This window comes from Amblyomma americanum, chromosome 8, assembly GCF_052857255.1.
Source record: "Amblyomma americanum isolate KBUSLIRL-KWMA chromosome 8, ASM5285725v1, whole genome shotgun sequence".
NCBI classification, from domain to species: domain Eukaryota; kingdom Metazoa; phylum Arthropoda; class Arachnida; order Ixodida; family Ixodidae; genus Amblyomma; species Amblyomma americanum.
Window position 1 is genome coordinate 155,801,438 of NC_135504.1, and position 58,895 is coordinate 155,860,332.

Below are 58,895 nucleotides of genomic sequence, written 5' to 3' on the forward strand. Positions count from 1 at the left end.
TGAGGTGTTGCAAACGCGGTGAGACGCTACGGCTGTTTGTCTGAGGCGATCTGCCAGTAGCCACGAGTCATATCCAATACCGATATGTAGCTGGCACTTGCCACTTTATAGAGCCTCTCGGTCATATTAACCATAGAGAAGCTGTCTGATTCAGTAACAGCAATCAATTTTCGAAAATCAATACACATGCTTACTGACACATCCTTTTGGCTACGCATACATCTGGATGTGCGTACGAGCTGTCAACTGGATAGACGAAGTCCCACTCTAGTAGTTGTGCTACCTGACGCTCTATTTCCTTTCTGATTGCGAAAGGTACCTTATACAGGTGTGACTTTTCTTAGTTCGTGTTGGGAAGCATAGTTATTTTGTGGCAGCCAGCTCGTTGGTCTTGTGTTTGCAAGGAAGGCCGCTCGGAAGTCGCCAACAAAGGGACCCGTCCCTCGCTAGTACAAAACATACAGTACGGCCTGCAAGCTGGTCTGATTGCTGCCGCGTGTCAACAGGGCAGCTACTACATTGTCTTCATTGATACGTGCGGACCTCCTTCAGCCCGCGACGTCACGAAGATGCGGTGGCGCTGATGTCAGCAGCGACTTTCGCATGGTAGGCAAAACAGCTACCGCCAGCCGGTGCCTACCGCAGCTGCTGCTGCTACTGGCGGCTGCGTCATGCCTGCGCACTGCAGAAGCAGCATGTATTGATCAGCTGCGTCACTGTTCGATCCACGTAGTAGCATAAAAGGAAATTTAAATTAGCCCCGATAGGCTTCTCGCGATAAATACCGCATTAGTAAACTGGCTAACGGGCAATTTGACGCGGTACTAAAGCGCGAAGTCTGGGAGTCGATCGGCACTGCCACTTAATGTACTTAATAGCATATAAGTTACTGCGTTAATTCACCTGAACATCAGCATAGTGCGCTTATAACTGCGCAAGGAAAAAAAGCACGTATGTAGCTGCGCACGCATTTAATTATCACTTGAGCCGGTGTGCACGGGGCCCACCCGGCGGGTTCACTCGCCCCCAAGGAACGCGTTCTTTTGTTAATAGCATAGCATGTTTTAATGGCACGTTTTATGGCATTTGATATTTACTTTAAAGTGTTTCTTAATATGACAAACGTAATTATTTGATTTGAGTAGAAAGAAGTCTGGTAAGTTCATGCGCGGTCACGTTGGCGTGCTTAGAATAGCGCATGCAAATATGAAATTGCTACGCTAGATTCAATATTGCATTTTATTTTTAACTATACCTGGTGCAGTTCTTGGGTAATTATAATTAACACCCTCGTAAAGTCACCTCAAGGTCTTAATTAATTGAGTAGAAAGTGCGCAAATTTTTTATGCCAGCATGTTCACAAAGCCCTGCTCTGCATATGACGCTATTCTTTTTTTAGATGATCATGTACTTACATGCTTGCATAGTTACGTGAAAACGTTTCGTACAAAAATAACGAACATAATACTGCACGTGTAGGCAAAAAAAATCGAGAGATAAATTGCACCCCTCAACGTCTCAGGAATCGTTTGCGACAAATAGAATCATTCTATTTTCGTGCATTACAAAATTACGAATGTGTGAGTGATGCCAATCACAGAAAATGTGAAAGGCCAGAACACAAACCTTAACTTTTATTTCCTCGTTTTTGGCCTTTTCGCTCGCGCTTTGGTCAAAGAAATGCAGCCCTGAACTCAAAGAAAGCCTCAAAGAAATTACCTCACAATTTTCGTCGACCACGCATCTCGAAAGCGTACTTTATAAAGTTCTACTGAATATTTTGCTATAATGTTTCGTCACGAAACAGAACACCCCAGGGCTAAGAAAGAAATTAATTCCAGAAATGAAACATTTTCACCTAATCGACCAGTTTAACAAGGGGAGAAGTCGGCCTGGCTGGTGCGTGATCCTGCGGATAAAAACCGCGCTTAAGCGGGACAGCTAGAGGAGAATGGGGACACGACGCTGTCCCCTATTTTCACACAGCACGACACCTACGTATGTGAGCAGACGGTCGTCTGCTCCGCCGAAAGAACGCCAGCACATCCTCTCACTACTGTCCCGAAGTAAAATAATTCTGGCTAGAGCAGAGTCTCAAAAACTTTTTATTTTTTTTGAATGACTAGCGTAGGAATCAACGCCAGAAACGCTTTATATTTACTACTAACCATATATACAATACACAGTGGCGAACTATTTCTCTGAATACGCCGCACGTGGCCAACGCGAGCTGATGTACTTCAAGAAATTACTAAGCTGTAAACATCAACCATTGCTGTGATTCGCAGAAACAGAAAACGCGCCTACAAGCCTTGAAAACCCGCGCTCAACACCTCTCCGCGACGACACTCCCTGGATTTTTGCCTACCACGAGCTCGCTAGCGACTGCAGCGCCACCTAGTTTGTTTACAAACATGCAGGAGGTCTATACCATGGAAACGTGCATTCGCGTTAGCGCCAGCGCAAGAATCTTTCTTTCTGACCATGGAAGCCATCGAAAACCGGGCTCTGGCCTCCTTCCATCCACGACCTAATGTGTTCCTGCGGTACATCGACGACTGTTTTTGTATAGTCAAGAAGGACGCACTTGCCGCGTTCACCAGGCACATTAACAGCATGGAAAAGGCCATACAGTTCACTGTCGAGGAGGAGGTTGGCAACCAACTACCATTCTTGGACGTGTTAGTGGAGCGGGTGGGCCATAACCTCTCCTTTCGAGTGTTCAGGAAGTCGACCCACACGGGCAGGTACCTACATTTTAACTCAGTGAACAGGCCTGCCACAAACGTGCTGTTGCGGCTTCACTCATCGAAAGGTCGAGAAAAATTTGCTCACGACATCAAGACCATGCCTCGGACCTGGTGCAAGTGCGCCGTGAGTTGACGACTTGCGGCTACCCCAGGAAATTTCTAGCCTCCGTGGAACGCCGCTCAGTGCTCCTAGAGAACACGGCCTGCAACCATTGCCAATCACGTGCCGCCATCCCCTATGTGACTGGTGTAAGCGAAGCACTGGGACGTGTGCTGCGCTCGTACGACGTTCACGTTGCCCACGTTCCCAGCCACAAGTTACGGCACGAACTTGTGAATGTGAAGGAAGAGCTGGAAAAGGAAAAATTTCCGGGCGTGGTGTACCGGATCCCTTGTGCTGAGTGCGATTATGTGTACATAGGCGAAAGCGGGAATTTTCGAAGGCGCCTGAAAGAGCACAAGAAGGACGTAGAAAACCAAAAAGTAGTTGCCAACGCTCTTGCGGAGCATGCCGTATCAGCAAAACATCGTATCTGCTGGAATGAGGCCTCTATTATCGCCAAAGAAAGAAACGGGCTTACACGCCAATATCTTGAGTCGCTGGCGATACAAACGACTAAAAAAACACTTAATCGCAATGACGGCAATCTCCCGCCAGTGTATGCAAGATGCCTCGGACGACTATTGAAACGTATTTAAGAGCCGGGTTTTTTAGTAAAGCCTTCAGTGAACAAGGCTTCCGTAAGGAAGCCGAAACGTCGTTTATTGACACAAGCCTTTGGTCGGCGATTCATTATTTTTGTTTTCCTATGACGCTACTACCCGACCAGACGAGATTTCGTTCAACCTTAGACTTCATCTTTCTTCCATCCTTAAACGTCGTCACCTCTAGACCCGCAGCTTCATTGCAGCAGTGGTTGCGCTCATCGAACCTACCGCTAAGCATCGTTCATCGTTCATCAAGGTTTCCAAGCCCCTGCAGATTCCAAAATTCCTCCCCAGCGTTGCATCTTCCTGCAAGATGGTATGATTCCTGCCTCGTGTCAACGGGGCGGATACTACACTGTCTTCATTAATACGTATACCACGGAACCGTGCCTTCGCTGTAGCGCCTGCGCAAGCATCCTCCTTCCAGGCTTAAAAGCAGTCACCCGGAAACCCTCAGCTTCATTGCAGCAGTGGTTGCGCTCATCGAACCTACCGCTAAGCATCGTTGTACGTTCATCAAGGTTTCCAAGCCCCTGCAGACCCCAAAATGCCTCCCCAGCGTTGCATCTTCCTGCGCAAGCATCCTCCTTCCAGGCTTAAAAGCAGTCACCCGGAAACCCCCAGCTTCATTGCAGCAGTGGCTGCGCTCATCGAACCTACCGCTAAGCATCGTTGTACGTTCATCAAGGTTTCCAAGCCCCTGCAGACCCCAAAATGCCTCCCCAGCGTTGCATCTTCCTGCGCAAGCATCATCCTTCCAGGCTTAAAAGCAGTCACCCGGAAACCCCCAGCTTCATTGCAGCAGCAGCTGCGCTCATCGAACCAACGGCTAAGCATCGTTAATTGTTCATCAAGGTTTTCAAGTTCCTGCAGACCTCAAAGTGCCTGCTCAGCGTTGCATCTTCCTGCAAGCTGGTCTGATTCCTCCCTCGTGTCAACGGGGCGGATACTACACTGTCTTCATTGATACGTATACCACGGAACCGTGCCTTCGCTGTAGCGCCTGCGCAAGCATCTTTTTTCATGCTTAAAAGCCGTCACCTCGAGACCCCCAGCTTCATTGCAACAGTGGTTGCGCTCATCGAACGTACGGTTAAGCATCGTTCATTGTTCGCCAAGGTTTTCAAGCCCCTGCAGACTTCAAAGTGTCTGCTCAGCGTCGCATCTTCCTGCAAGCTGGTGTAATTCCTGCCTCCTGTCAACGGGGCGGATACTACACTGACATCACTGATATGTATACCACGGGACCGTGCCTTCGCTGTACCGCCTGCGCAAGCATCCTTCTTCCATCCTTAAAAGCAGTCCCCTCGAGACCCCCAGCTTCATTCCAGCAGTGGTTGCGCTCATCGAGCCTACCGCTAAGCATCGTTCATTGTTCATCAAGGTTTCCAAGCCCCTGCTGACCCCAAAGTGCCTGCTCAGCGTTGCATCTTCCTGCAAGATGGCCTGATTCGTGCGTCGTGTCAACGGGGCGGATAACACAGTATTAATTGGGACGTATACCACGGAACCATGCCTTCGCTGTAGCGCCTGCGCAAGCATCCTTCTTCCATCCTTAAAAGCCGTCACCTCGAGACCCCTATCTTTTTTCCAGCAGCTGCTTCGCTCACCGAACCTACCGCTAGGCGTCGTTCATTGTTCATCAAGGTTTCCAAGCCCCTGCAGATCCCAAAGTACCTGCTCAGCATTGCACCTTCTTGCAAGAGGGTCTGATTCCTGCCTCGTGTCAACGGGGCGAATACTACACTGTCTTCATTGATACGTATACCATGGAACCGTCCCTTCGCTGAATCGCCTGCGCAAGCATCCTTCTTAAATCCTTAAAACCGTCACCTCTAGACCGCCAGCATCATTGCAGCAGTGCTTGCGCTCATCGAACCTACCGCTAAGCATCATTCATTGTTCATCAAGGTTTCCAAACCCCTGCAGACCCCAAAGTGCCTGCTCAACGTTGCATCTTCCTGCAAGCTAGTCTGATTCCTGCCTCGTGTCCACGGGGCGGACACTAGACTGTCGTCGTTGGTACGTATACGAAGGAACCGTGCCTTTGCTGTAGCGCCTGCGCAAGCATCCTCCTTCCAGGCTTAAAAGCAGTCTCCCAGAAACTACCAGCTTCATGGCAGCTGTAGCTGCGCTCATCGAACTGTGACGTTCCTTGTGTGTGCTACGAGGTTCCGCGTTCGACGGCGCGGCGTAGACGGAGACCCAGATGACAGCGGCATCATCAATTACCCAGCCATGCTCGTTGAGAGTGACGACCAGAACGAAGGGGTTTAAGCCCAACCGGACCCAACCGGACCCGCCGCCGCCGCCGCGGGGAAACGGGCTTTATCTTCCCCAATTGCCGTGGCGGTTCCAGGGGAGGCCTCCCAAGCACATCCCAGGACAAGGGACCACTTTCCCGGCCGGCGACCCGCGGGAACTGTCAGCGGGCCAGAGCGCGCCTTACTTTGAGGAGCGAGTGTCAGTTGATGGATGGAGAGCGGAGGCCGGTGACCCGCGGGAACTGTCAGCGGGCCAGAGCGCGCCTTACCACAACCGACGCTATGCGCTACCTCGAAGACAACCTTCTTTCCCTCGGACTCAACACATGAGGGGGGCGAGACCATAAGTGCGGTGGTATGTTTGTGCGCCCAAGTGAAAGCCCTAGCCCCCCTCCTTCGCCTCCGGCGTGGGCGTCGTCACCCTAGGCAGTGTGGGGAGAAGAGGATATAAAAATCGACAAGAGTACGGAAGAGGGACGCTCAGGACGACATCGTTCGCCAAGAGGGCCTTCAGCGCCGAAGCCCGACGACGTGCAGCTTCTGCCAGCAACCGCTCGAGCCCAACTCCGGAGCCACTCCATCGCCCCCATGAAGTCGTCGGCACGTAAGCTCGGACGCCCCAGCCTCTGAATCTTAATCATGTATAATTATTGAATATATCTGTTTGTTTAAACTGAGCCATACGGTGTCTCTCTGCCTCTCCGTCCCGTGTGGACCTGCGCATTATGGGGGTCATCACACTGGTGTCAGAAGTGGGGTCTCAAAAGTAAATGTCCTCTGAATGCTGTGACATTCATGACTTCAAAATTGTAATCAAATGGGAATCACGGGGCTGATTGTGGGACTTTTACCCCCATTTGAGAGGCTTGAGGCACTGGAGGGCTTGAGAAAAAAAAATGACTGTATCTGAGGGAGCTCCCACTCCACAGCCGTCGCTCGGAGCAAGCATGCTGGCATTAGGAAGCGTCATTCCGACGTTTACGGGAGATAAGACAGGGGTAACAATATGCGATTTCTTTTCCATGCTAGAAGAGATTGGGAAAATGGGGGGATGGTCCGGTGCTGAAATGCTGGGGATGGCGAGGTGTAAGATGGCAGGAGCTGCTCATGATTTTGCTTGGCGAGACGAAAAAGTAAAATCCACAAAATCATTTGCGGAATTTAAGAAGCTCGCGTTTGAGCATTTCGACACTGAACCACGTCACGTGCGGGTACAGAGGTTCCGTGACGCCGGACAGATGGTAGGGGAGGACGTGCGAACGTTTGCGTCGCGGCTTCAGTGCTTAGCACGCGATACGTTAAGCAGGGAGGAGGAAGGAGACCAGCTAAAGAAGAAATACGCGGAGGATATACTTAAAGAGGAAATGACCGCTTTGTTCGTGGCTGGTCTGCAAGACCCCGTGCGCCGGTTCGTGCTCTCGCGCAAGCCGAGCAATTTCGACCAAGCCGTGGAGGCCACATTGGATGAGGAACGAAATGAGGCGTTAACGACAGCCGCAGCGAGAGTACGCGTCATAGAGAGAGCGGTGCTCAACCCTGAGGTTGCCCTCTTGACAGAGCGGTTAGATCGCTTAGAACAGCTGCTATCTCAGCAGGTGGGACGCCAGGTTGAAGCGCGCGCTCAACAGCGCCCATTCGCTGGAAACCGGAGACCGCCACAAAGCTACAGGCGCGGTATGCGAGATTTTGAAGAAATCGTATGCTTCGCTTGCCAGGGTCGCGGACACATCGCCAGGTTCTGCCAAAACGTGCGCCGTGGGGAGCCACAAAGAGAAGCAGGCGAGACACGCCCTAAGCAAACCTACAGCGGGGCTCCAGATACCGAGACAAAAAACTAGATAGTACTCCCCAGCCTGAGGAGCGTGGGGAGGGAGCAGTGGATGATGAGGTGGTGGTAGTTTGTGTGGCCGACGAGGCATGCCCTGTTGTGCGTTGCAAGTTAAATGGTTGTTGCATGGAATTGTTGATATATACGGGGTCAAAGGTGACATTGCTTAAGGAGAGCAGTTTTAACACGCTTCGAAGGAAGGGGGACCGCGAGGTGTTGGAAGCGTCTGGTGGTATGGCAACCAAATTTGTAGGCATAACGGGGGATCCTCTTGGCATAACTGGACTCTACCGGTTACACTTCTCTCTCGGCGGAATTGCATTGGAGCACCCCTGCTACGTATGCCCGGACACGGTGTCTCTGCCAAACGGAGTGTCAGGTATATTAGGGCAGGATTTTTTGAGAAAAGGGAAGGTAGTAGTCTCATTCTCTGAGGAAGAGGTTAATGCGGGCGGCTCAAAAGTTCCGTTTTTGAACAGGAGAGGGGCTGAGATTCGCATTACCGATATTGACACCCGCCAAACAGTGGGATCATTGGAGAAGGTATATTCGCGGGTTGCCGTCAGGCTGGTCGATGAGGCGGTCGTCCTTCCTTGGTCGGAGCACATTTTGTACGCGTTTGTGCCTTCAGATGTAGTGAGCGGCGCCGTGGGAGTGCTTGAGCCGGTCGACTCTCTCAGCAATGGCCTGAAGGCAGCCGCGTGCCTCGTGACAGTTAATGACGCCCACAGAGTGCCCCTACGGGTGGTTAACTGTAGCCAGCAGCCACTGAGCCTTCCCAAGAACAAAACATTGGCTTTCTTCACCTCTGCGATAGAGAAACGTGAGCCCACCGATACGGTACTCGCAACTGTAGAGCATGCTAGTCCTTCGGCTGCTCCAAAGGTGTCGTTCGATCTTTCTCACGTAAAATCCAGAGAGAGGGAGGCTCTGGCTGGTTTGCTGAACGACTACTCGGAGGTATTCGCCGCGTCCAACCTGGATTTGGGCTGCTGTGGCGTTATAAAGCACAGGATAGAAACCGGCACTTCATCGCCCGTTTACCAGCGTGCGTACATGATTCCTTACTCCCAACGTGAGGAGATGGAGCGGCAGGTGCAGGACCTGATTGATCGCGGCATTGTCGAACACTCAAAGTCACCCTGGGGAGCACCAGCACTATTGGTGGAAAAGCCAGATGGCTCGTATCGATTGGTAGTGGACTACCGCAAACTAAATGCCGTAACTCGCATCGATCCATACCCCATCCCCAATATACAGGAGACGCTTTCTCAGCTGGGCTCTGCCAGGTACTTCACGGTAGTGGACATGGCGGCGGGATTCTGGCAGATTGCAATGGATCCGGCAGATGCCGAGAAAACGGCATTCAACACGCCCTCAGGGCACTATGAATGGAAAAGAATGCCGATGGGTCTGGCCAACAGCCCTGCTGTCTGGCAGAGAACAGCTGATGTTATCCTGGCAGGTCTTCTGTGGAGGCTGTGCTTCGTGTATATGGATGACATAATCATATACAGTGACAGTTTTGAGAACCATTTGCGCGATATTGAGCACGTTTTGGTGCGACTAAGAGGAGCGGGTCTCAAGCTGAAGCCCTCTAAGTGCCAATTCCTCAAAATCGAGGTGAAATACCTCGGGCACGTTGTTTCAGCTGACGGCGTGCGACCGGACCCTGAGAAACTAAGGTGTGTCTCGGATTTTCCATCCCCGACTAGCGTCCGCCACGTCCGGCAGTTTCTCGGCCTGATCGGTTACTACCGAAGGCACATAGAGTTCGCCAAGCTCGCTAAGCCGCTCACCGCCTTAACAGCCAAAAATGTCGCCTTTCGCTGGGACGAAAACGCGGAGGATGCTTTTGGGGCCCTGAAAAGGAAGCTAATGAGTGCACCGCTGTTGCGCCACCCGGATTCTAATTTGCCCTTCGTTATGGCCACAGATGCGTCAAAGTTCGCAGTTGGTGCCGTGCTATCTCAGGTTATCGAGGGCAAAGAACATCCCATTGCTTTTGCTAGCCGACAGTTGAGCCCCACAGAGCAAAAGTACGAAGCTACGGAAAGGGAGTGCCTCGCCGTTGTCTGGGCAGTAAAGCACTGGTCAAATTGTCGCATTTTAAAGATAAATGCAAAATCCTTTCTGCTGGCCCTAAGCTCAAAGAAACTGACTTTTCAATCCGTGAAGATTTTTCAGTGCGCGTGCGTACAGCTCAAAAGAAACTTCGTGCGTTCGGCAAGGAAAGTGGTTTAAAATACAAAGTAAGATATGACAGGTTAACCATGGGCGATAAGCAGTTCGTCTACGATGCGGATACAGATTCCGTGGTAGAGCATCGGTCATAGCGGTCACTGTCTGTTTCAAGGCTCCCCTCCCACCATCAGCCACTTTTGCCTCTGTCACCTTCACATGTTTGTGAAACTATGGCTTTTGTTTTAGCAAACATTCGTAGCTATCTTCCGAAGAGAGAGTCAGTGGAAGCCTTTCTTGACGATCACGGCACCGATATTGCCATATTTACAGAATCGTGGCTCTCCGATAATATCTCAGACGAGGAACTGCTTGACAACAATAAACCGTTTTTCATCTACAGACGTGATAGGGCCTCGCGCAGGGGTGGGGGTGTTTTAGTCTTTATTAAAACCAGTCTTAATTCTTCTCTTCTCATGACTCATCCCTGCCAGGAAATTCTTTGTATCAGAATTACCCTTTCCACAAGCACATGCATAGTTATTGCATGTTATCGCCCTCCTGACAGTGACAGTTCCTTTATTGCCGATTTATACTCGGTTCTGCTCGTTCTTAATACCCGTTTTCCTAAAGCCAATTACATCCTCTGCGGTGACTTTAATTTCCCTGACATCGATTGGGGAAACTTGAGCACATCTTCTCGTCAAGCGAAAGATTTCCTTGACGTTGTCATGACATTTAACCTCACCCAAGCAGTAAACTTCCCTACACGTGGCAGTAACACCCTTGACTTAGTCTTTGCATCTAGCCCCGAACTCATCCAATACATATCGAGCACTGACGGTTTCAGTGACCACAACACAGTTATTTTCAACCTATCACTCCCGTTTCCCCAACGGCAGCGCTCTGTTAAGTTCATTCGCGATTATAAAAGGGGAGACTTCGCCTGTATCAACTCGGAGCTTGAGAACTTTTTTCTTCATTTCAAGCAGTCTGCATCTAATAGGTCTGTCGAAGAAAACTGGCTAACTTTCAAAAACAAACTTTCAAATCTGGTCGAAACCTATGTTCCGCTGATATGCATTCGCGGTGACTCCAACAAGCCCTGGTACTCTAACTCCTTAAGGAGGCTTTCTCAAAAGAAAAAGCGTCTTTTTCGTGAAGCTAACAGAACTGCACTGGCTTATAAATGGACAAAATATTTCTCGTGCCTGCAGGATTACACGCGTCTCCTAAGGTGTACAAAAAGAAAGTTTTTCCACAATGATCTGTATGGCATTCTACTAACAAACCCAAAGAAATTCTGGCGGATGTTATCACCCAAATCAGGCAACACTCATTGCATTACCCTTTTGTATCCTGATGGTTCACAGGTGCCTCCAGAACTTCGATCTGACGTCATGAACTCTTATTTTACATCAGTCTTCACACATGAACCTGCCTGGAATACATCACACAAAGATTTTTTAAACTTTTCTGCGATGGCACCTATCAACATCACTACTGCTGGCATTTGTGCTCTGATAGACAAACTAAAGTTATCCAGTGCTGCCGGGCCTGACAACCTCAGTGCCAAAATATTAAAAGCTACAAAAAATGTATCTTCTCATTTTCTAAAAATAATCTTTGATCAATCTCTTGCGAACAGTTCCATACCTAGTGACTGGAAAATTAACAAAGTCATTCCTGTGTTCAAGGCTGGCAGCCGGAGCGACCCGTCGAATTATCGTCCTATTTCATTAACTTGCATACCATGTAAATTTCTTGAGCATATTATATACTCGCATATTGCATCCCACCTCAATTCCAACTCCTTTTTCTTCAAAAATCAGCATGGCTTTCGTCACGGCTATTCAAGTGAATCACAGTTATTTGAGTTTACCATGGACCTTCACTTAAAACTTGATTCTTTGTTCCAAACCGATGTCATCTATCTTGATTTTTCCAAAGCATTAGACCGTGTCCCACATCAACGTCTTATGTTCAAACTTTCAGGTCTTCACCTTCACCCACTTGTTTTAGACTGGATTCACAATTTTCTCACAGCTCGCTCTCAGTTCACCGCAATAGGCGGACTTCCTTCAAATTCTACTTCCGTCTCCTCCGGAGTACCACAGGGGTCTGTGTTGGGTCCGCTTCTCTTCTTAATATTTATTAACGACCTCCCACACAACATCTCATCCACCATCCGTCTTTTCGCAGATGACTGCCTTATCTACCGCCGTATAAATACTAAAGACGATCAAGCTGCCCTCCAAAACGATCTGAAGCTCATCGAAAATTGGTGCTCTTTGTGGATGATGGAACTGAACATTAGGAAGTGCAGTTTTATGCAAATTTCTCGGAAACGCTCCAATTTAACTTACCCTTACTCTTTATTTTCTGAGGACCTATTGCAAGTTGAATCTTATCGTTACCTTGGCATCACAATCAATAGCAAATTAACTTGGGTTGATCATATTACAAAAATCACGGCCGACGCTTCACGTACACTTGGTTTTATTAGAAGATCACTTCCCTCTTCCCCCGCTAACATACGTAAACTGGCATATGAAACTTTTGTCCGCAGTAGGCTGGAGTATGGATCCGCGATCTGGAGTCCTCATCAGTCCTACCTAATTAACATGCTCGAAGCCGTCCAGAACCGTGCAGCACGCTTCATATCGTCAACATACGACTTTCATTCCAGCGTAAGTTCCATTAAATTATCACTTGACCTCACTTCCTTAGCTCTCAGACGAAAAGTTGCGCGCCTTTGCTTGTTCCATAAGTTATACTTCAATTCCCCCTATCTCCGTGGTTCCCTCATATCTCCTCCCTTTCGTACATCGCGCCGCGTTTTTAATTCAAATAGCGTCCAACGACTTCATGGCTCCACCAACGCTTTCAACAAGTCCTTCTTTCCGACCGCAATTGAAGAATGGAACCTTCTGCCCGACTCACTAACAAATGTGCACGATGCGACAAGGTTTAAGGCGATGTTGTTAGATCACCTGGGTTGACATGTGTTTTTTTTTTCCTAACCTCTCGCCGACGTGTGTGGTGCTTGTGGCCTAAAGGCATTTTTTACATGCACCGTTCTAACTATTCGCGTTCCTTGCTTCTCTTTGGGAAAGAAGGCTGCACCAAAAGCAAATGTAACAAATCCTTAGAACAAAAGACGAAACATGGATTCATACCAACTGGCCCAGAAAAATGCCATTTTGCTCTGAATCTTAATCATGTATAATTATTGAATATATCTGTTTCTTTAAACTGAGCCATACGGTGGCTCTTTGCCTCTCCGTCCCGTGTGGACCTGCGCATTATGGGGGTCATCACACTGGTGTCAGAAGTGGGGTCTCAAAAGCAAATGTCCTCTGAATGCTGCGACATTCATGACTTCAAAATTGTAATCAAAAGGGAATCACGGGACTGATTGTGGGACTTTTACCTCCATTTGAGAGGCTTGAGGCACTGGAGGGCTTGTGAAAAAAAAATGTCTGTATCTGAGGGAGCTCCCACTCCACAGCCGTCGCTCGGAGCAAGCATGCTGGCATTAGGAAGCGTCATTCCGACGTTTACGGGAGATAAGACAGGGGTTCCAATCTGCGATTTCTTTTCCATGCTAGAAGAGATTGGGAAAATGGGGGGATGGTCCGATGCTGAAATGCTGGGAATGGCGAGGTGTAAGATGGCAGAAGCTGCTCATGATTTTGCTTGGCGAGACGAAAAAGTAAAATCCACAAAATCATTTGCGGAATTTAAGAAGCTCGCGTTTGAGCATATCGACACTGAACCACGTCACGTGCGGGTACAGAGGTTCCGTGACGCCGGACAGATGGTAGGGGAGGACGTGCGAACGTTTGCGTCGCGGCTTCAGTGCTTAGCACGCGATACGTTAAGCAGGGAGGAGGAAGGAGACCAGCTAAAGAAGAAATACTGCGGAGGATATACTTAAAGAGGAAATGACCGCTTTGTTACTGGCTGGTCTGCAAGACCCCGTGCGCCGGTTCGTGCTCTCGCGCAAGCCGAGCAATTTCGACCAAGCCGTGGAGGCCGCATTGGATGAGGAACGAAATGAGGCGTTAACGACAGCCGCAGCGAGAGTACGCGTCATAGAAAGAGCGGTGCTCAACCCTGAGGTTGCCCTCTTGACAGAGCGGTTAGATCGCTTAGAACAGCTGCTATCTCAGCAGGTGGAACGCCAGGTTGAAGCGCGCGCTCAACAGCGCCCATTCGCTGGAAACCGGAGACCGCCACAAAGCTACAGGCGCGGAATGCGAGATTTTGAAGAAATCGTATGCTTCGCTTGCTAGGGTCGCGGACACATCGCCAGGTTCTGCCAAAACGTGCGCCGTGGGGAGCCACAAAGAGAAGCAGGCGAGACACGCCCTAAGCAAGCCTACAGCGGGGCTCCAGATACCGAGACAAAAAACTAGATAGTCCTCCCCAGCCTGAGGAGCGTGGGGAGGGAGCAGTGGATGATGAGGTGGTGGTAGTTTGTGTGGCCGACGAGGCATGCCCTGTTGTGCGTTGCAAGTTAAATGGTTGTTGCATGGAATTGTTGATAGATACGGGGTCAAAGGTGACATTGCTTAAGGAGAGCAGTTTTAACACGCTTCGAAGGAAGGGGGACCGCGAGGTGTTGGAAGCGTCTGGTGGTATGGCAACCAAATTTGTAGGCATAACGGGGGATCCTCTCGGCATAAGTGGACTCTACCGGTTACACTTCTCTCTCGGCGGAATTGCATTGGAGCACCCCTGCTACGTATGCCCGGACACGGTGTCTCTGCCAATCGGAGTGTCAGGTATATTAGGGCAGGATTTTTTGAGAAAAGGGAAGGTAGTAGTCTCATTCTCTGAGGAAGAGGTTAATGCGGGCGGCTCAAAAGTTCCGTTTTTGAACAGGAGAGGGGCTGAGATTCGCATTACCGATATTGACACCCGCCAAACAGTGGGATCATTGGAGAAGGTATATTCGCAGGTTTCCGTCAGGCTGGTCGAGAGGCGGTCGTCCTTCCTTGGTCGGAGCACATTTTGTACGCGTTTGTGCCTTCAGATGTAGAGAGCGGCGCCGTGGGAGTGCTTGAGCCGGTCGACTCTCTCAGCAATGGCCTGAAGGCAGCCGCGTGCCTCGTGACAGTTAATGACGCCCACAGAGTGCCCCTACGGGTGGTTAACTGTAGCCAGCAGCCACTGAGCCTTCCCAAGAACAAAACATTGGCTTTCTTCACCTCTGCGATAGAGAAACGTGAGCCCACCGATACGGTACTCGCAACTGTAGAGCATGCTAGTCCTTCGGCTGCTCCAAAGGTGTCGTTCGATCTTTCTCACGTAAAATCCAGGGAGAGGGAGGCTCTGGCTGGTTTGCTGAACGACTACTCGGAGGTATTCGCCGCGTCCAACCTGGATTTGGGCTGCTGTGGCGTTATAAAGCACAGGATAGAAACCGGCACTTCATCGCCCGTTTACCAGCGTGCGTACAGGATTCCTTACTCCCAACGTGAGGAGATAGAGCGGCAGGTGCAGGACCTGATTGATCGCGGCATTGTCGAACACTCAAAGTCACCCTGGGGAGCAGCGGCACTATTGGTGGAAAAGCCAGATGGCTTGTATCGATTGGTAGTGGACTACCGCAAACTAAATGCCGTAACTCGTATCGATCCATACCCCATCCCCAATATACAGGAGACGCTTTCTCAGCTGGGCTCTGCCAGGTACTTCACGGTAGTGGACATGGCGGCGGGATTCTGGCAGATTGCAATGGATCCGGCAGATTCCGAGAAAACGGCATTCAACACGCCCTCAGGGCACTATGAATGGAAAAGAATGCCGATGGGTCTGGCCAACAGCCCTGCTGTATGGCAGAGAACCGCTGATGTTATCCTGGCAGGTCTTCTGGGGAGGCTGTGCTTCGTGTATATGGATGACATAATCATATACAGTGACAGTTGTGAGAACCATTTGCGCGATATTGAGCACGTTTTGGTGCGACTAAGAGGGGCGGGTCTCAAGCTGAAGCCCTCTAAGTGCCAATTCCTCAAAAACGAGGTGAAATACCTCGGGCACGTTGTTTCAGCTGACGGCGTGCGACCGGACCCTGAGAAACTAAGGTGTGTCTCGGATTTTCCACCCCCGACTAGCGTCCGCCACGTCCGGCAGTTTCTCGGCCTGATCGGTTACTACCGAAGGCACATAGAGGAGTTCGCCAAGCTCGCTAAGCCGCTCACCGCCTTAACAGCCAAAAATGTCGCCTTTCGCTGGGACGAAAACGCGGAGGATGCTTTTGGGGCCCTGAAAAGGAAGCTAATGAGTGCACCGCTGTTGCGCCACCCGGATTTTAATTTGCCCTTCGTTATGGCCACAGATGCGTCAAAGTTCGCAGTTGGTGCCGTGCTATCTCAGGTTATCGAGGGCAAAGAACATCCCATTGCTTTTGCTAGCCGACAGCTGAGCCCCACAGAGCAAAAGTACGGAGCTACGGAAAGGGAGTGCCTCGCCGTTGTCTGGGCAGTAAAGCACTTCAGATGCTATCTTTACGGCCGCAAATTCAAGCTAGTCACAGACTGCCATCCTCTGAAATGGGTGATGAGTGTCAGGGACCCTAGCTCGCGACTCGCTAGATGGAATCTACACCTGCAGGAATACTGCTTTGAAGTTGAGCACAAGTCAGGAAAGACACATCTGAATGCTGATGCACTCAGCCGCACAGCTGCCGTGGCAGCTATAGATGAGTTTGTCCCCGTAGTCGACCCCGCCGAATTACGCACAGAGCAGTGCAAAGATCCTGACCTGAAGCGTATAATCGAAAGCTTAGAGGGCGCACCGTCTCACCCCGAACAGCTAGGTTATTTCATTGGCAAAGACGGCACCCTGTGTCGGCGCACGAGGCCAACCAGGAAAGGGAGACCAGAGAAAACCGCTTGGGAGAGAGTCGTCATACCTCGGTCGTGGACAGAAAGGGTTCTTCGCGCGTTTCACGATGCGCCATGTGCCGGTCATTTTGGCGTAGCGAAGACACGCAGGCGTGTGGAGCGTTTGTACTTTTGGAGTGGCATGCGACAGGATGTTAGAGACTACTGTGCGAAGTGTCATTCCTGTATCGAAAGAAAAACACCCAAGGGACGAAGACCAGCTCCAATTCAGCCGTTCCCTGAGGTTTCGGCTCCCTTCGAGCGGACAGGTATGGACATAATGGGCCCATTGCCCACGACCACTTCCGGAAACAAGTACATTTTAGTATTTGTCGATCACCTTTCAAAATACGCGGAAGCGGTAGCACTCCCAGATCAGAAGGCAGACACGGTTGCAAGAGCATTTGTCGAACAGATCGTGCTCCGACATGGACCCCCGAGGCAACTCTTGACAGATCGGGGAACGAACTTCGTGTCGCAGCTAATGAGGAGAGTTTGCGAGCTGCTTAAGATCGCTAAGATGCAGACAACACCGTACCATCCGGCTTGCAACGGCGCGGTGGAGCGACTGAACCAAACCGTGGCCGGGTTCCTGCCGCATTTTGTTTCGCGCGACCAGCGGGACTGGGACTTGTGGCTCCCGTATGCAATGTTTGCCTACAATTCCGCAGCACACGAGAGCACGGGCGAATCGCCATTCTTTCTTCTCTACGGCCGAGCCCCGGACCAGCCTAGTGAAGTGCCAGAGGGCCCCCGTCGTGTCCCATACGCTTCACTGGACGACTATAAGGTTGAGCTAGAATCGCGCTTGCAAGTGGCGAGGGACACCGCAAAGGAGGCCTTAAAGAAAGCGGCGAAGCGCCGGAAGGAGGTGCACGATCGCAGTGCTAGAGACGCGCCGTTTGAAGTGGGGGACAGCGTGTACATTGAAAACTGCCAAAGGCAGATTGGGCTAGCTCGTAAGTTCCAGACGAAGTGGAGAGGACCGTGCGAGGTTGTCGAGAAGCTTTCTCCGGTAAACTTCAGAGTCCGAGACGTGAACCGGCGCTTGATAAGGATACACGCAAATCGCCTCAAGTCGGCACCGGTTCAGTATTCACGAAATGAGGAAAGGGAAAGTGCGGATTTTGATGGGGACAGAAGTGAAGCGGAGCGCGCAGATAGTTCGCAAGAAACGCCCTCTCCGGCATTTGTTCGGCAGGCGCCAGAGGTGACGTCCGGAATGCCACCGGATTTACTTCATGCATTGCTAGAAGAAGCGCGCGAGGTTGCCGCGCAGATAACGCCAGGAGAGGCTCCTGCCACGAGCCCTCGCGAGTCCCAAAGCAGGCAAAGGGTCACAGACGTACTTAGTATGACTCATGAAGGCCGATATCCGCTGCGAAATCGGAAAGCTAAGTCGGACTAATGGCGTAAACAGAGCGGAGTTGTGAACTGGTTAGAATTGTGTAATGCCGCAGCTCATAACATTGCTATGTGCTTATGTGTTAAGTTATCGGAGTTGGTAGTTAAACCTTTCTGTCATTAAGTAACACCTTCACAGGAGAGCATGCGGAGCGCATGCAGAACCTGCCCTACTTCCTTTCGTTATCTATATTTTTGTCTTTGCCGTGATCGTGCTAGAAGTGGGAGCTCCTTTGTAACTGTGGTAAATTTATTTCGTCCAGTTTGGACTAGAAAAGAGAGGCTTGGGTGCTGAGTTTCATGTTTATCTGTAAAAGAAGATCAGTGCTGCCCCTGGAGACGCCAGTTATGACAGCGGAGGCATATGGTGTTGTGCAGTGGTGTTGAGTGCAGCGAAAAGTGTTTTGTCGGACGCACTGTGCGAGGCGATTCAGAAAGACAAGGGGAGCTGCATGGACTCAAATGTTCGGAGAACATTCTTCTGGAGGGTGAGCGAGTGTGACGTTCCTTGTGTGTGCTACGAGGTTCCGCGTTCGACGGCGCGGCGTAGACGGAGACCCAGATGACAGCGGCATCATCAATTACCCAGCCATGCTCGTTGAGAGTGACGACCAGAACGAAGGGGTTTAATCCCAACCGGACCCAACCGGACCCGCCGCCGCCGCCGCGGGGAAACGGGCTTTATCCTCCCCAATTGCCGTGGCGGTTCCAGGGGAGGCCTCCCGAGCACATCCCAGGACAAGGAACCACTTTCCCGGCCGGTGACCCGCGGGAACTGTCAGCGGGCCAGAGCGCGCCTTACCTTGAGGAGCGAGTGTCAGTTGATGGATGGAGAGCGGAGGCCGGTGACCCGCGGGAACTATCAGCGGGCCAGAGCGCGCCTTACCACAACCGACGCTATGCGCTACCTCGAAGACAACCTTCTTTCCCTCGGACTCAACACGTGAGGGGGGCGAGACCATAAGTGCGGTGGTATGTTTGTGCGCCCAAGTGAAAGCCCTAGCCCCCTCCTTCCCCTCCGGCTTGGGCGTCCTCACCCTAGGGAGTGTGGGGAGAAGAGGATATAAAAATCGACAAGAGTACGGAAGAGGGACGCTCAGGACGACATCGTTCGCCAAGAGGGCCTTCAGCGCCGAAGCCCGACGGCGTGCAGCTTCTGCCAGCAACCGCTCGAGCCCAACTCCGGAGCCACTCCATCGCCCCCATGATGTCGTCGGCACGTAAGCTCGGACGCCCCAGCCTCTGAATCTTAATCATGTATAATTATTGAATATATCTGTTTGTTTAAACTGAGCCATACGGTGTCTCTCTGCCTCTCCGTCCCGTGTGGACCTGCGCATTATGGGGGTCATCACAGAACCTACGGCTAAGCATCGTTCATTGTGCATCAAGGTTTCCAAGCCCCTGCAGACCTCAAAGTGCCTGCTGAGCGTTGCATCTTTTGCAAGCTGGTCTGATTCCCGCCTCGTGTCAACGGGGCGGATACTACACTGTCCTCATTGATACGTATACCACGGAACCGTGCCTTCGCTGTAGCGGCTGCGCAAGCATTCTACTTCTGTCCTTAAAAGCCGTCACCTCGAGACCCCCAGCTTCATTGCAGCAGTGGTTGTGCTCACCGAACCTACCGCTAAGCATCGGTTATTGTACATCAATGTTTCCAAGCCGCTGCAGATCCCAAAGTGCCTGTTCAGCATTGCAATTTCATGCAAGATGGTCTGATTTCTGCCTCGTGTCAACGGGAATTATACTACACTGTCTTCATTGATACGTATACCACGGAACCGTGCCTTCGCTGTAGCGCCTGCGCAAGCATCCTTCTTCCAGGCTTAAAATCCGTCACCTCGAGACCCCCTGCTTGATTTCAGCTGTGGCTGTGCTTTTCGAACCTAACACTAAGCATCTTTCATTGCTCATCAAGGTTTACAAGCCTCTGCAGACCCCAAAGTTCGTGCTCAGCGTTGCATCTTCTTGCAAGCTGGTCTGATTTCTGCCACGTGTCTACGGGGTGGATATTACACTGTCTTCATTGATACGTATACCAAGGAACCCCGCTTTTGCTGTAGCGCCTGCGCAAGCATCCTTCTTCCATGCTTAAAAGCAGTCAACCCGAAACCCCCAGCTTCATTGCAGCAGTAGTTGCGCTCATCGAACCTACGGCTAAGAATCATTAATTGTTAATCAAGGTTTTCAAGTTCCTGCAGACCTCAAAGTGCCTGCTCAGCGTCGCATCTTCCTGCAAGCGTGTATGATTCCTGCCTCCTGTCAACGGGGCGGATACTACACTGTCTTCATTGATACGTATACCGCGGAACCGTGCCTTCGTTGTAGAACCTGCGCAAGCATCCTTCTTCCAGTCTTAAAAGCCGTCACCTCCAGACCCCCCCCCCCCCTCTATTTCAGCAGTGGCTGCGATCTTCGAACCTACCGCCAAGCATCGTTCATTGTTCATCGAGGTTTCCAAGCCCCTGCAGACCCTAAATTTCCTACTCAGCGTTGCATCTTCCTGTAAGCTGGTGTGATTTCTGCATTGTGTCAACGGGGCGGATACTACTGTCTTCACTGATACGTATACCACAGCACCGTGCCTTCGCTGTAGCGCCTGCGCAAGCATCCTTCTTCCAAGCTTAAAAGCCGTCTCCTCCAGACACACAGCTTCATGGATGGATGGAAGTGTGGATGGATGGATGGATGGATACGGCTGAACCGTTTAAATCGGGCGGTGGCCCAAGCCACCTAGCCATGACTTGTGAAATTTTACGTTTCTCTTCATTTTAGCCACCAATCAAATAACCTTCGCTTGGTTACTTCTACCCGCTTAAAATCTACTTTCTCTTCACTGTCCTTAAACCTCAATTCCTTGGATAAATCAGCTCGCTGCCATCCACTGTACGGTGAAGCCCTTTACAGAAAAGTATCAAGTGTTTTGCCGTTTCCTCGTCCTCTCCGCACGCAACGCACAACGTGTCTATCTCAAGGTACCTGACTCTATATGTCTTAGTCCGCAAAACTCGCAAAAGTTGATCGCAAAATTTGATCGCAAAACTCCTGTCCTGGCCTCAAACAACCAAGAGTTTCCCCTACAATTATAAATATTTTCTTTGGAAATTTCCTTCTTAAAAATCATGTATGTTCCCCGCGCTGATTTGGTCAGCATCCCTGTTTTCCACAAAGCTCTCTGTGTTTCTTTAACCTTTTTCTTAACTGATAATTGCTGATTTGCCCCCTACTGCTGTCCAGATATTTGCTTGTCAATTTTCTAGTCCGCTTTCTCCACTTCGTGACAACATTCCTTATATACAGGTATCTAAAAACTTTCCTAGCCCACTGCCTTTCCCCCTTTTTTCTAAATCTCTCCTCAAATGCTCTCTTACTGCTAGCTTCTCTGCTCTCCAACGACGCCCATCCCATATCAACTTGTACTCCATGATTTGGTGTATTGCTATGTGCCCAAAGCTAGCCACCCTACGCCACATTGTTTGATTTCTAACCTTGCTTGAACATCTGGTCGAATGCACAGGACCGCATTACGGAATGGCAGGATAGGAACCATCACCCCTTTCAAGATTCCTCTTAGCACTTCATACCTATTGTAATTCCACTGTGCCCTATTTTTCATGACAGCTGCATTCCTGCTACTTTTATTCATTACATATTTTTCATGCTCTGTCAGAGACTCAGCGCTGTTATTTATCCACATCCCAAGATACTTGCACTCATCCACTATTTCTAGCGTGAACTCCTGTACTCTATGATCACCGACTTCATCATTAAATATAATGACTGCAGATTTTTCCTTACAAAACTTGTAACCTAATCTATCTCCCTGTGTACAACTAATGTCTATGAACTTCTGCAAATCTTCCTTGCTGTCACCCATTAGCACTATATCACCGGTGTTATTATTCAGGGTAATGACTGTTTAATCAATTCTCTTTGCTTGATAAACAAAAGGTTAAAGCCTAGCCCGCTCCTCTCTAGCTTGCTCTCCAACCCTTGCAGCTACAACACGAACAACAGAGGAGACAGAGGACATTCTTGCCTAAGCCCCCGCTGTATCTCTACAGGCTCTGATACCTTTTTTCTCATTTTATAAGCACTCTGGTACCTTTATTTATATCTGTTAAAATATTAAATACACCATCTTTCACATCAAATGTGCCCAGTATGTCCCACAGATACTCATGAATAACGTTGTCGTAGGCTCCCTTAATATCCAGAAATGCTATCCATAGGGGCCTGTGTTCCTTTTCAGCAACCTCTATACACTGCGTCAATGAACACAGATTGTCCTCCAAACTCCTCTGTTTCCGGTAACACATTTTGAAACTTCCCTAGTACCCCCTCGTTCTCCACCCAATCCTCCAATCTGTCTTTTTATAATCTGCATCACCACCCTGTACACCACAGATGTCAATGTTATGGGACGGTAGTTACTTACGCCAGCTTTGTCACCCGTTCTCTTGTATATCATGTTCAATCTACTTAATCGACATTCATCGGGGACTTTCCCATCCACTATAATTTTATTCACTACCTGTAATAATGTCTGCTTGGATTTTGGTCCTAGCTTTTTTATTAACATAATCGGAATATCATCTGGTCCTGTTGACGTCCCACTAGGAATCCTCTTCTCTGCCCTTTCCCACTCTCTTTGCTCAAGTCAAGCTATTGCAGTAACTTGTCTATCCTCCTTTGATAAATTGTGTGCAACATTTCTTTCCTTAAATTTTTCTGTCATCCTTGTTCCTATGTGTTTTATCGCTTCATCTCCTTCTAGTCGAATACACTGAACTGTAACAATAAACCTTTGTTCTAGCATAGTCTTATTACTCAATGCTTTTAGATGCTTCCAGAATTTTTGAGCTGGTTTTCTTACCTTTTCATTTAATTTTGACATCTATTGGGCACCCTTTCTTCCAATTTTTTATTAATCAAATAGGATGCTTCCCTTCTACACTTTATGAAGGTATCCCATTTTCTGTCTACTTCAACTTCTGGATCCCCCTTCTTCTTGGCATATCTGTGTTCCCTGGACGCTTCCTGACACTTCTCTATCACCATCTTCACCTCCTCATCCCACCAAATCTTGGGTTTGCGTCTTTTCCCTTTTAGCTTTGCTCGCACCTTAGCTTGCTCTTGCTCCAGTAATCGAGTTAATTGGTATAAGTCCATTCTGTTTCACTATCCTCAAAGATTACTTTCTCATTAAAGCAGTGGTTTCGCTCAGTGAACCTACCGCTAAGCATCGTTCATTGTTCAAGGTTTCCAAGCCTCTGCAGACCCCAATGTGCCTGCTCAGCGTTGCATCTTCCTGCAGGCTGGTCTGATTCCTGCCACGTGTCAACGGGGCACATACTACACTGTCTTCATTGATACGTATACCACGAAACCGTGCATTCGCTGTAGCGCCTGCGCAAGCATCCTTCTTCCAGGCTTAAAATTCATCTCCTACAGACCCCCAGCTTCATTTCAGCAGTGATTGCGCACATCGAACCTACCGCTAAACATCGTTTATTGTTCATCAAAGTTTCCGAGCTCCTGCAGACCCCAAAGTGCCTTCTAAGCGTTGCATCTTCCTGCAAGCTGGTCTGATTGCTGTCTCCTGTCAACGGGGCGGATACTACACTGCCTTCATTGATACGTATACCACAGAACAGTGCCTTCCCTGTAGCGCCTCGGCAAGCATCCTTATTCCATCCATAAAAGCCGTCATCTCAAGAACTCCAGCTTCACTGCAGCAGTGGTTGCGCTCACCGAACCTACCGCTAAGCATCGTTTATTGTTCATCAAGGTTTCCAAGCCGCTGCAGACCCCAAAGTGCCTACTCAGCGTTGCACTTTCCTGCAAGCTGGTCTGATTTCTGCCACGTGTCAACGGGGCGGATATTACACTGTCTTCATTGATACGTATACCAAGGAACCCCGCTTTTGCTGTAGCGCCTGCGCAAGCATCCTTCTTCCATGCCTAAAAGCAGTCAACCCGAAACCCCCAGCTTCATTGCAGCAGTAGTTGCGCTCATCGAACCTACGGCTAAGAATCATTAATTGTTAATCAAGGTTTTCAAGTTCCTGCAGACCTCAAAGTGCCTGCTCAGCGTCGCATCTTCCTGCAAGCGTGTATGATTCCTGCCTCCTGTCAACGGGGCGGATACTACACTGTCTTCATTGATACGTATACCGCGGAACCGTGCCTTCGTTGTAGAACCTGCGCAAGCATCCTTCTTCCAGTCTTAAAAGCCGTCACCTCCAGACCCCCCCCCCCCTCTATTTCAGCAGTGGCTGCGATCTTCGAACCTACCGCCAAGCATCGTTCATTGTTCATCGAGGTTTCCAAGCCCCTGCAGACCCTAAATTTCCTACTCAGCGTTGCATCTTCCTGTAAGCTGGTGTGATTTCTGCATTGTGTCAACGGGGCGGATACTACTGTCTTCACTGATACGTATACCACAGCACCGTGCCTTCGCTGTAGCGCCTGCGCAAGCATCCTTCTTCCAAGCTTAAAAGCCGTCTCCTCCAGACACACAGCTTCATGGATGGATGGAAGTGTGGATGGATGGATGGATGGATACGGCTGAACCGTTTAAATCGGGCGGTGGCCCAAGCCACCTAGCCATGACTTGTGAAATTTTACGTTTCTCTTCATTTTAGCCACCAATCAAATAACCTTCGCTTGGTTACTTCTACCCGCTTAAAATCTACTTTCTCTTCACTGTCCTTAAACCTCAATTCCTTGGATAAATCAGCTCGCTGCCATCCACTGTACGGTGAAGCCCTTTACAGAAAAGTATCAAGTGTTTTGCCGTTTCCTCGTCCTCTCCGCACGCAACGCACAACGTGTCTATCTCAAGGTACCTGACTCTATATGTCTTAGTCCGCAAAACTCGCAAAAGTTGATCGCAAAATTTGATCGCAAAACTCCTGTCCTGGCCTCAAACAACCAAGAGTTTCCCCTACAATTATAAATATTTTCTTTGGAAATTTCCTTCTTAAAAATCATGTATGTTCCCCGCGCTGATTTGGTCAGCATCCCTGTTTTCCACAAAGCTCTCTGTGTTTCTTTAACCTTTTTCTTAACTGATAATTGCTGATTTGCCCCCTACTGCTGTCCAGATATTTGCTTGTCAATTTTCTAGTCCGCTTTCTCCACTTCGTGACAACATTCCTTATATACAGGTATCTAAAAACTTTCCTAGCCCACTGCCTTTCCCCCTTTTTTCTAAATCTCTCCTCAAATGCTCTCTTACTGCTAGCTTCTCTGCTCTCCAACGACGCCCATCCCATATCAACTTGTACTCCATGATTTGGTGTATTGCTATGTGCCCAAAGCTAGCCACCCTACGCCACATTGTTTGATTTCTAACCTTGCTTGAACATCTGGTCGAATGCACAGGACCGCATTACGGAATGGCAGGATAGGAACCATCACCCCTTTCAAGATTCCTCTTAGCACTTCATACCTATTGTAATTCCACTGTGCCCTATTTTTCATGACAGCTGCATTCCTGCTACTTTTATTCATTACATATTTTTCATGCTCTGTCAGAGACTCAGCGCTGTTATTTATCCACATCCCAAGATACTTGCACTCATCCACTATTTCTAGCGTGAACTCCTGTACTCTATGATCACCGACTTCATCATTAAATATAATGACTGCAGATTTTTCCTTACAAAACTTGTAACCTAATCTATCTCCCTGTGTACAACTAATGTCTATGAACTTCTGCAAATCTTCCTTGCTGTCACCCATTAGCACTATATCACCGGTGTTATTATTCAGGGTAATGACTGTTTAATCAATTCTCTTTGCTTGATAAACAAAAGGTTAAAGCCTAGCCCGCTCCTCTCTAGCTTGCTCTCCAACCCTTGCAGCTACAACACGAACAACAGAGGAGACAGAGGACATTCTTGCCTAAGCCCCCGCTGTATCTCTACAGGCTCTGATACCTTTTTTCTCATTTTATAAGCACTCTGGTACCTTTATTTATATCTGTTAAAATATTAAATACACCATCTTTCACATCAAATGTGCCCAGTATGTCCCACAGATACTCATGAATAACGTTGTCGTAGGCTCCCTTAATATCCAGAAATGCTATCCATAGGGGCCTGTGTTCCTTTTCAGCAACCTCTATACACTGCGTCAATGAACACAGATTGTCCTCCAAACTCCTCTGTTTCCGGTAACACATTTTGAAACTTCCCTAGTACCCCCTCGTTCTCCACCCAATCCTCCAATCTGTCTTTTTATAATCTGCATCACCACCCTGTACACCACAGATGTCAATGTTATGGGACGGTAGTTACTTACGCCAGCTTTGTCACCCGTTCTCTTGTATATCATGTTCAATCTACTTAATCGACATTCATCGGGGACTTTCCCATCCACTATAATTTTATTCACTACCTGTAATAATGTCTGCTTGGATTTTGGTCCTAGCTTTTTTATTAACATAATCGGAATATCATCTGGTCCTGTTGACGTCCCACTAGGAATCCTCTTCTCTGCCCTTTCCCACTCTCTTTGCTCAAGTCAAGCTATTGCAGTAACTTGTCTATCCTCCTTTGATAAATTGTGTGCAACATTTCTTTCCTTAAATTTTTCTGTCATCCTTGTTCCTATGTGTTTTATCGCTTCATCTCCTTCTAGTCGAATACACTGAACTGTAACAATAAACCTTTGTTCTAGCATAGTCTTATTACTCAATGCTTTTAGATGCTTCCAGAATTTTTGAGCTGGTTTTCTTACCTTTTCATTTAATTTTGACATCTATTGGGCACCCTTTCTTCCAATTTTTTATTAATCAAATAGGATGCTTCCCTTCTACACTTTATGAAGGTATCCCATTTTCTGTCTACTTCAACTTCTGGATCCCCCTTCTTCTTGGCATATCTGTGTTCCCTGGACGCTTCCTGACACTTCTCTATCACCATCTTCACCTCCTCATCCCACCAAATCTTGGGTTTGCGTCTTTTCCCTTTTAGCTTTGCTCGCACCTTAGCTTGCTCTTGCTCCAGTAATCGAGTTAATTGGTATAAGTCCATTCTGTTTCACTATCCTCAAAGATTACTTTCTCATTAAAGCAGTGGTTTCGCTCAGTGAACCTACCGCTAAGCATCGTTCATTGTTCAAGGTTTCCAAGCCTCTGCAGACCCCAATGTGCCTGCTCAGCGTTGCATCTTCCTGCAGGCTGGTCTGATTCCTGCCACGTGTCAACGGGGCACATACTACACTGTCTTCATTGATACGTATACCACGAAACCGTGCATTCGCTGTAGCGCCTGCGCAAGCATCCTTCTTCCAGGCTTAAAATTCATCTCCTACAGACCCCCAGCTTCATTTCAGCAGTGATTGCGCACATCGAACCTACCGCTAAACATCGTTTATTGTTCATCAAAGTTTCCGAGCTCCTGCAGACCCCAAAGTGCCTTCTAAGCGTTGCATCTTCCTGCAAGCTGGTCTGATTGCTGTCTCCTGTCAACGGGGCGGATACTACACTGCCTTCATTGATACGTATACCACAGAACAGTGCCTTCCCTGTAGCGCCTCGGCAAGCATCCTTATTCCATCCATAAAAGCCGTCATCTCAAGAACCCCAGCTTCACTGCAGCAGTGGTTGCGCTCACCGAACCTACCGCTAAGCATCGTTTATTGTTCATCAAGGTTTCCAAGCCGCTGCAGACCCCAAAGTGCCTACTCAGCGTTGCACTTTCCTGCAAGCTGGTCTGATTGCTGCGTCGTGTCAACTGGGCGGATACTACACTGTGTTCATTGATACGTATACCACGGGACAGTGCCTTCGCTGTAGAGAGCATCCTTATTCCAGGCTTAAAAGCCGTCACCTCGAGACCCCGAGCTTCATTTCAGCAATGGTTGCGCTCATTGAGCCTACCGCTAAGCATCGTTCATTGTTCATCAAGGTTTCCAAGTCCCTGCAGACCCCAAAGTGCCTGCTCAGCGTTGCATCTTCCTGCAAGCTGTTATGATTCCTCCCTCGTGTCAATGGGGCGGATACTACAGTCTTTATTGATACGTATACCTCGGGACCGTGCCTTCGCTCTACCGCCTGCGCAAGCATCCTTCTATCATTAAAAGCCTTCACCTCGAGACCCCCAGCTTCATTCCAGCAGTGGTTGCGCTTAATAAACCTACCGGTATTCATCGGTTATTGTTCATCAATGTTTCCTAGCCCCTGCAGATCCCAAAGCGCCTGCTCAGCGTTGCAATTTTTTCCGTATGTATTTTCCTCTGTATAACGCTTACATCTGGCCTACTTTTTTTTACCGGCCCGCCGGACTGTTATAATTTGTAATTTGTATGTTTGTTTGTCATGTAGTAGGGGGCTGAGGCCCTGTCAGGCAACATTGTGCCTTTAGCCTCAGCCCCTTCTTAGGCAAACGTCTAAGCAACAAATAAAAAAAAAGTTGGTCTCATTCCTGCCTCCTGTCAACGGGAAGGATACTACACTGTCTTTATTGATACGTATACCACGGAACCGTGCCTTCACTGTAGCACCTCCGCAAACATCTTTCTTCCATCCTTAAAATCCGTCCCCTCGAGACTCCCAGGTTCATTGTAGCAGTGGTTGCGCTCATCGAACCTACCGCTAAGCATCGTTTATTGTTCATCAAGGTTTCCAAGAGCCTAAACATCAAATTACCTGGTCAGCGTTGCATCTTCCTGCAAATGTTATGATTCCTCCCTCGTGTCAACGGGGCGGATACTACACTGCCTTCATTGATACGTATACCACGGAACCGTGCCTTCGCTGTAGCGCCTGCGCAAGCATCATTCTTCCATCCTTAAAAGCAGTCACCTCGAGACCCCCAGCTTCATTGCAGCAGTGGTTGCGCTTAATGAACCTACCACTAATCATCGGTTACTGTTCATCAATGTTTCCAAGCCCCTGCAGATACCGAAGTGCCTGCTCAGCATTGCAATTTCCTGTAAGATGGTCTGATTCCTACCTCGTGTCAACGGGAAGGTTACTACACTGTCTTTATTCATACGTATACCACGTAATCGTGCCTTCACTGTAGCGCCTCCGCAATCATCCTTCTTCCATCCTTAAATCCGTCACCTCGATACCCCCAGCTTCATTGCAGCAGTGGTTGCGCTCATCGAACCTACCGCTAAGCATCGGTCATTGTTTATCAATGTTTCCAAGCCCCTGCAGACCCAAAAGTGCCTGCTCAACGCTGCATCTTCCTGCAAGCTGGTCTGATTGCTGCGTCATTTCAACGGGGCGCATACTACACTGTCTTCATTGATACGTATACCAGGGAACTGTGCCTTCGCTCTAGCGCCAGCGCAAGCACCCTTCTTCCAGCCTTCAATGCCGTCACCTCGAGACCCCCCCCTTCAATGCAGCAGTGGTTGCGGTCATCGAACCTACGGCTAAGCTTCGTTCATTGTTTAGCCAGGTTGGTGCCTTTGCTCTTTTGCAACTTGGAGGACTACCTTGACTGCAACCACTGATGCTGCCACTTTTCTTTGCTTCGCGGTGCTCATTGTCTTCGCTTTTCTCATGATGCCGAATAATGTAGAGCTGCCTAAAAAAGTGAGTAACCAGGCAATGTTTTAGGCCAAGATGAATTACATAGTTAATCAACTGGTCACAGAAGTAAATATTTAGGTTCAAGACTTCGCACCCAGGGCGTCAGAGTCATAACGGCAAGAATGCTTGGAAATTCAAGCACGGCCCTCATCACTTTCGACGGCCCTACTCTTCCGAAGTTTGTCATCTACCACAGCAGCGAATACCGGTGCCACCCGTACAGGCCAACAAGGCAGGTATGCTACACCTGCGGCCAACAGGGGCATCGCATGGACGTCTGCCCAAACCCGAACGCCAAGGTCTGCAGACAATGCGGACTTCAGAACCCAACGACGGACCACCAGTGTACACCCAAGTGCCTAGTGTGTGACGGCGACCACATCACGGGCACGAGGGACTGCAAACAACGACTCAAATCAGCGTGCGAGCTGCGGTGGGGCCCCCTGCAGCAGCAACGCAAGAGCCGGGACCGCAGCCGCAGAAGAAGGCCGCGGTGGTTCCGAGACGAGAGCCAGGAATCCGGGCGCAGCGGCAGCCGCGGACGCAGCCGCAACCGGAGCCGGAGTCGAGGATCCGAGCGGGACGAGTCCTTCCCGCCCCTGGGACAACAGCAACAGAAGCAGAAGCAAGGACAAGAGCAACAGAAGAAAAAGAAGACCGGCGGTGTCAAGGTGAGCTGGGGAGACGGCCCTCCCAAAACGCTCTTTGCTCCGCACTCAAACACAAACACACAATCCACTCGCGAGAAACAGTTAATGGAAGAGAACAAAGCCCTCAGACAGGAACTAGGCCAACTCAGAAAGCAGCTGAGCGAGGTCCTTAAAGAACTCCGCGAAATCAGGACAGGGCGGACACAGCCCAAAACTCAGACCCCACCACCCCCAATGGTGGAAGCAACACAGCCACAAGATGGGAAGCTCGAGGCTCTCATAATGAACATGCAGAAACAGACGCAAGAGCAGATGCAATTTATGCAGCAGAAATTTGCCCTTCTAGAGCAAAACGTTAGAACACACATTAAGAATCAGAACGCGCAGAGAACGACTAACGACGCTAGAGAACGCCTATATAACGAACGCAGGTTCGGCGCAGAAACCCTCAACTCCAACCCTAGTACACCATCATGGCAGAACGCCTCCAACAATTAGAGATATGGCAATGGAACTGCAGGGGGTACAGGCAAAAACAAGGCCTCCTGCAGCAGTACATTTATGCCAAAGGAACCCCGCCAGACGTAATTATATTACAGGAAGCCAACTGCACACCTTCGCTGAGGGGCTATACGTGTCAGGAAGCTCGCCGTACGGCGACCCTCGTAAGCAAGAAATTGGTAGCCACAGCACAAGACGAAATAACGGACACTCGGATCGACCACACGATCACAGAGATTATACCTAAAAAGAAAGCACAATCCAAGAGCACCTTTATTATCAACCTATACAGCCCGCCTAAGCAGAAGGATGGGGACTTTAGCAGGCTTTTTACAGAGGCTAGAAAACTAGCGGGCAACAACACCCTAATAATAGCAGGCGATTTCAACGCCAAGCACCCAAAATGGGGTTACAGCAAAGACGATAAAAAAGGAAGAACAATCAGCGACGCTGCAGAGCAAACGGATTGCGATCTCCTAACTGACGAAACCCAACCAACCAGACAGGGTAACAGCGTCAGCCCAGACACTTGCCCCGACCTGGCTTTTGTGAGGGGCGCCAGACAGGTCGAGTGGGAAAACCTCCTCGAAAACCTAGGAAGCGACCACTATATACTGAAAACCAGCATCACAGCCGAAGACACAAAACGAAAAATAGGCAAGACCCGTCTCGTCGACTGGGACGCCTTCAGGGCCCACTGTAGACAGATGCAAGGAGGCGACATTGTATCTGTGGGGGAGTGGAGCCAACAGCTCAAGGAGGTCCAGGAACTCTACACCAAAAAAGTGGACCGAACCGAACACGCCCCGGAGGTGGATAAGCGACTCCTCAAGCTATGGGAGGCGAGACGCGGACTCACCGCACGGTGGAAAAGACAAAAGCTGAACAGGAAGCTCAAGACCAAGATAGCTGAAATCACCAAGCAGGCGGAGGAGTACGCGACGCAGCTGGCCAGACAAGGATGGCAGCAGTTTAGCAACGCGCTGAACGGCACCCTGAGCACGGCCAGAACGTGGCAGATCCTCAAGTCCCTCATGGACCCAAGCAAAAACAAGTCGGAGAGCGGCAAAGCAATACGAAGGCTGGTGCACCAATACACCGGTACAGATAAACAACTACTGGAGGAGGTCCGGGTCAAATGCTACGGCAACGACCCGGTCGAGTGTTACAAAGAGGAATATCAAGGCGAAGAGAACCCCGTCATGGACAGGCCCATAACCAGGGAAGAGGTGGTCGATGCGATCAGGTCGGCAACAAGAAACACGGCAGCAGGAGCAGACAGAATCCGCAATTCACTGATCAGAAACTTAAGCGATGGAGCTATTGACCAGCTCACCGCGTACCTCAATAAACTATGGCAGGAAGGAACAGTACCCGCCGAATGGAAACACGCGGTCGTGGTGATGATTCCGAAGCCCGGTAAAAAACTACAAGTGGAAAACCTCAGGCCGATATCCCTCACATCGTGCCTAGGCAAGATGTACGAACGAATAATAACGAAGAGAATTCAGTCACACCTGGAGAGAAACCAACTCTACCCTGATAGCATGTACGGGTTTCGAGCCCACCTGTCCACGCAAGACGTACTCCTCCAGCTAAAGGAGGAAGTACTTGAAAAAATGCCGAGAAGCGGAGAAAACGTTGTCATGGCCCTCGACATCAAAGGAGCCTTTGACAACGTAAGCCACGCCGCCATCATGGAAGGCATAAACGACACGAACTGCGGCAGGAGAGCCCATAACTACATCAGGGCCTTCCTAAGCAACCGAACAGCGACCGTAGGGCTAGCCGAGCTGCGAAGTGACGTCTTCGCCACACCCTGCAAAGGAACACCCCAAGGCTCAGTCATATCGCCGGTGCTCTTCAACATGTCAATGCTAAGACTGGCAAGAAAGCTCAGAGAGATCCCGGGTATCAAACACGCCATGTACGCCGACGACATAACCGTGTGGATCACCCAAGGATCGCTAGGAGAAAAACAAGACCGACTACAGGAAGCCGCCACCTGCGTAGAAGACTACGTGAAGGAGAGGGGCCTGAAATGCTCGACCGAAAAATCGGAGCTCATCAGAATAGGGAGACACCCTACCCAAGCCCCGCTGGACGTCGTCCTCGAGGGACAACCGATCCCGGAGAAAAACATAATCCGCATTCTGGGCATGTGGCTACAGAGTAGCCGCAAATGCAGCCACACCATCAACCTGCTCAGGAAAGCCACGGAACAAGTAGGAAGAATGATCAGCCGAGTATCCCAAAGAAGATACGGAATGAAGGAAGACGACACCCTAAGACTCGTAAACAGCCTAATCGTCAGCAGGGTCACATACTCGCTGCCCTACCACGCAACAACAAAAGCGGAAAGAGAGCAAGCCGACTGTATACTAAGGAAGGCCTACAAGATCGCTCTGCACCTACCCAGGAACACGTCAAATGAATAATTACTCCAGCTCGGAGTCAGCAACACCTTTGACGAGCTAGCAGAGGCTCAAATGGGTGCGCAATTGACGAGGCTCAGGGGCTCCCCCACAGGAAGGGCGCTCCTAAAAAGGCTAGGTCGGAACGCAAGTGGTCTGGCTGACAGATACACAGAAGTTCCAGACGACCTCAGAAGAACTTTCAACGTGGGACCCTTACCTAAAAATATGGATCCCAACCTACACGAAGAAAGGCGGAGAGCCAGGGCCGAACAGATAAACAGAAGGCTAGGCCAATCCGAAAGCACACTATACACAGACGCTTCTATGTACGCAAGAGCAGAGAAACGCACAGCCGCGGTAGCGGTGGTCAACGGTACAGGGGAAACTATCACCTGCGCTTCAGTAGGGGTGTCAGGGATAGCAGAGGCCGAAGAAATTGCCGTCGCGCTAGCGATAGCCGAAGGCTACAGAAAAGGTCGCTCCCTAAATATCCTAACGGACTCGAAAGAAACATGCAGAAACTATACGAAGGGCAATATCAGCGGCACTGCCCTCAGAATAATCAGCGAGGCGGCAGCCTCAGCTGAAAGAATACCCATACAACATATAATCTGGGTGCCAGCCCACGCAGGCGTAGCAGGAAACGAAAGGGCGGACAGTCTAGCTCGAGGGCTCACTTACCGAGCAGGCTTATCGATCGTCTCGGAGTCACGGCTACTCATATGCGAGGGGGGCTACACAGAGACCCTACAACTATATAGGGGAATCAGAAAGAGATATCCATCACCACACAAAGCACTAAATAGGGAAGAGGCTGTAGGATGGCGTAGGCTACAGACGAACACCTTCCCTAACCTACACACATACAACAAGATATCACCAACGCAATTCAGACCAGACTGCCCCTGGTGCGGCAGTACGCCCACACTCTATCACATCACCTGGGAATGCAAGAGAAACATAGCATTCCACAATCAACAAACACCGAGTGCGGAGCAATGGGAGAGCTGTCTCTTCAGCAGCGAGCTTGAGGTCCAGAGGGCCTTGGTAGAGCACGCAACTGAAGCGGCACAACTCAGTGGAGCCCTGGACTGAGGGCCCACTCTTGCTTGAAGACTCAAGTCGCCAGCACCCAAGCAAGACGACCAGGAAGTCTTCATCCCCGCGAACCTCTTGGAAAGAAATAAAAGTTTTCTCTCTCTCTCTCTCAAGAATCTGGTCTAGACTTAGTTGGACTAAGGAAGTGTCTGACATGGATGCTAGTGTCACACTTTTGAATGATATAGTCGAAAAAGTTCACAGCAGTCAAGCGGATCTCTTGGCCACAAACAAAGCGCTCATACTCGAGAATGAAATGCTAAAAATTCAAATCGCCAATCAGGATCAGTATTCCAGAATCAATAATTTGAAATCAGAGGTTCGCCTTGCACACAGGGCCAGGACTGTGTTGCAGTTGTGGCGTCGACTGAAGAGAACTGTTGGCACAGCCAACCTTGACATTGTACACAGGGTGCCAGCTGAGTAGTGCAGAACATCATTGCTGGCTTCATTTCCCGCGCTAAAAGAAACGACTCCTTGGATGAAGCTCGTGAGTCACGGCTTGACACCGGTGCGTTAGGTCTCCCAGGTGAAGTAAAGGAGCCAGTAAATATAAACGTTTCTTTTTTCGCTTGAGATTATGCGTTTTTCTTCGAATCTCGTCCATCAATATGGCCTCATACCTTCAAGTGTAAATTCTTATCTTTCCCCTTCTTGCGCATCTTTTATTCATTTCAATGTGCGAATTCTACAAAAATATTCGCACGATTTTACTAACCTATTTTCAGCCACTCAACACGAATTCTCGGTAATCTGAGTGATCGAAACTTGGCTGTCTGATGATGACAAGAACCTGTAGACGTTGCTTTCATAAAGCGCTCAGTCGTGCGATCGTAGCGATAACGCGCACGGTGGCACAGCGATCTTTATTTCCTCTTGCTAACACTATCGTCGTCCACTTGATCTATCGCTAAAGGTGGGAAATATTCAATCTTTATGGATCGAACCAGACGAATCTTTCTTTTCACTAGATAGAAAAAATATAGTCATTGGCTGCATATACCGGTCACCCTCGTCCCATGTCAAAGATTTCTGCTCAGCCCTACACTCAGCCTTAGGGGTATTAGTCAACGGAACGCAGAAATGTTATAATATTGGGTGACATCAATATTAACACATTAGATCCCAACTGCTCCTCAACAGATCCCAACTGATCCCAACAAATCCGCAAACCGTGGATAACACCCGACCTGGCAGCGAAAATACGTGAGAAAAATACAATGTTCAGCAGGTTTATCAAGAGCAAGGATCCAGACGCGTTGAAGCAGTTTAGAACTTGCCGTAATCGTTTAGATAAAGAGCTGAAAAGGGCACGAAAACAGCATTTTAACAACTTATTCACCTCTCTTTCTGGACGCACACATGCTCTTTGGAAAAACCTGCGCTCAGTATTAAACTATAATGTTAAGAATGACTCAGTTCGTGAAATAAAATACAATGGTACCGTGCTGTCAGGCAAAGCCTTAGCCAATGCCTTCAATAGCCACATTGTAAATACTGCCGCTCAAATAACAGTGAATATTAATCTAGACAATGTTCACTACAATAATGGCTCAGTTTTTCTTGATCCTGTCAGCGAAGCCGAAGTGACGGAAGTAATAAAAAGTCTAAATAACAGCAGCGCTATTGATGTTGATGGCATGCAAGTGAAACCTTTGAAACACGTCATCTGTGTCCTTGCTCCTTGCATAAATTACGTTTTCAATTTATGCCTTGAACAAGCGGTATTTCCATACCAAATGCAAGTTGCACGTGTGAAGGTATTGTACAAGAAAGGTGATAAGAATGATATGGGGAATTACAGGCCTGTTTCCATACTACCTGTCCTATCAAAGGCATTCGAAAAAATCATTCTCAAGCGATTTTCGAAATTTGAAGAGAAACATAACCTCATAGTTGATTGTCAGTATGGATTCCGAAAGGGAGTTAGCACCGAGTCGGCACTTCTTGCCCAAAAAGAGTATATTTTAGACCACATTGAACAAGAAAACGTAATATTAGGCATATTTATAGATTTTTCAAGAGCCTTTGACCTCATAAATCATCAGATACTGATCACGAAGCTAGAAAGATATGGCTTTCGGGGTGTGGCTGCGGCGTTAATCCGATCAGATTTAACCAATAGGAAGCAAATTGTAGATATAGAGGGATTTTGTTCGGATTCACTAGCAGTTAACTGTGGCGTGCCGCAAGGCAGTATTTTGGGGCCATTCCTTTTTAATCTCTACGTGAATGACATAGTAAGCGTAACCCTATCCACAAAATTTGTCATTTACGCAGATGATACGAGTCTATTCTTTTCAGCAAATGATCCTGATCAATTAATTCGCCATGCGAATGAAAGCCTAGCCAAGCTAGAGAAATGGACTGAAGAAAACCTTTTAAAAATAAACATACAAAAAACAAAGGCAGTTCTATTTCACGCCAGAAATAAAACTATAACAACTAGCCACAGTGTTTTGCTCAAATCAACCCCAGTTGAAATAGTGCCTTGGATTAAAACATTAGGTGTTACGTTTCATGAGAACTTATCTTGGGATGCACATATTAACTGCTTAACCAAAAAACTTTCTCAAGTAGTCGGCCTCATATATCGAAATGCAAGTGTACTACCGCGTAATGTAATGATAATGCTGTATAATCCCTTGTTTTGTTCAAGACTTAATTATTGCCATTTAGTTTGGGCCTCTACGACGCAAAACAATATACACAAAATTCATATTCTGCAAAAAAAGTTTCTACGTGCCGTTGCAAGTGTCCCCATGTGCTATCCCTCGGAACCATTATTTCACATGTATAACGTGATGCCTGTTACGAAGATTTATGGTTATCGTGTGTGCAAACAATACAAACAAAAGATAAAAAATGGTACTTGTTTCTTGCGTCAGATAGCCAACATAAGTAGTCATCCTAAAGCATACAACACGCGAAATTTTGAGAGGTGGAAAGTTGAAACATGCAGGACAACATATGGATTACAAATTTTAAAAAACCGGTTACCAAGGCTTTTAAATACGTTGCATAAGAAAAACATACAACCCGAAATTATTACTTTGAAGAAACTTCGCCACTACTTTACGAACTAAAAATAAGAACAACAAAATAGTCTCACAATATTCTATCTCAATGCGTCACTTTCATTTTGCTATGTTGTCTATATATCTCCGGCGATGAGATTTGTTGAAAGTGTGTGCCCTCTTGTTGCAGTCAGGTTTTCGTGGAAACATCCTTTTTTCAATGTATAGCTTTTGTTTGCGGTTTCACACTTTCATGCATTTGTTTTGTGGTTGCTGACCGCTACCTGTAGTTGCCAGTGTGGGGGCCTGCGGCCTTGTCAAGCTGCCTTAATGACAGCTTTTTCTGCTGGCCTCCGGCATCATGTACGTGTGATGCAAATAAAGTTATTATTATTATTATTATTATTATTATTATTATTATTATTATTATTATTATTATTATTATTATTATTATTATTATTATTATTATTATTATTATTATTATTATTATTATTATTATTATTATATTTAGATTATGTTGAAGTTTTAAATACTCATGGCTTTGAAAATCTTATCAACATTCCCACACGCATTTCCGCTAATGGTTCAAGGTCTCTCATAGATCACGCTTTAGCCAACCTAATGTCCACCCCTGAGGCAGGTGTCATAGAAGCCGATATAACTGATTACTATCCTACTTTTATACCGTTGGATAATGTTCACTATTTTAGGCACACTCAGTTCCTTAAAGAAACATTGAACTCTGCATTATTCCATGAACTGTTTGCTATTATTGATTGGTCAGTGATTAAGGTTCTTGATGACGCTGATATTGCATTCAATCAGTTATTTCTTACTATCTCTAATACCATCGACGATTGTTCTACAATATATAGTCGCAAGAAGAAATTTTCAACTCCGAATAATCCCTGGATGACTTCAAGCCTTTTAAGCAGCTTGAGAAAGAAGGATAACCTCTATAGAAAATGCAAAGAGCAAGCATTTAACTTAAGGCAGTTGGCGTGTTATAAGAAATATTTTAATGTATTTGGCTTGATCCTTAGAACAGCGAAGCGTAAGCACTATGAAAGAGAAATAAGTCGCGCCGGAAAAAATGTTCGTAAGCAATAGAAATTTATTGAATTCATTCTTAAGAGGAAAAAACTCGAAAGCTCCGATATACACAATTACTTCCGGTAAAGAAACTAATACCAATCCCACAGACTTTGCTGAAGCCTTTAGTGATTCATTTGCTCTAGCCTCAGGAGTTTTAAATACTGCCACTAATCGAACATTACAACAATCTCCCCATAGCATTTTCCTTTTCCCGGTCTCTCCTGATGAAATCGGCAAAAATAATACGCAATCAGAAAGACGCCAGTCCAGGTCTCGATAATATACAATCATCCCATATTAAGTTAATTGCGCATCTCATTTGCGATGTCTCCGCCGTTATTGTTAACCTGGTCTTGAAATCAGGCACTATCTCTGCTGCATTGAATAGGGCATAGCTAACTCCAGTCTTCATAAAGTTAGATAAACAAATCATTTCTAATTACCGCCCAATCGCCATTTTATCATTTTGCCAGCAAAAGTGTTGAAAAGCCTTTGTTGTCCAATTAAACAACTACTTAACAAAATTTGACACTCTCTCACCTAACCAGTTCGGTTTCAGAATGGGATTCTCCACCGAATTAGCTGTGATCACTCTCACCGATAAAATTAATCCTACATCGACGCAGGTAACTTTGCTGGTGCATTATTTCTTGACCTTTCCAAAGCTTTTGATTACCTCAACCATGATATTTGATTCAATAATCTTGACGTTATCACCATAACAGGGCCTGCACTTTCGCAAATCAGAAGCTTTTTAATCAATACAAAACAAGCAGTGTTCATCTCAGGAACATACTCAAAATTCAAGACTACTAACGTTGGTGTTCCGCAAGGTTCTCTTCTTGGCCCCCTTCTATTTTTATTATACATCATTGACCTCCCTAGGTGTCTTTATAATTCCCAGGAGCACGGACTGTTGGGAGAGTTGCTGCATTGCAAACACGTAAAACTCTTTTATTTATGCTGACGACACAACAATCTTAACCTCGGATTCAGATATCAATAAAGTGGTTGATAAACCTCACATTCACGCGCAGAATGTATTCGGTTTGGTTTATAGTTTATGAGGGCTTAACGTCCCAAAGCGACTGAGGCTAGGAGAGACGCCGTAGTGAAGGGCTCCGGGAATTTCGACCAAATGGGTTCTTTAACGTGCAGACATCGCAAAGTACACGGCCTCTAGAATTTCGCCTCCATCGAAATTCGACCGCCGCGGCCGGGATCGAACCCGGGTCTTTCGGTCCAGCAGCCGAGCGCCATAACCACTCAGCCACCGCGGCGGCTGCAGAATGTATTCGATTGGTGCAGAAATAGTTTGCGGTCTATTAATGCATCCCAATCTAGCTTTAAAGTTTTTAGATCACTTCATAAAATTCTTTGCGAAAACCCGTCTGCTAGCATAAGCTCAAACTCCATCCTTTCAGCTGATCACGTAACCTTTGTAGGTGCAGTACTGGACAAACATTTTAATTTCACACCCACATCACATCCATCTCCTGAAAAATGGCGTATCGTATTAGAGTTCTAATCAAAGTTCGCCCGTATTTTCATGTTCCCATTCTCATTTCCCTCTACTATTCGTTCATCCACTCCCACATTATTTATTGCATTTCACCTTGCGGAAACAATTAATATTCGCATTTATCATCTTTGCAAACTATCAAAAATCAAGAAATTCGCATTATCACTTATAGCCACAACTTTAAAAATGCCCCTCGTCTGCTCCTATCACGCAATATTTTACCTCTGCCCAAAATAATCGACTACAAGTTATGTACCCTTAAGTACCAATCTGTTAGGAGCTACTTCCTTTTTCGCTAACTACCAGTGACCAAAATCCGCGTCGCAACGACCCACGTTTTGCTAATCACAATAACTTCTTACTTCCTAAACCTAACAGTATATATGGAACACAAACAGTTCGTTTCTCTGCTACATTATGGAACTCATTACCAGTTAACATTAAGCAATCATCAAATATCTTTACCTTTAAATTCGCTATTCGTCAGTTTTTACAATCCCCCAAATAGAGTTTCGCATGGTAAATGGTACTAGTTTTGTCATTTACCTCATTCTATGATTTTTGTTTTGTTTTGTTCTGTACGCTATTAGGTGTGTAATCTTTTTTCATTCAAATAACTTTTTGCATTCTTGTATCTCACTCACTGCTCTTTACTGATGCCAGAAACTTTAAAATTTTGCATCTGCTCTCTGCATATTCTTTTTTACAATTGTTCTTACAGGAGGTCCCGTCCACAGTCTACGACTTTGGAACCTCCTTCTGTATTCCACTGTTTTTTTCTAATCTTGTACCCTAAATATGGAATAAACTAACCTTGAACCTGGAAGCTCCACCATGCTTAGAAAATTGTCTGTGGGATAAATCTGACGCGTATGAAGGAAACGAGAACAGATTTTTATCAAGCGCACTTAACAAAGTCTCTGAAATTGCGATCATTGAAAATGGGTTGGGTAACATAGAAAGAGCATTGAAAATAGCATCATGTTTTTTCTAATACTTCTTGCATTTAGATTAATTGCTTAGTGCGTGGAATCCGATAAGAAGTATTTGAGTTGATTCGTCGAAAAATAAGCATCGGAGGAACAGTAGCCGAGGCGATTGGTTGAGACTATTTGTGAGAGGTCGGTCTCCTTAGTGAAGTGGTACACTGTACTGTCTGTCGTTTTCTGTGCCTTAACCATGCAGTTTTCCGTCCAGAAGAACTTCCACTTTTTCTCTTTCTTCAGCGAAAAAGCCTTATAGCAGAATGCCTTGTTTTCCGCAGTCAGGTGATCATTCACAAAAAAGGAACTTTCCTTGGAGGCCTCAATATCAATGTCGGAAGAAGTTGAGACCAGCTTTCCGCGCTTTGCTCATAAATTGTGATTTTTTGGTACTCAAGAAAAAGCGGGCCAGCATGTTCTTCTGATCTTTGTTTTTGTGGGAACACGATGAGGCACATGGAGGTCAGCGGGAGTCAACGGGCATACAAATTTGTCGCCACTGGTTTGATGATAGCTACACAATCTTCACATTGTGTGCAAGTTGCTCCTTTTACTTCAACGTTATTCATTCTTGAATACTGTTCAAGACCAGTGATCTTACTTTTTAGCTCACTGTTTTTAGACTTCAACACCTGGTTATCAGCTGCAAGGAGGGTATGCTCGTTGCGCAACTATTCTACGTACTGTTTTAGGGATGCCACACTTGACTAGAGACTTGATCTGGCTCTTCACTTTCAAAATATCTATTTCTGAGGATTGAAACTTCAATATTATTTTGTCAGAAATGCTATCCACAAGGCAATCAATGTCACCTTCAAGTTTTGATTGCAAATCATCTATCCTGAATGAAGATGCGATGAAGTGCGCGCATGCGCCGGGTATAAGATTTTGAATGGTTTGTACGGGAAAAGCAGCGATGTGTAAATGAACTGATGGTGCAATCAAATGGAAAATAATAAAACTTATAATAGATATTAAGCCTGATTAGTTTGCGCCAGATTTCATTCTTCGGAAGATCTGCGTTAAGTTTGAGCGATGTGACTCTGGTGTAATATGAATAGTCATTGTAAATAAAACAAGCAGCGCGGTTCTGGACTGATTCGAGGTTGCTATAAAGGTTAATGTGATGAGGGTCCTAAAATGTGCATGCATATACCAGTTTGGGTCTAACAAGAGACTAATAAGCAATAATCTTTACAGAAGGGGAGGTGAATTTCAAGTGTTTGCCTAGAAAGCCAAGTGTGCCGTTAGCATTGTTAGTAATTCCTGTAATATGAGAGGACCACGAAACGTTGTGTGTAAAAATAACGCCAAGGTATTTGTAGTCCGTCACAGGTGATATTACTGAGTTACGAAGCATTAAGTTAGGGGTTACGTAGGAGTGGCGACGGTGGAAAGAGGTGATTCAAGCTTTTTAATGTTATGGGACATAAAGCCAGTTTCACACCACTTCTCTACAGTGTAATTCACGTTGTAAAGCGAGGACGCCCGGGATTATTTTAATGGGCCTGTAAATAACGGAATCGTCCGCAGTCGTATGTTAGAAGAAACGCCATCAGGAAGGGTGTTAATATAGAGAAAGAAAATGAGGGGACAAAGAACGGAACCTTGTGGCACACAGGAGATCACTGTGGATGTTGGGAAGACTGGTTATTGCAAAAACAAACTGTTGACGGCCAGGTAAGAAGTTACATAACCAAGCATAAACTAAAGGATTAAGATTTAAGCGTGAAGGTTTCAAGGAGTGTCTAATGTGGGGAACCTTGTTAAATGCTTTTTCGATGTCTAACAACACGGAGTCTACCGGTGTGTTCAGATCTTATTGAGAGCTGATATTGTTATTAAAAAGAGCATGTTTTGTGTCAGAAGACAACGTTTAAACAAAATCATGCTGTCTAGGATGGAAGAAATTATTAGAAATTAGGAAATGCATGATGTGGGAAAATATGACATGCTCTATTAGTTTAGAACAAATTCTAGTAATGAAAATGGGTCGGTGGTCAAGGCTAATCTATGAAGAACCAGTTTTAGGGACTTTAATGATCTTACCTATTTTCTAATCCAGCGGCACCACTGTTTGACATAATAACACTGGTGGTATTTTTGTATTTTTCAGCACTTTTGAGTTTGTCATCTATTCTGGTGGATGATGAAGACTTATTAGATTGCAAATTCCATGGTAATGGAAAGCTATTTCAGGCATAACAGGATATTAAAACTCAGGAAAACAAAGAGGGTTACCAACCGGTTCTTATGTAAAAACGGAAAAAAACTTGAATTTAGTGTCAATGGAGCATCAGAATCGGGAATAGCAAGTTTGTTTTGGCCGCATAAAGATATAGGTGTTCTTAAACATGAGGTAACACCCTCCCAAAATTGACGCGGGTTATTACGCAACATATTAGGTAATGTAGATGAAAAAAATGAACATTTAGTTTTAGGAGCTGGGAACTGAAATTCTTTGTCAATGCGATAGTATTTTCCCATGCGCATGGTTTGTTACACTGTTTTGCGCTGCATAGAGCCTTCTCTTTTTATTGCTGAGGCGTTTCAGTGAGTTGTTAAACAAGAGTGAATACGCTCACTCTGTTACGGCAATGTTGGGAATGTGGGATTTGATGATATGCTGCATTTTGGATTTGAACATTAACAAGTTGACCTCCCGTTTACGACCGTGAAACTTTTCAACGAAATGGGTACAAAACTGTGTTAGTTCGTCTTTAAACGTGACATAATTCCTCTGTCGTAAAGGGTGATTTTCTCAGCTACTTTTTTCGTATATGCTAATTGAATGATATGTTGTGGGAATACCGGATTGATGCCTTAGCGCTGGCAAGGATGTCAGCTCAGAAAAGTTGTCAGGCTATCTGGCGAAAAGAAGATCAAGAAAGCTTGATTATTATGTCTTTTAGGGGAGGAAATAAAGTCAGAGAGGTAAGAGAAGTATTGCAAAATTCGCCCTCGCTTGAGGATTCAGAAATTGTGAGTGCTATGCCAGTTCAGGGTATCGTTGGAAAATTAAAGTCACCGGACAAAAGCACTGGCGTGTTAGGAAAGGAATGTGACAGTGTGCAGAGCCCTTGTGAAAATGCTCGAAAAAGTGGGCGTCAGCGTCGGGAGGACGGTAACAAGCACTTATATTAAAGGTTGGTGTGAAACATTAGTGCGAACTAGCAGTATTTCTAGATGATAGGGTACATCTATTTTAGTGCAGTGCAGATCGTGGTTAGACGCTATTAACACAACTCCGCCTCGTTTTTCATCTCAATCATGACGAAAGATATTAAAATTAGGCAAGGTAGCTTGCAGTTCGAAGTTTCCTTTAATTCATTCATTCATTCATCTTTATTCGACATCTTTTCAGAGGTCTGGAGCACCGACAAAACCTGAAGACAGCTTGATGGGGTCTGTGCCCTTAAGAATTCATGTTCGTACGGACATGTATAAATGATAGTTGGCAATGTGACTTCCAAATTTATAATTCAGAACATAAAGAGTCCTGACTGAGAACTAAATGAACAATTGTCTTATTAATGACTGTGGACAAATAATTACAAATATACTACTAAAACATTCTCGGTATTGATACCAGGCAGATACATGGATAATGGCTGAGTAAAACAAAGGAGGACCGCAGGGCAGCACAGGTGGATACACGATAACAAAGCCAACATTACGAACGTTAGGAAAAACAATAGAAAGTGACACATGATGAAAGTTGTTATGAACTGTAGTAAAAGACGTATTCTTTCTTCTACGTTTTTTTAAGCCTATAGATTTTTGTTTCATAGATTACGAATATATAGTAGGAACGGTAATCTCACGCGTAATGACTGATTTCCGTAGTTCGTGCGCACTGATGGAATGTGCTATATTGCATGGTGACGGGTTTCGTAAACATTATCATTTCTCATCAGGTTCGACAATGTTGCAATGATATTATTTCCTTGGTTTCTGGCTTCGAAGTATAACTTGAGTAATGTGTCATTATAAAGAAAGCAGACTGGGCAGACTTTCAGGTTATCAAAGAGGGGTTTTGTATGAGCGTCATATGAGGAGTCGGAAATGACGCGCACTGCCTTTTTCTGCAGTAACAATAGCTTGTTCATGTTAGAGGCAGTGGTAGTGCCCCAAATCAGATGACAATAGCTAATGTGCGAAATAATGAGCGAGTTATTCATAACTAATTTTATTCTGGCCTGTAAAAACGAACGTAATTTGGTTATTACTCCAACTACTTTGGCAATTTTGTTAGCCACTATGTCGACATGTGAATTCCAAGAAAATGTTCCTCGAATATGATCCCAAGACGTTTGTAGGAATGGACCATGTCAATGACTGATGTTCCGATCATTAGATTGTCAGTAACGAACACGTCCTGATTTTTTGCCCTGAAGAGAATGGCTTTAGCTTTAGTAGTGTCGATTGTTAATGGGTTTACAGAGCTCCATTTGTGCAATTTTGACAATGTAAGGTTTGCCCTGTCGAATAAGCCCACCAGTGTAGGTGAAGTAAAAATATGGTAGCATCATCGGCGTAAATTACAAATGTAGCTGAATCATCGATAGATGTTATTGCGTTAATATAAATATTAAACAGCAATGAGCTGAGGATACTCCCTTGAGGCACCCCACTGTTAAATTGCCTAATTTCACATAAGTGAGTATTAATGTGCACACTTTCTTGACGATACTGGAGATACCTTTGCACTAAACATAGGAATACCCATCGAAATCCGTAGATTGAAAGTTTCTCTAGTAATATAGCATGATTTATGCGGTCGAAGGAAATCGAGAACTTAAGAAATACGCCTAGAGTTAGTAATTTGCTTTCTATTGCATGCAAAATGAGTTCTTATTGAGTTAGAAGTGCTAATTCCGCTGAAAGTCTTTTTTTAAATCTGAACTGAGATTTAGCTAGTATGTTATGCTTTTCACAAAATTCAGTCATCCTGTTGTTAATTAACTTTTGTAATCCCTTTGAAAAAAAACTGTAAGAATAGAAATCGGTCTGTAGTTGGTTAGGCTAATGTTTATCGCCGCCTTTGAAAAGAACGCTCACTTTTGCTATCTGCACACATTTGGGGAATATGCCATGTCCAAAGGAGATAGATGATCCTAAATGACCACTGCGGAAACAAATGGGGACACGAGAAGAAAAAGCACTGACGACAGGACAGGCGCTGACTAACAACTCTTTATTTTCGAGGAAAACCCAGCACAATATATGCCAAAAACCACGTGACAGTCAGGAGGCGAAAGATTACAACCTAGTCCACAGTCATCAAAGGGTGGCCAACGCAAGTATGAATCAGAAGGAAAAGAAACCCAAAAATGAAAAAAGGGCGTTAAACTTTATGAAGTGAACATATTTTCACGGTGTTGGTTGCAAGACAGGGATCCGGCAAGAGAGGGCTCGGCAGCACATCCTTCGGTGGGAAAAAGCGGCGAACTTCAACTTCCTCCAATCCGCGCGCCAACAGCGTCAACGTCTTTTTGCTTCAGCGCCACCTGGCATTCCTACCCTCTTAAAAAACGCGCGCAGAAAAGCGCCCGAACAGAAGCACACACAAGCACACAAGAAAGACTCGAAGTATCTGGGGGTCACCCTGCAAAATACGGCTTCATGCGTAGAGCATCGGCGATCTCTGGACGGGGTGGTCGACGGCTTATCTGCTGTGAAAGTGGCGCGTCCGGTAGTACCTCGTAATTAACGTAGTTGATGGGCCGCAAGACTTTATAAGGACCAAAATAGCGGCAAATCAGCTTTACGGACAAGCCTCGCCGTCGAACAGGAATCCATTCCCAAACCTGGTCGTCGCCGGGACTGTAGAAGACTTGTCTGTACCGGAGGTTGTATCGGCGTGAGTCTTTATGTTGCAGTGTGATGTGAAGACGTGCTAGCTGACGAGCCTGCTCGGCTTCGTGGACAAACCCCTCAGCGTGAGCAGAAAGTTGATCATCAGTTGCGCAAGAGAGCATTGCGTCGAGCATCGTCTGAACCACCCTGCCGTAGAGGAGGCGGAACGGTGTGAAACGGGTCGTCTCTTATACTGCTGTGTTATAGGCGAATGTCATGTACGGTATGATCATATCCAAAGTCCTGTGTTGCACATCGACGTACACCGCCAGCATGTCCGCCATGGTCTTATTAAGCCGCTCTCTCAGCCCATTTGCCTGCGGGTGGTAAGCAGTAGCTCTACGGTGGGTCGTGCCGTTTTGCTGAAAAAATTCGGCCATCTGCTTCGAATTAAAGGAGGTCGCTCGGTCGGTAATGACGTAGGTTGGGGCGCCGTGCCGAAGGACTATCTGTCTCATGAAGAAATCCGCAACCTCGGACGCTGTTCCACGAGGTAAGGCTCAGGCCTCGGCGTATCGAGTGAGGTAGTCTGTGGCAATGAAGATGTACCGGTTGCCACCGGAGGACAAAGGGAAAATGTCCGAGAAGGTCCATGCCGACGTGATCAAAACGGGCACGTGGGAGTGCAATAGGTTGGAGGAGCCCCGGAGGCATGGCGGCCGGGGCCTTACGGCGCCGACGTTTCCGACAGCTCTGTACATAGCGTTTCACAACAGTGGAGAGTTTAGGACAGTACAACAGCTGGCGTATTGTGGGAAGCGTGCGAGAGTATCCCAAATGGCCAGAGGTTGGTTCGTCGTGGAACGCCGAAAGTATTACCTCTTGAAGTGTTGTCGGCACGACGAGGAGATACGCTCGCGAACTGGAACCAGGGTTCTTCTTATAGAGCACGGCTCGTTGCAGGGAAAATGACGACAGGTGTCGAGAAAAACATTTAAGAACTGTGGCCGACTGACCTTCCAGATAATCAATGAGGGGTCGTAGCGCTCGATTGGCGCGCTGCTGAGTCGCCAAATCAGGAGAATGGATAGCCCAAGGAAACTGATGTCATCATCCTTGTTGGGTGTAGCGAGTTTGGCAGGCGCACAAGAGAGGGTGTCGGCGTATTCATGCTTGTGTCCGGACTTATAGACAATGGCGAGGTCAAACTCCTGCAGACGAAGGCTCCATCGCGCCAGGCGTCCAGACGGGTCACGCAGGTTGGCCAACCAACACAAGGAGTGGTGATCAGTGACCACTTTGAAACGGCGACCATAAAGATGGGGGCGAAATTTTGCAGCGGCCCCAATAATGGCGAGGCATTCTTTTTCTGTCGTGGAATAGTCAATCTCTGCACGCGATAGAGTGCGGCTTGCATAAGCGATGACTCGTTCAACGCCATCCTGGCGCAGCAGGAGAACCGCGCCGAGGCTGATGTTGCTAGCGTCGGTGCGTATTTCAGTGTCTTCCCGCTCATCAAAATGGCCAAGAACGGTAGGCGTTTGAAGACGCAGGCGGAGCTCGGCGAAAGCCACGTCTTGCTCGTTGGACCAAACAAAAGGTGTGGCGTCGCGGGTGAGGCGAGTCAGCGGTTCTGCGAGGTCAGCGAAATTTTCTTTAAAACGCCGGTAGTAACTGCAGAGCCCTACAAAACGTCGAACTGCTTTCTTGTCACGTGGGGGTGGAAATTCCGCCACGGCTGCAAGATTGTCGGGGTCGGGCTTCGCGCCAGCGGCGCTGACGACATGGCCGAGAAATTTCAGCTCCTGGTAACCGAAATTGCATTTCTGAGGCTTCAATGTGAGGTTAGGTGAACGAAGGGCTTCGAGGACCGTCCGTAGGCGTTCAAGATGTTGACTAAACAAGTCGGCGAAAACCACCACATCGTCAAGGACAGTGTCCATCATCCCCTGAAAGCTGGCAGGCGCAGAACAAAGACCGAAAGGTGGAACCTTAAATTCATAAAGGCCGTATGGAGTGACAAAGACCGTCTTTTCACGATCCCGTTCATCGACCTCGATTTGCCGGTAGCCACTTTTAAGGTCGATGCAAGAAAAATACCGAGCGCGCCGAAGGAGGTCGAAGAGTCGTCAAATCGTGGCAATTCGTAAACGTCCTTCGTGACTGCGTTCAGCTTCCGGTAGTCGACGCAAAAACGCAGAGTGCCGTCTTGCTTTTTAACGAGAACGACCGGCGAGGACCATGGGCTTTTGGAAGGCTCGATAACGTCATCTTTGAGCATCTCTTTATCTTGGGACTTAATGATTTCGCGCTCGAGATATGTAGACGATACGCGATAGGGGTGTTGACGGATTGGGTGTACGTCATCGTACGTCAGGATGCGGTGCTTGGCTATGGTTGTTTGACGCACTTTCGATGAGGAGGCGAAACACTCTCTGAATTAGAGCAATAGTGCACACAGCTGTTCCTGTTTGCTGGTTGAAAGCGCGGAGTTGACATCGAGGCACTCGAGGGAGAAAGGAGGTTGCAGGAGAAGCACTCGGAAACAGCGGAGATGCTTTCGACAAAGGCTACGGAACTGCCGCGAAATATTATTCCGATACTCGTGCGTAAAATTGGTAGCAAGTACCTGTGACTGGCCACTATTAAGATGGATCAGACTGCGGGCCACGCACACGCCTTGCGTCAGCAGTAATGAAAGGTTGGTTTCGGCGATGGCGTCACCGTCCTGAAATGATTCGCACTCAACCGTAATGAAGGAGCTGGTTCGAGGCGGCAGGGTGACAGTGTCCGTAGGAACTCGAAGCGTCTGGCTTGGTCGCGGTGCACTGCTGAGGGCGGCAGCATTTTCAGTTGAAAACGTGACCTTGTTATCGCGTTGGTCAGTACTCGCCCCATATTCACGCAGAAAATCGACACCTAAGATGAGGTCGCGCGAAAAGTTATTCAGAACAAGACAGCAGGCGACAAATGTGGACGCCCGGATTTGAACTCGGGCGGTGCACATGCCGAGAGGTGCAACCAGATGACAGCCCGCAATGCGAACTTGTATGCCAGCCCATGGCGTGAGAACCTTTTTGAGAATGGCGGCGAGCTGGCTGCTTAGAATCGAATAATCAGCACCAGTATCTAATAACGCTCGAACGTGGCGATCATCAAGTATCACAGCCATGTCTAAGGAAAGCCGCTCGTGAGTTGGAGGCTCTGGGGAGGATGCTCGGTCACAGGCGTCGTTGTCTCCAGGATTTGGCACCGGGAATTCGTCGGCGTGGTGTGTGCTTTCTAATGGCGTCAGTGTGTCGGAGGGACCGGGGAGCGCAGGCGTCGTAATCGTCGAGGCGCCTTCATGTATCAGTGCCGATGCGTCGAAGCGAGCGGGTACTGCGGACCTCCAAACCATCGAAGCGTGGTTGTGTCGAGGAAGCGTCGCTGTGTCGGAGTGAACGGTGACCGGGGACTTCGGAACCGTCGAGGCGTCGGCATGTCGTGTCCGCGTCGATGGGCGGTCCTACACTCAACGATGTCCTCCGAGCCCACCCCCCAAAGTCGCCGGCTGCAGTTTTCCCGCCGTGGGCTGGTCGACCGGCCTTGCGCCGCCCGGGAAAAGATCCAGGTTGCAACACCTAAAAGAAGCCCAGGTACAAGATATGAACTGTAGAACTGAGGATTGGGCGAGTGTGTTGTGATCCATCGCATTAAGAACCAGCGCTAAGAACACACACGGACGAAGAGACGAGACACACGATGGCGCTGAAAAAAAGGGAAAAACTCGCAGTAGATGATGAAGGACGACCCCTGGGGGATGGAGATCGGGACTGCTGGTGACGAGACTGAAGCCGGCGTTGGTCTTCAAGGATATCCGCGATGGCCCGGTGTCGTTCGCCATAGCGGGGTCCAGGAGAATCGGCGGGAAACGTTTCGAGACTCAGGCGGCGCAGTGAAAGCATAGGGGGCATCGGTCGCATGTGCGCCATACGTCGGCTTTGCGCGTTGATGGTCGGGAAGCTTCCACGTACTGCAGCACGGGTGCAGGTGGGCCCGGCACTTCAGCAGGAGACGGAACGAAGGACGCCGAATCCGGAGCAGTACACCGCAGGGCTTCGACGTAGGTGAGACGACGGCCAGGCGAGACAGAAGAAATCGCTTAAAATCAGAGACAGAAGAAGGGGATGGTCGGGGCTCATCGGCAGGAAAGGACGGGCGGAGTGCTTGTTGCGTCTCTTCGCGGACAAAGGTCGCTATGGAGCTTGGAGCCCCGTACATCTGGCGGAGTTCGTCACGCACAATCGAACGTATGAGATCGCGTAGCGGGGAGGCGTCGGTGCCGTGGAATGGTAACTCGCTGAAAAGGAGGCGGTGGACACGGGCCGATTGTAAGCGAACGCTCTTTGCTGAAGAACCCTTTCAATCGTGGAAGACTCAGTGAGAAACTCGGCGACAGTCGTCGGAGGGCAGTGGACAAGGCCAGCTAAAAGTTGCTCCTTGACGCTACGCATGAGATGGCGTACGTTTTTGTCCTCGGGCATTGCAGGGTCCACGCGCCTGAAGAAGCGCGTTATGTTCTCTACATAGGCTGCAACGTTTTCATTTGGAAGCTGAACGCGAGACTGCACTGCGCGGTCTGCCCGTTCGCGACGGTCCGAGCTGCCGTATGTTTCTAGGAGACGACGCCGGAACTCACTCCAAGAGGACAACTGATCTTCACGGTTTTCAAACCAGGTCCAGGCGCCGTCGTCTAGACTGAAGTAGACGTTTCTGAGGTGGGCGGCATCGACCTACTGGTTGAATGCGGCAATTCGCTCGTAGTGCTGCAACCAGTCTTCCACGTCCTTAAAGATGTCACCCTGGAAGGACTTCGGGATGCGGGGGTTCTGGAGCGTGAAGTAGGGTGTGGGGGCCCCAGGCATTGGGGTGGTTGCGGCAGGCATTGGGGTGGTCGCGCCAGGCATTGAGGCGGCGCCAAGTTGTTCTGAGTTCATACCCGATGGGTCAGGCTCGGGTGGTAAGCCTCGAATTCGGCGGCAAGCACGGCGGACGGGCGTCTCGACGGGTGTAGGACTGGAGCGCCGGCTAACCGTTGGGGTGCAGCACATGAGATCGGTCCCACCCCCACCAGATGTGTTACGGTGTTGGTGAAAAGACAGGGACCCGGCAAGAGAGGGCTCGGCAGCACGTCCTTCGGTGGTCTGTCTGTCTGTGTGTCTGTCTGTCTGTCTGTCTGTCTGTCTGTCTGTCTGTCTGTCTGTCTGTCTGTCTGTCTGTCTGTCTGTCTGTCCGTCCGTCCGTCCGTCCGTCCGTCCGTCCGTCCGTCCGTCTGTCCGTCTGTCTGTCTGTCTGTCTGTCTGTCTGTCTGTCTGTCTGTCTGTCTGTCTGTCTGTCTGTCTGTCTGTCTGTCTGTCTGTCTGTCTGTCTGTCTGTCTGTCTGTCTGTCTGTCTGTCTGTCTGTCTGTCTGTCTGTCTGTTGTTGCCACGAAGAAAGAAAAGGAAAGTGCACTGGCCTGCCCACTGGCTCAAGCCGAGCCTCAATCGCTACCACGTGCAGACAGTAGAAGAGTTAAAAGATGTGATAGGAAGACAGGATAGAAAAGGCGCGCGGTATAATGACCCAGGCCGATCCCGGAGGCAGTGCAATACCGGGGCAACCTTTGGTGGGAGAAAACTGCGAACATAAACTTCCTTCAATCCGCTCGCCAACAGCGTCAACGTCTTCGTGCTTCAGCGCCACCTGGCAATATCAAAAAGCACTTTAACCAGCAAAAAAAAACAAGTAAAACACACGTGCCAAACAACACCGGGATCAAAGGGCGGTGTCAAGAACACTTTAACTACAACAAAGAGTTAGCCTAAAAGGGCCCAAGCAAGCGAAGCAAAAGCAGAGTCTGAAACCTTAAATCAGATAAAACGTCATACGACCCTACGGATGCCACAAAAAACTAAAAACAAACGAATACAACCTAAAATGGAGCAAAAAAAACTTGTCAACGCTAAGAACGTAAGAAGTAAAAAACAGTCTACATGTAAGCACAATTTGAACGATTACAACTTATGAGCCGCACCAAAAGCCTGAGAAGAATGCGCACCGGCTAACATAAGGAAACTTCATGAGCAAACGGGAAGTGGCAGACGAACATGCAAAATCAGGAATCTTTAGGCATGGTCAAGGAAGAGCATTTCATTCTTGTGCAGTGAAATTGAGGGAGTGCTTACGCAACTGTCCCCTGCCTTAGCAATGAATTAGGCCTCAATGACCTCCCATTCTGTTTTGTTTTTTCGTGTTGCTAAGAAACTTGTATCCTCTAATACAGGTTTACACTTGTGGCGAGGCTGGTTGCAGTGGTCTGCTAGATAACCTCCAGACCCTCCATCTACATCGAGGAAGTGCTCCTTGGCCCTGAAATTAAGGCATCTTCCCGTCTGGCGTATGTACACACTACCGCACGTTAGGGGTATCTGATAGACAACCCCAGTCCGGCAGTGTGTGTACCGTTGCCCGTGTCTCGTAGTGCAGGTCGCCTGTCTTGCCTTGTTGTTCAAGACACATACTTTCGAGAGCTTGCACGCTGCGCAAAAGACGACCTGGACGTTGCACCTTCCTGCTATCTTTCTTGCGTTGTGGGACATCTTGTAAAGGTACGGCATGACTGCAACGCGTTTCTTCTCTCGTTCCTTCCCAGCCTGGCTCCCCTCATTTAACGTTTTAGGCATAGCCTCACATTTATTGGCTACTAATGAAGGTGTGTACCCGGCAAAGTAGAGGCGCTGTACTTGGCTCTCAAAGCTTCATTTTGCCATATACACACAGCTCTTTGCTAACGCCACATGAAGTGCGCTTGTTACTAGCATTCTTTTTACCAGCTCTCTTACCTTACGTTGTAATACCAGCAAACATGGTCGTCCTTGAAAGGAAGCAACACGTCTTTAAACTGGATGCTGTTATTCACAGGCAATTCAATGGTGACATTCAGACCACCAAACAAGGCTTCGAACAGTTCAGCGGCTTCCCGCAGATGGTAAATGGCAGCTGTGCTCATGACTACAAGGTAGTCATCTACATACCTGTAAAATTTCACGACATGTTTATCATTCAGTTTTTTATTAATGTTTCTATCCATTGCAGACAGAAAATATCGCACAATACCTGGGCAACTAACGACCCAATACAAATCCCGGATTTCTGGGTCAAAAATCGACCACTGAAAGAAACGACAGTGGACGAAAGGTAAAAGCTCATGAGCTCCATAAATTTGTCCGCGCTTATGCCGGCTGTATTCTGAAATACTACGACTCCAGTGTCGTCTATCCTCTGGTGAACTGCGTTGTAGAGACCATCATGCAGAACGGAGTAAAACAAGTCCTCAACGTCTAGCGAGAAGGCTGTCGCCGCTCGCATCATGGCGGCACTGAGATCATTCACAAGCTGAAATAAGCTGTGAATCTAGAACGGGTCTTCTCCCGACAAGGCCTTCAAATTGTCCTTTATGCAATGTCCCACATGCTGCGTCCATGCACATTTTTCTGAGACCATTGATCTAAGCGGGTATTCAGGTTTGTGCGCCTTTCCTGTGAAAAAATATTTCCAAGCACCCAGTTTTTGCACCGTCCACTTTCTTTGCTAAACCACCTAGCTAACACTGCTTCAAATGCGCGAGTGCGGCCGATTTATTCCTAGAAGCACGAAACTGTAGAGGCTTAAAATTCTTGTTGATGGCAGCCATCGCCTTTTCATTGAAAGTGTCTCGCGGCATAACAACAAAGCCCCCTTCCTGGTCTGACTGCAAAACGGTCAAATTGTTGCGTTCTAAGCAGCTCAATATTTGAGCGATCAGAAGGGCTCCCTTCTGCTCTCGACTCACATTGTCGATGGCGCAATCTACACCGTTCCCGATGAGCCGTTCCTTGTCTCTGTCACGGGAACGGTGAGCAACGTCTCTAATCATTGTCAGCATCTGAGGTCGGCTGGTGGTAGGTTCGTAGGCAAACTTCGGCTTTAGTAAGATGTCCTGGACGTCACTTGGCACAGAAGCACCTTCGAGCATCGTGACAGGATTTTGTCAAGCTTTCTTCACTGTAGTTCTTGCCTGGAGGCGCAGCCGGGCGCGTTGCCGCAAAATCTCGGTGATTTGGGCAGCCAACTTCATGAAGTCCTGGAATCTTTTGTGCTCCATGCACCCAGGTGCTTCTTCATGGATGACGCATCTGAGGCAGTCGTGATAAAGTCGCACTTGTCGCCAGTATTCACACTTCAAGGTCTTTCGCACACGACGGGCGTGGCCACAGGACGGCTCCAGGGTGCCAAAGAGGGCCTGAACCTCGAGCGGAACTCTCCTCTTCTTCAAACAGAAGGAAACCACCTTCGACTAACAGGTGGTCGCAGGAACAAGGTTGACCAGCGTGATGGCAGATTTGTGCTTGGGTGGATGACATAGAAAAGTGCCCAATGTAGAAGAAATACGTTCAATCGAAATTGCCGATTGAGCGAGTTTGTGGGACATGATTCGAAATGACCAGAACGGAAACAGACGGGGAAACAGAACCATGTCCCACCAACTCGCCCAATCGGCAATTTTGATATCAAAGGAGAAGTGATACGCATGCTCAAGACTGGGACTGATAATGCCCATGACGTGTTTTAAGTGCGAATCTGTAAGTCATCTCAGTTGCATGATTTGCTGTTGTTGAAGGTGAGAAACGTGTCGCAAATTTCTTCAGAGTTAGTTGGTTTTAAAAAAGCGCTGTCACGGGAAGAATATCTAATGTTTTCTAAGGTCCGTGATTCATGGGAGTCAGTCAGCAGGGGGGTGAAGAATTCGTTAAATGCGTCAGCCAGTGATGATCCTGGTGATGGTGTCCCATTTAACTCCAAGCCTTCTAGGTTCTGTGAACTTCGGCCGTCGCGACCAAGAACCATATTGTCTTCGCCATAGAACGTCACTACGATTCATATCTTCAGTGTTAAAAAAGTTGGGAAAGTAATTTATTTTCCTTTGTCTTAAAAAATTTGTTACTTTGTTTCTGAATACCTTAAAAGCGCGCAGGTCTTCACGATCCTTTTTTTCAATAAGGCGTTTGAAAAGAGAGCCCTTTTGTTTATTAGGTTTAAAGAATCGTTTGTTATCCATGGTTTACGAGTGTTTTTGTTGTTTGTTGCCTTGCGGCAAAAACGTTTGTTATAAGCTAACTTAAGTGATGACAGAAAAGTGTCGCAAGCAGTGTCCGGGTGCGATTCGTTGTAGACTTTTCCCATCTAAGTTGAGATATTTCATTGCGAAACTATTCCAGAGTAAATGGGTTAATATCCTGATATGTAATGTCACGCGTTGCCTGAAATGACAATTGGGTTAATTTGTGGTCGGTAATGAGAAATATTGGCAAGTAACCACTGATGTGGGCGCTAAGGGCGCCAGAATGATGTTTCCCACTGTGTATATTTGTTTAAAGTGCATCTAATAATGTTTCAGTATCGTCATGAATTCGGATGGGCCTGTTAATGGTGTTAATACAGATGCTGGCATCGAGTATTGTAATGAGGTCTGATCGAGTTCTTGAGCCTACCGCTAACCTACCGCTAAGCATCATTTATTGTTCATCAAGGTTTCCAAGCCCCTGCAGACATCAAAGTGCCTGCTCAGCGTTGCATCTTCCTGCAAGCTGTTATGATTCCTCCCTCGTGTCAACGGGGCGGACACTACCGTCTTTATTTATTTATTTTATTTATTTACATATACTGCAGCCCCGATGGGGCTATTGCAGGAGTGGGAGGAAGAGGAGAGAGAAACAAAAAGGCAGAGAGGGACAACATATTCAGAAGTGAACACCATTAAAATACAGAACAAATGCAACAGACTAATCACAGATTTGAAACAACATTGAAAAATAGGTTTGGTTCCAGGGAGCGTATATCACCGGGTAAAGAATTCCATCGTTCGATAACACGAGGAAAAAAACTAAATTTGAACACATCAGTGCGCACGTGAATGGGTGTTACATTTAATGGGTGGTAGCTCCTTGTAGATGAAGATGCTGAAAAATGCAAATACTCAGACAGTGAAGCAAAGCGGGATGAATTAACAATACCATGAAAATATTTTAAACACTCATTGTCGCGGCGGGTACAAAGGAGGGAAAGGCCTATGGCAGGAAGAGTGGATGAAGGTGAAAAATTTCTGTCATACCGTCGGCAAATAAACCGTACTGCTTTCCTTTGGACGGATTCCAGCTTACTGATATCGGACTGTTTATGAGGATTCCAGATTATTGACCCATACTCCAAAAGTGGACGAATTAAAGCTTTGTATGTTACCAGTTTAGTTTCTTGGGGGGCAACACTAAGTGTACGTTTTAGATAACCGAGCCTCCGCATTGCATTATTGGATATTGCGTTAATATGCTTTGACCAGGACAAGTTAGAAGAAAAAAGAAGACCTAAATATTTGTACTCGGATATTTGATTCAGAGTTATCTTTTAATGAGTAGGTGTAAGAAGATGGTATTGTGCGATTACAGAATGACATGTATAAAGATTTACGAAAGTTTATTTGCATTTGCCATGTTTCACACCATGAGTAGAATGACACGAATGACTGATTTAGTTGCGCGTGATCCTCAGGGGTGTTAATTGAACTGTATATTACACAATCGTCTGCATACAACCGAATTTTAGAAATAATATTTTCTGGAAAATCATTAATATATAATAAGAACAACAGTGGTCCGTGCACGGATCCTTGTGGTACACCGGATGATACATTAACAGTTTCAGATGGACAAGAGTTGAAAGAAATATACTGTGTACGATTAGAAAGAAAGCTTGATATCCAGTCTATCAGTAACGGGTTTTTGAGTATTGCATTAAGCTTACAAAGAAGTTTGCTGCGGAGAACGGTGTCGAAAGCTTTAGAAAGGTTGATAAATAAAGCGTCGATTTGTGAGCCCGTGTCGAGGGAACTAGCAATGTCGTGCGTGAATTCTACAAGTTGTGAAATGGTACTGAGCCCGCGCCGAAACCCATGCTGAAATTTGCACAAGATTTTGTTAGCTTCAAGAAATTCTGTAATGTGCTTATGAATGATATGTTCTAGTAATTTGCATGAGTGTGAAGTTAACTAAATGGGGCGACAGTTGGACAAGATTTGGGTGCTGCCAGCTTTAAACAGGGGAATAACTTTTGCAAGCTTCCAGGCTACGGGGACGGTTGCGGTTGATAGCGATTTCTGGAAGATGGTAGTCAAACAGCGGCTGGTCCAAAGAGAGTAACGATGCAGAAATACATTAGGGATATCATCAGGACCACTACTTTTTTTCACATTTATGTTCAGAATGTGGTTCAGAACACTTTCGACGCTTATTGAAATATCATCGACAGAACATTGAGAGTTGCTAGGAAAAGTAATCATTTCAAGGTTATCGGTTGTAAATACCGACTGAAAATATGTGTTGAAACTAGTAGCTATAGCTAATGAGTCACAGACCGGCTTATCTTCAATAATGAAGGTATTGGGACTAGTGCTCTGTGGCAATATGGATGCCCAAAATTTGCGGGGATCGTGTTTCATTAATTGCGGCAAAGAATTTCTGTAGTAAAAATCTTTTCCCGAGTGAACTTTGACACGGAGTTCTTTAGCGTCGCTGAACTGTTGCAAAAGTTCAGGGTTACCATTGCGCTTGGAAACACGTAGTCTGGCAACACGGCGAGAAAGATGTAGTATGTCTCTTGTTATCCAGGGCATACTGTGGTTTTGCTTTTTAGTTTTTAATGAAACAAAACGCTGAATACAGACCTTCACAATGTTCTCGAAAATTGTTACTAAAGAATTCACGTCACATGATATGCTGAGGTGCTGAAACTGTTCAAATTCGTCACTTAATAAATCCAGGATAGGCACGTCGTCTCCTCTGCTGAAATCCGGAAATGTTGAATAAGTTAGTTTTGAGGAAGGAATAGAACATGGGATCGAAACAAGAACAGCGTTATGATCGGATATCCCCCCGACGACTTCACATGTAAAATTCGTCGCGAAAAGAGAAGAGCTTAAAAACACCAGATCCAGTATTGCCGAAGACCTCGTGGACTTATCAACTATCTGTTTTAATCCAAATGACAAAGAAAAATTGACAAGTTCATTACTGATTGCAATGTCTTGTCCAGTAATAGATAATGTATGCCATTGAATTCCGGGAAGATTGAAGTCTCCTAGGATAATTATATTTGGATTGTTGATATGA

The 58,895-nt window shown here is 47.3% G+C and overlaps 1 protein-coding gene and 1 non-coding gene across 2 annotated transcripts; one reads left to right on the forward strand and one right to left on the reverse strand.

Moving 5' to 3' along the window:
• Window positions 1-2,484: 2,484 nt before the first annotated feature.
• Window positions 2,485-55,099, forward strand: LOC144102794 (uncharacterized). Its single transcript, XM_077635955.1, has 2 exons — window positions 2,485-2,747; window positions 54,847-55,099. Exons 1-2 carry the CDS (start codon window positions 2,485-2,487, stop codon window positions 55,097-55,099), a joined length of 516 nt encoding a protein of 171 aa, XP_077492081.1.
• Window positions 39,578-39,649, reverse strand: TRNAS-GCU (transfer RNA serine (anticodon GCU)). Its single transcript has one exon. It is a non-coding gene; the product is annotated as a tRNA-Ser (tRNA).
• Window positions 55,100-58,895: the final 3,796 nt, after the last annotated feature.

What these genes read in the sequence shown, in the direction of transcription:
- LOC144102794 (XM_077635955.1), top strand. Translation starts at nt 2,485, where the DNA reads ATGGAAGCCATCGAAAACCGGGCTCTGGCCTCCTTCCATCCACGACCT. An exon ending in AAGTCGACCCACACGGGCAG is followed by an intron (nt 2,748 to 54,846) that starts GTACCTACATTT and finishes CCATGCACCCAG; the next exon opens with GTGCTTCTTCATGGATGACG.